Genomic DNA, 70,708 nt, shown 5'->3' on the forward strand with positions numbered 1-70,708 from the left:
GCCGTGTTGATTACTATGACAAACAGTATCTTTGAAAACAAAGAAAAGGTCCCGCACACTGTCAAAATGTTGCTCTTTATTGGGTCGACGTTTCGATCGAATATCAGGACAGACAAAAACAGCCTTCTGATGTGTGCATCGGCCTTTTGCTAAAAAAGATTACTATGACAAAAAATATTCGTCGACTACCGACTACTAAAGGGAGAATACATTTTGTCAAAAAATAAAAACTAGACTAAAATGTCTGGAAGGGACTAGTGGACAAGAGATCCAGTATAAGTCTTTTTACACTTGGTTACATGTGTAAAATCAGCCATTACGACGACATCAAGGCCCGCCAAAATACATTTCAGTCGACTAAATCAGCTGTAGATTTAGTTGACTAAAATCTTATGATATTTAGACTAACACTAAAACATTCTTGGTGACTAAAATGTGACTAAAACTAAATGAAAACTGGCCTGGGTCATGGCTCAGCGGTCCATGCACCTTGGCTGGTAATCCAGTCTGGCAGTGTGCTGTGGGTTCGACTCCCGATCCCGACGGCCTTTACCGCATGTCTTCCCCCCATCTCTCTCCCCATTTCCTGTCAGCCTACTGTCTGCCCCTCCATAAAAAATATAAAATAAAGGTATATTCAGTGATTTCACTCAAAAAACCTTAGGTTTCGTTTTTGGCTGTGGGACCCAGCCTTTCGTCCAATCAGGATAGAGAGTCAAAAACGAAACCTAAGGTTCTTTGACCCCCAGGGGTTAACTGGGGACAGGGAGGAACTCCTTATATGGCCAGCACACTCTATAGTAGGGAGGATTATCACAACAAAACAAAAAAATAAGTGATATTGAATTAAGTGAAATCACTGAATATACCTTTACAGGTTTTATGACATTCATTTTCATTTATTTTTCTTTTTCTTTTTTCTTTTAGGTTTTATGACCTCAATTACACCCAAAAAACCTGAACTTTGAACATTCAGTGGATTTTCTGTGGTCTGAAGTTTTCTTTGGGGTTTTTTGGGCCTTTTGAGCTACAATGAAAACAAGCAACACAGTGAAACAGTGACATCTGCTGGCAAATCCCATTGACATATATGGGATTTGCAGTAAGTGATGTCACTTACTGCCGGCAAATCAGAGCACCTGTTTGAGCCAGAAAACCCCAGATCACAGAAAATCTACTGAATGTTAAAAGTTCATGTTTTTTGGATGCAATTGAGATTAGAGATTAACCTTTTTTTTAATGTCACAATCCCTTTAAGCCACATAATAAATATGTAAAAGCGAAATTTAATCTATTCAAGAGACTATGTATATGACTAAAACTAAAATCAAGATTTGCTGTCAAAATCAACATTGTTTTAGTCATAGTCTTTTGAATACAATTATGTGTAGTTTTAGTCACCTGGAAATGTTTCAGTGTTAGTCTGGTTTTAGTCGACTAAATGTCATACGATTTTAGCTCTAAGAACAATACATTTGAAATCTAGTCACATGGGACATTCTGCATCATGTGTACTCTCTACTACTTTATGCTATACTTTTTGGTACATTTTGATGCCAATACTTTTGTACTTTTGTACATTTTTGAATTCTGGACTTTTACTTGTATAAAAAGTCCAGAAGAGCATAGTTCTATATGGCAGTATTAGTAGCCTACTTTTAAAAAGTGAGTACTTTTTCCACCACTGCTACTCGATGGGCCTGTGGAATGTCGGCGTGAGCCAGCAGCGCGGCTCGGCTCGGCCGGTGCCAAGCCCTCCACTCTGCCCTCTTATCACACTGTGAAACCAGACCCCAGGAGAGTGGCTGCACGTATAGCCTCTCAATGGCCGTACAGTGTAGTCTGAGACCCACTCCGCTCCGCAAGGCACCACACCACACACACACATTAGCCAGGATCGCCTTACATGTAAGCCGGTATTGCAGGCAGGCAGCATGATAGAGTGGTTATAGGCTCGAGTTTGTTGTTTCGAGAGCCACTCAAACTGATATGGAAAACGTGGTTATGTCCTGCTGTTATTATTGTAGCTCTCTAAAATAACAGCGGTGCATTTGTGTTTTTCTTTTACTTTTAAATGGGTAGAAACCTCCAGTCAGCCCTCTTAAAACAGCAAGTGGTAATGTTGAGGTGTAACTTTTACAACAGTGTGTGTGGAACAGCTGAGCTCAGCAAGTCAAAGAAAGTCAAAGATGGCCCCCTAGTGGATGTGCAGTAATTGTGTGTGTGTGTGTGTGTGTGTGTGTGTGTGTGTGTGTGTGTGTGTGTGTGTGTGTGTGTGTGTGTGTGTGTGTGTGTGTGTGTGTGTGCGTGTGCGTGTGCGTGTGCGTGTGCGTGTGCGTGTGCGTGTGTGTGTGTGTGTATGTTCTAGGCTATTTCCTTCCTTATTTTGTCTCACTCATTTGACCTTTTTTTTTTTACATCCTTCACATTAAGAACGAATTGAGCTGAGTTCATATGAATTAACTCTTTGTCTTCTTGTCTTTTCCCTTTTCCTCTAGTCCTGGTTCCTCTGACAAGGCCTCTTCTGAATCGACAGCTAACAGCTAATTGTGTCATGAAAATTAGGAAACGGGAAAAACAAACAAAAAACTTGCACATCATCAACACAGATTTAAGAACTGACTGCTGACACACTAAAGGGTCTTTCTCTCTCTCTCTCTCTCTCTCTCTCTCTCTCTCTCTCGCTGACACCATTCAAACTACAACAGAACAACCGAATTGCCCCTGCCTTTCCCCACATAAGAGGACTCTCAATTCAACTCAATTTGACCAGGAACGTTCATCCCCCCCATCCTCCCCCTTTTCTGCTGGAGGCTTCAATGAGATTGAGTTGGACATGCAGGCTCAGAATGCAAAGGAGAACGACAAGAGGAAGAGGAGCTGTCTCGCCCGCCCATACACCCAAACACCCAAACACCGTCACATATTGGAAAGAAAGAAACGGCAGCCTGAAAACTGACCAACCATACATTTGTTCTGTTCTATTATACTTTAAGATTTTCTTCCATAATGAAAGTCCATGCATTGGCTGGGAGAGCCAGGTACACACACACACACAGACACACAATAAGGGTCAAGGGTAGAAACTGTCATTTTAAAAGCACCATTACGTTATGTATTTCTCCGAGTATACCGCTTCAGGGGTGTGCACGGCCGGTCCTCTTCACTTCCTCTCGCCTGCAGCGTATATAGCGCTATACCCAGCGGCCCCGCCCATATCACATCACCACGCCCCCGTCTGTTCCCCCACACTCTACCGCCCGATTCGCTAAAGCCCTGAACCCCCTCATGTTTCTGATTGGCCAATCATGTAGACACCATGCAATGGTGTGTGACATATGCACTAAAGTGGCTGGTCTTTGTTTACCTGTCAATAAAACAATAATCAGGGCGTCCTGCTGCAGAATAAGTGATAGCCATGAGCCGCGAGCGAGCGCGTGAACACTTGACAGTCATAACACTAACACTATGTGCTCCTTCGTCCCCTCACCTATGCACTATTGAGTTTTTTATTTTTTAATAAGGGATGAACATATTGCACACTGATGGTCAGAAGAGCGAAAGCGAATCGGGGGGTTTGGTAGAGCGAGGGACGTGGCGGAGGTATAACGTTCACAACTATCCAAGCCCTGACACGTTGGGCTAGAATTGTTCACACAGGAACATAAACACGCACGCACGCACGCGCGCACGCACGCACGCACGCACGCACGCACACACACACACACACACACACACACACACACACACACACAGACAAACTAACTAACAAACCCAACTAACACTGAGAGTGTACAAATTGTATACTCTCAGAGTTAAAGTAACACTGTCTTCTTGCCTGTACACACATCCATACACACACACACACACACACTCACATACAGACCATCCTCTCAAGACGTCTGTCTCACAATCACAATCACATAATAATCACCTTGGTTTTTGCTCATAATAGGTCTAACATTTAATCTTCCGTAGAACACATACAGGGTTATAGCATCATATATCGGCTTTCATTTTTTTGTTTGTAGGTGATTTTCTTGCAATTTTATTTAGTTTGCCACTAGCTTTGGTTTTGGTTTTGTCTCACTTGGATTACTTCATGGTCACACCTGCTCTCATGTGGATCGTCACACAGCAGCACACTTTTCTCTTCCGTTTTGCAGTAACACATCCAGCATCCGGTCAACTTCATCCAACATCTTAACCACAGATACAGTCTCTCACATCTCACCACCGACAGACAGCACAGTAACGACACTGTCGTACATGTACAGTACATCCTTTGCATTGCTTGACTCTCAGTGGTGGAAAAGGTAATCAAGTGTTTTACTTAAGTAAAAGTATCAGTACTGCAATATAGAAATACTTGGTAGTTACTCTGTTGATTTGAAATGTATACTTGAGTAAAAAGTACAAACGTATTGGCATCAAAATATACTTGAAATCTACAAAGTAACTAGTAACTAAAGTGTTCAAATAAATGTAGTGGAGTAAAGGTACAATATTTGGACCTGAAATGTAGTGGAGCAGAAAGTAAAAGTATTGGAAATTGGAAATACTCAAGTAAAGTACAAATACGTCAAAATTCTACTTAAGTACAGTACTTAAGTAAATCTTACTTTCCACCACTGTTGACTCTGTACCCATTGTCCAATCACAGGAAAACCCAGAGGATCACACAAAAACACACACACGCGCACACACACACACACATGCACTGCAGCACAGCGCCATATCAAAACGCACACTACCACCACCGACACAATATGAAAAATATATATCTATATATATATATATAATTATTATTATAAAGGGAAGCCTTTATATTTGATATTTGGTTCTCCAAACTGCCTTTGTCAATGGTTTTTCATTCACTTGTGGTTTGTCATTAGAATTTGAGATATTGTTTTCTTTTTCTTTTTTTTTCTATTGTAAATGTTCTTATTGAAATTGTTATTGGTATTGTTTTTATCATGACACAATAGTTCAAAGAAAATGCAAAAACAAAAGAAGAAAGAAAAGAAAAGAAAAAAATCAACGTCACAAAATAACTGGACTGCCTGGCTGTTGTTGGTTCTATTTTGCAGGGATAGTAAAACCAGGCTTAGATCCTTCATGTCTCAGCCTCTCTAGTAAAATTAGCTATTATGTACTAATTAAAACCATTATATCAAGACTATAACAATCTATTAAAGTGCCTCTGTATTCCCTTCATGCAATTAGTCATAATAAACTTCAGGTTCCGTTCCCACAGATGAGCTAAAAGCTACAGGGAATGGTTTAGCGTTTGGTGCACGTGGTAGTAAACTATCGGCCTATAGGACAGATCCTTATAGAGGACTGCAAACCTTCTTTTGTGTAAAGACAGAGAGAGATCTTATACATGTATATTTATGATATATGCTCCTTTTTAACTTTTACTAAACGAGCTGGTTGGCAGTCTAGTTATTTTCTGAAGACTCTCAAACACCCACCACCCCACCCCACCCCCCACCCCGCCAGTGATATCGCCTCACTGTTACCACCAGTAGGATTGAACGACACGCGCCAACAAACGCAATCTACAGAGCAGCATTTTAATTAATCACCTAGTAAAGATGAACATGTCACAAAGATCGACAGTAGATTTGAAGAAGAGAAGAAAAAGTGTTGTTGTTTCGTTTTTTTTTGATGGAAAGTATTATTATTGAAACATATGTGTCGATTGAGCCACGTGCAATGCATTGGGTAGATCATTGTGTTTGTCTGTTAGAGATTTTTAAGAAAGCTAAGAGAAAAGAGAAAAAAAAATCTATTTGTTTCAAAGTCCATAAGCTCCGGGACTCTAAACTAGAGGGCCATGATAAATCCTAGTCTTTGTAAGTTGGGGGTATTTGTTTGTTTTTATTTCCTTTATTTTTCTTTTTTTAATGTTTTAAATGTGTAATCATTTGTTTATAAAAATGTGGGAGGGCTGAAGGAAAAATGTCTACACAACGTAAAAAAAAACTAAAAAAAAACATAAAAAACCCCAAACTGTATCATCAGATTAAAAAAACAAACTGGTGCTTTACAAGTACAAATACATTCAAAACTACTACAAATGGTAATGAACAAAACAACAGAGCATTTTAGGAAACAGCATTATTCCTCTCTCTATTTGTATTCTTCTTCTTGTATTGAGCGGGGGGAGGGGTTCCTATTCCTTAAAAAGGTTGTGACACAAAAGGCATTTTGGTTCAACCCTTAAAAGAAAACCTGTACTGGCAAGCCCCCCTAAAAAAGAACAATTTTTTGGTTTTGTTTTTTTTTACAATTGTTTATCTCCAGTAACCTTGATATGCATATATGCATAGAATTCACCAGCGAAAACCTTCCAGGTCAAGTTTCTTAACTTTGATTTCACGCAAAGACACAAATTACATGACAAGATCTTGCCTATATTGTGGGTAAGATGCTTCATATCCATAGATTTTGTTGTATTTTTATTTTATTATTTTTCCTCAGTAGGTTTCTGTATAGCCATAAATGGACATGGCCACTTCAATTGGCTGCCATGTGTAGCAGATGAGACCTAGCATTGCCGGTGTATTTGTGTCTTTAGAAAAAGACTCTCTTGGAGCAAAGCAACCGATAACGTGAAGACGGAAAGTGTAAAAAGGCAGCTTTTAGAATCATGCAGGATATGAGGAGCCAGTCAGAACCATTATGCCTAATCTATGCTCTGTCGTATGACAAGTATACATCGGGCTTTACGACACAAGACAGCAAAGTGAGCCCCCCCCTCTCTCCCCACACACCCCCCCCCCCCCCCCCCTCCTCTGTAAATGACTCTTGAGTAGTGCTTGTGCTGTAGTGTAGTTTCCCAGCAGTTAAAGGTTGTCCCTTAAAAGTGCCTTTTGTTCACAGACTCCATTTTGTAATCCAGATTGCCCTCTTCGAAATGGCTCGAGGCAACAGGTTGTCCCTGAGCGCCACAAAGGCAGCAAAAAAAATGCTCGCACTCGGCTCGGTGCTCAAGGGCAATGTCTTTCCTCTCCTGTCGAAAAGAAAATCCCCTCCATTGTACTTTCCCTATATCCTCTTTTCCTTTTCAAAGCCGTATATATATAGTACAAAAGGAAACTGGTGTGAATTAGTTCTTTACTTTTTATCGATAAATGATGAAAAAAAACACCCTGAAAAGGCAAAAAAAAATTGTTCTCGTTACGCTCTTGCTTTTATTTTCTTCCCCTTTTGTCTCCTCTGTCTTATTTCTCTCCTTAGACACTGGAGTAGTCTGTAACTGTGTCTGTCACTCTGTCTCTGTCTCGCTCTCTCTGTCTCTCTCTCCCTCTCTCTCCCTCTCTCTCTCTCTATCTCTCTCTCTCTCTCTCTCTCTCTCTCTCTCTCTCTCCCACCCTCTCCACAGTTGGAAGGGTAAAAAAAAAATTGCAGAAAAAAAAAGAAAAACTTTTGTCTTGAGCAGAATGCAGTTAGCTCACTTGTTATTCTTGTCTGTATGCTTCACATTGTATTACCATACCCATCTCTTCAGCTTTTTCCATTCAACCGCTAATGTAAGTGAACAAATTTGACGCTGACGGGCTTTCGGGGGTGTGCATGGGTGGGTGGAAGAGGGGACGACACGGGTTCCCGGGCTTTGGGTTGTTGAGGAGGTCTGTGGGTGTGTGGTAGGAGGACATGAGTGGGGATATATAGGGAGGGCTGGATGAAAATGCTTAACCACTTCAACCCCGACATCCATATTCTATCCAAAAATAGCAGATCTACAATCTTGATAGATCGGCCATTTCTGGCAAAGACATTTGGTTTATGTAGACTATAGGTGGGTCCAAGTGCGGCAAGTAACTCAGGTCCGCTTTGCTAAGAATAGAGGGGTTCAAGTGGCAAGGAAGCTGTGTGGGGGGATTGTTGGAATGACGCTGCTTTGACAGTGAGTTTGTTCTTTTATTTTACCTATTTATTTTTGTTTTGACCCCCTCCCCCTCCCCCCTTTTTCACTTTAATTTGCATTTCCTTTCATATTTGCTATCAGGGTATGCTGTTGTCTATAGGCTCCCTTTGAGGAAGCCCTGGGCTGTACATGAGAAGCTATAAGCACCTTATTACGGGACTCGTCCGGCATGAGGCTGAGGAAAGGGGTTTGTGTTTCAGTTTTTTTTCCAGAACATACACCACACCAGTCCCAGATTCTATTCCAAGTCACAACTCTAGTATTATTGTAACGGTGGGTTTCATATAATGAAACCATCCTAAGCAGTATTAGCCATTAACAACAACACACCAACCAAGCCAGAAAAGAGCCAGCATTAAACCTGTTCCCAAATGCAGCCTCTGAGAGACAAATGGGTTCAGGGATAAGTCCTATATATATACCACTTCACCCCTCTATCCACCTCATGCTGGGCAAGCCGTGTCTCTGTTCTGTAGCTTTTTTTCTTTTTTTTTTATCCCCGCTATACTTTTTTTCTTGAGTTAGTATTATGAATAGTGGTGTAATAGGCAGCGCCCTTATTAGGCCCCCAGCCAGGTCCCCGTTGCCTGTGTCTGCGTCCTCATTACGGCACCCCGGCCGTCTCGTTGTGAGTACACCCCCAGAGCTCTAGGTGAAATGCATGTGTTAATTACGGTTTCTTTTCCATAAGAAGAAAAACACAGTTTGAGAAGAGCAGCGCCTGATTGAATAAAAAGGACGTTCTTGACTGTACCATCTTGCCGTGCCCTGTCGTCTTTCCGCTCGAGAAATGAACCACTTTAGCCACATTCAAAGGTCTCGTTGTGAGTGTATACATCAGCTGTTTCTTAAAATCCTTTTCATCTTTTTGGAAAAACATTTTGATATTCCCAAAATAGGGACACCATGGGCTGAATCCTCTCCTTTACGATGCTCATACAAGAGATTCCTTTATGAATTCTTGATACTTTAAATAATAACTTACAGTTCTTAGATAAGGTATCTAGTATCTACAATTTAAAAAAATATTTCATCGTATAAATACTGTAGAACATACAGTAACTGACATGTTTCGGCATCTAGCCTTCGTGCGTATTACAGTTGTTTCATATTCTTTCATTCGAATGTATTTTACTGACAAGACAGACTCCGGGTAATGCCATCAACATTCTTACCATAAAAATAAAGTTTCAGTGCAAGGTTCAAGGTTCAGTGCCTGTAAAGCCCAAACCACACCAAAGGGTCACAATGCAACTCCTTGGGTCCAAACGGTTGCATGGTGACCCTTTGGTGTGGTTTGGGCCATTGAATTCAGCCAGTTGCATCACTTGGGACGACGTGTGTCAACGTGCAACAGGACATATCACACCGCTGGGACAACGCTAAAACCGCCTCAACCCTTTGGTGTGGTTAGGGCTTAAGAGAACATGCATCAGACAAAAGACCACACTCGCTGACCAGCTTCCCTCATATACACGCTCTGCAAGCTACAAGACAGATACACTACATTAGATTCAAACCCCTTAGACCAGACCTGGGTATTACATGGCCCTTTGGCTGACTGACCGGCCTGTGAAAGGTTACTTGGAAATTCACAGATTACTATGAAAACCTGAGAAAACAGCATATACGGTTGTCAGTCCATCACACCTCGTGACATGCTCCATATATGAAGATCACGACACTGACCTCATCAAACCCTGGATAGCCATACATGGAGAAGAATGGATCCGGCCAGCAAATCTACATCTGACCTCGAACCCTTAGATCTCCATATATGGAGCTGACCTGTTCTGACATTCCATATGTTGATCCCTCCCCACCCGTCCTTCCTCTTCGATGTCTCCCTTTTGACTGACACCTGTCCATTCAAACTCTAGATGGGCCCGCCCCAAAGGCATTAGTGCCATTGAAAACTAGAGTTCTCAACAGGCCCGAAAATTACCGGGGCCCTCATTAAACCCTGTACACTCAAGACACTGCCCCCGCTGCCAACCTTAGATCTCCATATATGGAGCTGACCTGTTCTGACATTCTATATGTTGATCTGAGCTGACAAATCCTAGCTGTACACTCAAGACACGCTTCATATATGGCCAGACCTCATCAAACCCTGTACACTCAAGACACTGCCCCCGCTGCCACCCTTACGCTCCTGAAGGTTGTAAGTCCGTCACACCTCATGACATGCTCCCCAGCTGACTATCATCACCTGGATCTCCATATGAAAATCACAACACTGACCTCATCAAACCCTGGATAGCCATACATGGTTTGACATACTAGATCTGCATACTGTATATGGAGCCGGCCAGCAAGTCTACATCTGACCTCACTGATTAATAGTTTAACTCCTGCTTCTCAACTGCGCCGTATTAAGAAGCTCTGTACCAAAGGGACAGTACATCAACAGTTGTCCTTCAACAGCATATTCAGCAATGAGTGATTGATAGCATGATTTGATTGGTTCATCCACTGCCAATGGCCCATATAGTCCAAATTGTCACTCAAATGTTCTGGCCTCACTCACTGGCCGCAGCCACCCTGAAACACACAGGCAGGCATCCAACAACATTTGAACCATCTGGTGTGACCCAGTAGTTGTGTGTTCTTCTTTTGTTTGTTTTTCTTTTGTACTGTAGTTGTTTGTGTATTTGTCTACACTAGTGTATAATCCTGTGCCACGTGGCCACATAGCCATGTAGGTCCACACCGTATTGTCTTGTTGAATGATGTCTTTAAGACTGAGAGTACTCAGAGCAAAATTTATTTAATTGTATTCATATTTTGTATTTGTACATAATGACAAATAAACCTGAACCTGACATGACATGGGGCCTGTTTCACGAAACTTGGATTAGAGATTAAACCGGGATTTAACACATATCCTGGCTTAATATATCCTGGATCAGCAACCGGTTTCATGAAAACTGGTTAATCTTGCCAGATTAATTTAACCAGTTAACCTGGATATGTTGAGGCTTGATTTGGTTTCATGAAAGTGATGCTACATTAGTTACCATGGAAACTAATGCTTTGGATTTAGCCTGCTCCGGACCAGGCTAACAGCCAGGTTTAACCTAATCCTGATGTATTTACTGTTCATTAAGCAGTCAAACTGATCACAAACCAATTATGTTTTCCACACTTATTCAATTATTATGGGTTTATGTTGCCTTATTTTTATCGGTCTGCATTAAAGGACTAATTTAAGCACTATATAAAATCAAAGAACCAAAATATATAGGCTGCACAACATCATGACAGCTTGTGAGCTTGTAGATCAGCTGCTTTTGGTGAATGTTCCCCAGAATAGGTTTGCTGTTGTGCAAGTGCACGGTTAAGAAGAATTATTATATTATATTATATTATATATTTGTATTTATTTTTGTAAAAGTGAAAACCACTAAATATTACCATTACTCATTGTTTTACAACATATTACCAATGTAACGTTTCACCCACTATTTAACCCATGACCCACAGTTCACCAGTCTGGCCCCTGTCTGGACAACAACCCCCTTCCCCAAAGGTAGCTCCCTCAGAGGAGGGAGTTATGGCCAAATATCACAATGCGACAATATCATTATGCTTACAATATTAAGAATTCTGTTTTAAGTTAATAGTAGTGGTATGTAAACTATATTTTTGGGGTAGTTCAGTCATTCAGTCTATCCACTATTGAGAGTATGTTCTCTCTTTAATTACAGCAGCAGTGCCAGTATTTAATTTTAGAAGTTTAAGTCCTTGTATCAGTCTAAATCTTGATTAGATTAGTAAAGATACTGAGATATACAGAAGGGGGCAGTAATGCAACTATTAAGGATGCAAACTGCCATAATACCCCATGTTTCCCAAGTTTCGTGGAACGGGCCCCTGGGCTGTAGCCTGCATGGAAGAAGATCATGTTGTTTAATTGTTGCGTGAAAGTACAGCCACAGCAACATTGCAGACAGTGAAAGATCCAAATATAAATTAATAGCAATGCAAATAGCATACAAGCACTAGCACTATGACATACAGTTGATACAGGATAGGCCTACAGCATATTACAGCAGGGAGAGAAAACGAATTCTTGTTGTCGACTTTACAGCAAATATTGTTGCATTACTGCCACCTTCTGGAGCACTTTATTACATTCTGTTCCTACATAAAGTTGGATTAACATTTATTGTGTACCATAGGAGAGATAACAGGCAAACATTGATCAAAATAACAATCCTACATGGCATGCTGTAAGTGTGTAGACTTCTTTTAAATTAAGTAATTATGCAGATTCAAATTAAGTAATGCAATAATTAATGAATGTAACTCTGACCCGTATTATTGTATTAACCATTTGATTGAATTGGCTGTTATATGATGAATTCCTGTTCTGTTCTTTACCTACAGAGAAATGTCTATTTGTATGTCTCTAAATGTTTGTATGTCTTTAAATGTTATGATGAATTGAACAATGTGGACCCTGTTGTAAACAAGTGTAATGCTTAATTGGGTCGTCCACTCACAGTTGACAGTCTTTGTATTGAGTTTGTGCTTAAAATGTACTGTAAATTCTACAAACTGTTAATAAAGATTTCAATCAATCAATCAATCAAAAACACTGCCTCTTCAACTCAAGGACCACTGGTAGTCCCCGGACCACCGGTTGAAAACCACTGATCTATAGCCGAAGCATCCTGTAATGATGATGACGACACTTCCGTCCTAAACTTTTGTAAACAAAAGCCAACAGAACTAGAAGAGAGAGAGAGAGAGAGAGAGTGAGTCGAGTCAGTGAGCTGAGCTGCTGCTGCTTCTAAAGTTTATTCCGTCTGAAATGTGTGTCTTTTCACTTTCGGAATGCATTCAGCCAGAGCACAACAACACCACAGCAACAGCTCTCAACAACAGTCTAGTCTATAGTGTTATTCTTTCTCTGACGGTTTGTTAAAGGACCTAACTGGTGTGCTGCTAAGCTAAATTAAACCACAGGGAGTTCAGTAAACGTCGCCTCGATCGTTTCAAGCAGAACAGCGTTTTCGTTTAATTTGGATCATCCATTGTTCGTTCGGTCGTCGGCAGTGAGACAGACAGACAGACCGTTCAATGGGGAACTCAAACTGTCTGTCTTCTCAAAGTGCAGATGACCTGTCTCTCCTCAACGAAGAGGACTCCAGTCTGCCAGGAGAACCGCCACCTCCTTATTACCAGGTCAGTCTGAGGAGGTCACTTCACTGTTATATTACTGATTCATTGAAAATGGTGGACCCTGTTGTAAACAAGTGTAATGCTTTATATCAGTGTGTCGTCCACAGTAACAGTTGAGTTGTGCTTTTCATGTGAAATGTACACAAACTGTTAATAAATACTTAAATCAATCAAATCAATTATACACAAAAGTACTCCTATTTAGTTTGACTTGAAGCAATACTCAAGTAAAAGTCAAGAATTCCAAATTAACTTGAGTTAAAAAGTACAAAAGTATTGGCATCAAAATGTAAAGTTACCAAAAAATACTCAAAATGTCCACATGTTTTCGAAAGTAAAAAAAAATAAAAAAGTACTAAAGTACAGTATTTGAGTACACGTACTTGGATACATTCCACCACTGTTGAGTTCAGTACTTATGTCATGACGTTTGTCCACATGTTTGTGTGATTATTCTGATTAAACAACTTGTAATTATTGAGATTCAGAAGACATTATTTTGTCACTTCACTTCAGTTGGACTCTAAAGTCTAGACAGTAAGACAAGAGGGGGAAAGAACGCCAGCCTTCCTTCATTGTGTGTTTCAAGTTTCAGATTCTGAAGTAACATGTTATGCATGCATTCATAAGAAGGTGTACGTACATGTTCCAAAGATTCTATAAGCACATCATGCACCCTGCGGTAATGAGATGTTGGATTGTGTGGCTTTAAAGATCCACTTTAAATCCATTATTCTTAGTAGAGAACATTGTGAACATAACTCATAGTAGATGACTGATGATGGTAGTTGTTAATATACAGTATACGCAGTGAAAATAGCCTGCATTCTGCATCGTTAGACTCACTAAATTGAGAAAGAATGCAAATTGCAATCACCCTGGGATGCAATCATCCCAGGACCCTCTGAGTACAATACTGTACTCAGTACTGTCGCCTACTCTACTTGTTGAAGTAGGACTCATTTAATTGACTCTATTTCCCAGGAGCACACTGTGCCTGCTCCCATGTACCACCCCACCCCGGGAGAGAGCCGCCTGGCCAGCCAGCTGACCGAGGAGGAGCAGATCCGTATCGCACAACGCATCGGCCTCACACAGCATCTGCCCCGGGGGATCTTTGACCCGGGTTCTGACCCCTCCAACAAGAAAGTCAAAGAGTGAGTTCTAACTGTACTCTTATCACTGTATCAGGCTATCTTTATGGCTTATAAAGATAGCCTCATGAAGGCCGCATAGGCCGAAACATTGCTGTTTCCCTATTAAAGGTTTTTCACTGCATTTGAAGACAGTGTGCGGGTGTTTGTTCTTTTTCACTGCAATGCACAGTAAAATGCTGAGTGAGTTAAAAATGTTACATTTACAAATGGATATATGAACACAGGCTCAAAATGTCCACCTAGTGAGGCCAGTTACTCCATTTCCTGTTTATTCCAGCTGTTCTCAAACATTTGAAGGAACCCCCAAATTGATACAGTATGTATTTTTTTGGTCCGTGGACCAACATTTGGGAAGATTTTGTGCCACAGACAGAACCAGATGTATTTGATTACCGGTAATTCTAGTTTAAGTTAATCTCGTCACTCTGTTCTATTATACAATTGACTGAGTGTGCTTGCAATAAAGTATTTGAAGGTGATTAGGCTGATCTTTGGCCTGCAGAGTACACCTTTGTGATGTCATCATGTCACTGACTAAACACTAAAACAGGCTAAACATTTATTTATTTCCACACAACTACTACTAAGGTATATTGATGACATAGTTCAATGTTGAAAATGAGTGGACAGCCCTACCTAGACCTGGAACCCATCTGTGTCACCTTAGCTTTTAAACACTTTAACCATTTTTTCATTCTTTAGCTATTGAAAAATTGCAGATCTGTTAAATTCATAAATATTGTGGAAAAAGTGTGCAAATCTTTGAATATATATTCTTTCACAGCGAACGTTTTTAACTCAAATCTTGCTTTTGGGAGATGGAAGTCGACAGCCAAATTCATATCATTCTAGGGGTTCTTGACATGAAACAGTTTGAGAACCACTGACAGAAACAGAGGTTTTTTCAGAAAACTGTCACAATTTAGAAGATACGAGTGAACCAAAAGGTTGTAATTTGGGTCTCTTTCTTTCTCTAGGTGTGCGATCTGCATGATGGATTTTGAGTACGGCGACCCCATTCGGTTCCTGCCCTGTCTTCACGTCTACCACGTGGACTGCATTGACCCGTGGCTGCTGCGCTCCTTCACCTGCCCCTCCTGCATGGAACCTGTAGACGCAGCCCTGCTGTCCTCGTACGAAACCAACTGAGCAGCCCCCCCTCCTGCATGGAACCTGTGGAAGCAGCCCTGCTGTCCTCGTACGAAACCAACTGAGCAGCCCCCCCTCCTGCATGGAACCTGTGGAAGCAGCCCTGCTGTCCTCGTACGAAACCAACTGAGCAGCCCCCCCTCCTGCATGGAACCTGTGGAAGCAGCCCTGCTGTCCTCGTACGAAACCAACTGAGCAGCCCCCCCTCCTGCATGGAACCTGTGGAAGCAGCCCTGCTGTCCTCGTACGAAACCAACTGAGCAGCCCCCCCTCCTGCATGGAACCTGTGGAAGCAGCCCTGCTGTCCTCATATGAAACCAACTGAGCAGCCCCCCTCCCCCCACTGCATGGATGCTCTAGGCTGGGAGGAATACCATTTTCCGGTTTCTGAATTCTGATCCGGTCGGGGGCGGAAAGAAGACCCCCCCCCCCCCCATGTCATGTTGTAGTCACTGGTTTGTAGTCATCAAGCCGGAACCAGCAACCCGGAACCAGTATTACCCAAAACGATTCCCTGCATCATAGTTTTAGCGCCTGCCCAATAAAACCCTTGATGCGACGTAGTTTAGCTTATAGGAATCTTCTAGTAGTGACTGGCGAGACTAAACTAGTAGTTACAGTATACTCGATTCGGTATTTAAATGGGGAATGGCGGAACCAAAACAAAGCAACGACGAAGAACCAGAACCCGTCAACTGGATACAACCATGTTTTTTTTTTCATATGCGTGGCCTAGACCGAATAACACAGACCATTTTGGAATGCAGACCAGGCTGAGGTGGAAAGTCTGCCGACGCAAGGTTATGGATGTTCTAGCCTAGAAATGGAATGCACCTTACTAGCCCACACTGTCCTGCTTTTCACTGCTAGTCAAGGTGCGCCTATACAAAATGTGGGGACGGTGTGTTGGGATTAACACAAATGTCCCCAAATTACTCTCCTTCGATGCAATATGGGCATTTTCGGGGCCTTTGGATTTTTGCCTTTTACAGTAGGAGAGTGCCAAATAATAATCTGAATATGATATGGAAAGCAATACAATTACTGAGTTCACTTTTTAACGATTGAGTCACTTTTTGTATGGTCATGAAATCAATGTGACCATATTCATATACCAGCAGTCATACAGTATACTGCTGCTGTGTAAAACATGGTAGAAATGACATAGGAGAGTGGTCAAATGATATGGTGATCCTTGATCTGACCAGACCCCAATGCATCACTGTTGATCATCACAACTGCCCGAGCAGAAGGCAGAGAGCGATGACTATGACTAACTGTAGGACTATACTGGAATGCAACTGCCAAATAGAGCTTCCCTTTTTCTATTGAAGGAAGATTAAAGAAGAAATTACCGGTAGGTTTTCTTCATTTTAATATTTACAGCACCATGGTCATAAACGATCTTGTGGTTCTTAAGAGATTTTAGATTTGTTATTTTGTTTGTGGGTTTATTAGGTGTTTGCCTGTTGTGTGCTCCTACATTGCTTTTATAACTTATGTTGGTTGACTTTACATAGTATAGATCTTATACTTTGCTTTGCATTGTGGTTGTGCATTTCTGCATCTGCATTTCTTATGTTATCTTATCTGTTGTGTTTCTTTCTTGTTCCTGTTTACTGTCGGTGACATTAGAAAATTGTGCAATCCCCGTCAAGCACCTTTTGATACCGCTCATCAAGACACTGTAACTCTTTGGGTACAGTTGACGATGGAGGATGAGTATGAGAGAGATGTGCTGTGATAAACTTTGCTAGAAAGTGGGTTGTATAGCTTGAGTCCATGCACAGAACAAATGACACGTGGTCCAGCCAAAGCTAGACACAATGTTGTGCCTAAGTTATTTACAGTTTTTTCAGAATCCACTTCCGTTTTGAATTTTAGTGTTTAAAGGTAGATTAGACCTGTTTCGACCTGATTAGACCTGTTTCGCCATACACTGATGGTGAATAGAATCGCTAGTTAAGTTCCTTTATCACAGAGTAAGTTGGTTAGTCAGAGCACAGAAGCAACAGATAAAGATTATTGGCAATATTTAGACTTACAGTATATCATGTAAGGTGATATTCTACCAAAGATCACCATCACTTTATTAAGATTACATTGTAATCCTTTCTGAATTAACACTGTTGTAGCAATTTTTGTCTGAAATAGTGTGAAGGGAGATATTACCTCCAGTTTTGTATTGATCCTCTTTTGCCTTTTGAATGAGCATAACGGATGCCGGCTGAGCAATGTGTCGCACAAACTAACATTGCTGGAGTGTTGCTGTAGTACTAAAATGGAGTATTGGTGGGTTGAAATATGACTAGAATAATATAAGTTGTTTCAATGGTGTTTTGAACACCCGGACAGTATTTGCAAATGAAATTGCATAACTTACAGTCCAAAAGGCAATTATGTTTGACTCCGGCTGCTGTGCCTTTTTAGTTGAGCCTACTCCTGTGAAGTACAATCATTTCTATATACGTGACAATATGTTTGTGTTTGTTTTCGTGGTCCTCATGGTTGAGATGGATAATGTGTCTCTAATCATCTGAAGGAATAGGCCTTTAATGAAGTCAGCTTTGTTCCGACTGCTGTTAATACAATCCTTAATTTAAGATCTCTATTGTCTTTTATTTTCTAACGGGTGCGCAACTGTTGGGAACACAAACCACAGTAAAAGTGGTTGCCAAATTCAGTATGTGTGATGATGTGTTGTGTGTTCTCAATAAATTAAAGAATATGGATATGGGACATTATATTGAATCTATGCTGCACTGGACATTTTTTGTTTAGACAACAAGAAAACTACATTATTATTATATATATTTTTACGGGACCATACACATACTGGAACAAGCTGCCATACAGTCTGGTGTACCTTGAATCTAACTGCTGTACATTGCTATATAGGAGTTTGGGGATTATGTGATGAGGAAATTGATTGACAAGGATAAAGCAGACCAGAGGAATCTAAGATCCCTGAGGTAGGTAAGTAGAACCTTTGCATTGTTTCCATTTGCAGACCCAGCAAGACTTGCAAGTTCTTCTCATGTTGTCCACTAGGTGGCTCTAAAGGTGAGAAGAACACTAGTAAGCCCCAGTCAATAAGCGCTTGAGTATGCAGTTGTGGAAAGTAACTACATTTACTAAAGTACTTGAGGTATTTTTTTTAATTTACTTTACTTGAGTATTTCCAGTTTCGATATGTCAGAGGCAAACATACTTTTACTCCACTACAATTAAAACTTTACTTTGCTAATTTAAAACTTAGTACATGCTGTGTATTTACTTTTGGTGCTATAAGTATATTACTTTGATGAGAATGTTTTTGTACTTTTACTCAGTACATTTGGAATACCGGATTATTTTTACTTGAGTATACTTGTGGCCCTGGCAACCAACGTGTCATTCTGTAGTGTCAACCAGCTGGACAAGTGTTTCTGGTCTGGCTTATTAGCCAGGCTAACGCAGTGGTTCCCAAAGTGGGAACTGGCCATATGATGGCAATAAGTACCTTTTGCTGACATTTTAAAATCTGGCAGCAATACAAGTATACCAGCATTCACGGTATTAGTCTTTTAATTAAGGCACTTTATTGTTTCATTCTATTGCTTCCTGCTTGCAGCATACCTTAATTGAATGAAACAATAAATAAAGTGCCTTAAAAGGACTAATCCATGAGTGCTGGTATTCTCCTTCAAGTGACTTCCTGACTGTGCACCCGGTAAAATAAATAAATAAATAAAAAAGAGTTTGAGACAAGTTGGAGTTGTGCGTACTTCCTTCATTTAGAAGCAATACAAGTATGTCATAACAGCCTAGGTACATTGTGTCATAGCAATGGCAAGAGTCCTGTGTTGTACCTGCTTTCCATACATTATCCTGTAGTGTCAACTTTCTTTCAGAAAACGTATTTCAATTTCTCAAATTCTTGATATGAAGCTCTGCAATTGTGGAATATTTTAAACAAACAATATGGGTTTCTTTTTATATAAACCTTTTTTTATTAAAACATGAACATATTTACACAAATGGATATTTGTCATCCGAAATATTGTACATACTAGAATACTGTGCAAAAGGTTTCCATGATATCCTTATTACAGTGATCATTTCTCACATGAATGCAGGCTACAGATGCGCTGCATAGTCAACATCAAAGTACAGGATTGTATACAACAGTACAAAATTGCATCATTGAAAAACAGCAATATAACATATTGCTAATAGTGCATTCATTAGGCTCTCAATTTACTATAATAATAATACTGCTGTGTTACATTTTCAGGACGGACCAATAGAGTTGTTATTGGTAGTTGCATTTGGCTATAATGCATACATGCCCATGCTGACCGTAGCCAGGGCCAGAAAGAGACCCACGGCCAGTCTGAAGAAATGTGAGGCCTTCATCATGATACTGGGGATCTGGAGTGTCATCGTTTGATCTCCTGAGAAAAGATCAAGTAGTAAAATATGAGACAAAAATAAATGTTTTGAATACCGTCTGCAACGTATATTAATGTGTGTGCATGTCCATCCAAATGTCTTACCATTGGCCAGTTTGGACTGCGTTGTTGTGTGACTCTGGCTGTCATTGGGCGTGACACTCAACATCTTCTGTACGTCATCAAAGACCTGCAAAACAAAGACAAGAACAGTCGTAATTAATTGTAAGCCAATGACGGTGTGTTTCTCAATGTACATTCACGTGAACAAAAAATCATTGCCGTCAAATCATCAACAAATGTGTCCACCTCTCTCCCCAGTCTTGGTCCCTCCTTACCTGGATGTTAAACTCAAAGGCTCTGACGGCCTCCTCCAGCACTCCGTTCCTCTCCTCCTCTGTCACTTCTATGCTGTTCATCCTGCTGCGATAGAGCTGTTTGAACAGGTTGGCGCTCGACACGCCAGGGAAGGAGAAGAAGGACAGGCCGTCGCCGTTCTTCAGGCCCAGGGACTTCTGGGTGATTCGGCCCAAGATCTGTCCTCCCGACAGGTCACCGAGGTATCGTGTGTAGGAATGGGCGACCAGGAATTCAGGGTTTTCTTTGCCAATCTGTGTAGGGGAGACCAGGAGAGTTGGTTCAAGGTTGCGTTGTCTATTTTGTCACATAACACTAGAGCTGGTAGCACCATTGCAGGCAGTGAAATTGAAAAAAAAAAGAATCAAAATGTAACAAGAACACAAATAAGATAAAATAAGTCGCATGCCTGTCTTAATCTGTGGGCATATCTTTTAGTTGCTGCAGGAACGACAATCTTCTCTCTCCAGTCTTGGCCGTAGAAGTGTTCCAGGTCTTTCTCAATGGACTCCAGTCTGGCCAGCTCGGCGGGGAAGTAAATGGGTGCAACACTGGGGTGGTTGGAGTTCCTGTCTAGTGCTTCTTCCAAGGCCTGGTAGATCTCATGTAGGGAACACAGGAGGAGCTGAAGAACAAGGTGAGAGGGAGAGGAATCCAGGGGAGAGTCAACGTCAGAAGAATTCATGCATATTCCGATCAGGTAACAAAACCAACATTTTGGACCTGCAAAGCCCTGTAGTCCAGTGGTTCCTAAAAACAATTTCAGTGGACCCATTCTTTTTAACACATTGTATGCCCAGGACATCTCCAGACGTCTTTATAATAACCCCCTGGGGTGCACAAAGACTTATTTTTTTAAAGCGTCCAAAGAACGCTGCGTACACTATGTCTCTATTCTAAGTAAATCTATGGGTATATTTTGCGTTAAAAAATCGTCCAAAAACGGGGGCACTCTACGCCTGTATTCTGAAAAGATCCATGGGCATCAATTGATGACAAATGAGAGACCCAATTCCCAATATTGTCTTTACAGCCCAGAAGATCCTAATTCACACTTGTATGTGGTTGTAAAAAGCATAAGTAGCAAAATGCTTGCTTTACTTAGAAGAGGATATTCAGATGATACTTATCCAGAACCAGGCCTGGATGTAGATAAAGTTGCAAAAAAATATTTTGGCAACCCAATTGGGTGTGTCACGACCCAGTCTTTGGTTTGGGAAACAATGCTCCAGTAAAGTGCATGCGTGCGTGCGTGTGTGTGTGTGTGTGTGTGTGTGTGTGTGTGTGAGTGAGATGTTTTACCTTATACTGTGCCATGGTGACTTTTCCCCTTTGGTAACTCAGCATCAGTTCTGTGTTCTCTGCCCTGACGTGACTGTCTTTGGTCACCGCCTTGATTTGCTCTGACAGATCGCTGAAAGAAAGTAGAAGTGGAAGATGCTCAACAATGATCCACCCAGCATGTCATGTTTACAGTATACTAATGGGAGACTGCGAGCGGTCTGAACACAGTGTTCTTATGGTAATCATCCCCAATCATTGACAGAAACAGAGGACTAAGTGAGGGACGTGTCAGGGATGTACAGTACTACATAACTACAGTACACGGAGCAAGTACAGTAGCCTAAGGTGACCCATTTACTCCAGGGTACAATCTGTGCACAGATATGACTGTTGCACTCCCCAAGTACAATTAGCACTTGAGGACTTTCCCCCGTCTAGACTAGCAGTGTATGGTAATGTGAGCAAAATTGCCTGAACAACTAATACAAAATATTATATGTTCAGAGAGAAAATTACACACACTTTTGAATGCTATAGGTATTCATGCACATACAGTTACTGCACATGTAGCAATGCAGGCAGTAACTTAGTAACTCATAGAAATGTATCACTTGTGTTGAATCGTTAATTCATAACTCTGAGTATACCATACTCTAGTCTATGTGTATGGTATATCTTAAAATGCAATGATAAATGGCAGAAGAGGAGAATATAGAAGCAGAATAAAATTAATTCCTACCAGTCTCTCAGCTGTTCTGGTGTTGCCGGAGTTCTCTTCTCTACATCTATGAGATACAGATACAAATATGCATTTTTACGATCCCTTTTCAACAATTATTGTAAACATCATACGACAGATTGTCGGCAATTGGGCGGGAAAGAAGCACTTCAGTACTCCGAGTTATGAATGTCAAAGTTTCAAATACATAACAATATCATAGTTCCATATGCCTTACTTACCATTGGCCTGTTTGGACTGCAATGTTGTGTGACTCTGGCTGTCATTCTGTGTGACACTCAACATCTTCTGTAGGTCATCAAAGACCTGCAAAACAAAGACAAGAACAGTTGTTTGGAAGGTACTTACGGTGTTCCTCTATCTATATACATTCACGTGCAGAAAAATCATCAAATGTGTCCACCTATCTCCCCAGCCTTGGTCCCTTCTTACCTGGATGTTAAACTCAAAAGCTCTGACGGCCTCCTCCAGCACTCGGTTCCTCTCCTCCTCTGTCACTTCTATGCTGTTCATCCTGCTGCGATAGAGCTGTTTGAACAGGTTGGCGCTCGACACGCCAGGGAAGGAGAAGAAGGACAGGCCGTCGCCATTCTTCAGGCCCAGGGACTTCTGGGTGATTCGGCCCAAGATCTGTCCTCCCGACAGGTCACCGAGGTATCGTGTGTAGGAATGGGCGACCAGGAATTCAGGGTTTTCTTTGCCAATCTGTGTAGGGGAGACCAGGAGAGTTGGTTCAAGGTTCAAGCGTTGTCTATTGTCGCATAACACTACAGCCGGTAGCACCATTGCAGGCAGTGGAATTGAGACGAATAAAAATGTAACAATAACACAAATAAGATAAAATAAATCGCATGCCTGTCTTAATCTGTGGGCATATCTTTTAGTGGCTGCAGGAACAACAATCTTCTCCCTCCAGTCTTGGCCGTAGAAGTGTTCCAGGTCTTTCTCAATGGAATCCAGTCTGGCCAGCTCGGCGGGGAAGTAAATGGGTGCAACACTGGGGTGGTTGGAGTTCCTGTCTAGTGCTTCTTCCAAGGCCTGGTAGATCTCATGTAGGGAACACAGGAGGAGCTGAAGAACAAGGTGAGAGGGAGAGGAATCCAGGGGGGAGTCAACGTCAGAAGAATATGCATATTCCGATCAGGTAACAAAAACAAAGTTTTGGACCCGCAAAGCCCTGTAGTCCAGTCAGTGGTTCCTAAACTTTTTTCCTGGGGACCCAGGGAGAGGGGGACTCATGGTCAGGTGACTCAGGTCTCTCTTTTTACATTCCTTTTTTTATGCATATCGGGTTCGTGTAACAAAACACTTTGGACCTGTGAACTGTGAAGGCCTCTAGTGCGTGTGTGTGTGCGCGCGTGTGTGTGTGTGTGTGTGGGGGGGGGGGGGGGGGGGTTACCTTATACTGTGCCATGGTGACTTTTCCCCTCTGGTAACTCAGCATTAGTTCTGTGTTCTCTGCCCTGACGTGACTGTCTTTGGTCACCGCCTTGATTTGCTCTGACAGATCGCTGAAAGTGGAAAATGTGGAAAATGCTCAACATTGAGACACACCCTGCATTCTGATCACAGCTAGTGTTCTCATGGTAAACATGCCCAACAACAGCGGTGTAAAGTAACTAAGTACAGTACATGTACTAAAGTACTGTACTTAAGTACAATTTTGAGGTACTTGTACTGTACTTGAGTACTTCCAATACCTTTACTTCTACTCCACTACATCTCAGAAGCAAATATTGTACTCCACTGCAATTATTTGAAAAAAAATAGTCGATCGGATATTTTCAAAAGATTTGTATACATTTGAAAACTTTAAATGGGATATTACTGTATGCATATTGAGAACTTTCTACTTTTCGTACTTTAGGTACATTTTGATACCAATACTGCACTTTTACTCAAGTACATTTTTAAATTCCGGACTTATTTATAAGTAAAAGTCCGGAATTCAAAAATGTACTTGTACTAGAAATGCGATGTTACAAGTTGTAACATCGCATTTCTATATTGCACTATTGATACTTTTACTTAAGTAAAAAATGTGAGTACTTTTTCCACCAGTCATTGACAGAAACAGTGTCAGAGAGGGGAGCAATCAGCGATGCATAGAGCAGGTACGGTACAGGTGACTCATTTACTCCAGGGTACAATCTGACTGTACACAGATATAATGTAGCCTACTACTGATGTTCAATTAACCCTGGAGGAGTTTACTGTGATGAAAAAGTACCCAGTATATGAGAGAGAACACACCCACTTTTGCATGCTAGGTATTAATGCATAATACAGTTACTGCACATATGCAATAATAAATAGCACGAGAGACCAATACAGAAGCAGAATAAAAATCACAGCAGTGAATTCATTCCTACCAGTCTGTCAGCTCCACTGGCGCTGCTGGAGCTCTGTTCTCTACCTCCATATCAGTAAGGTATCTATGAGAGAACACAGATGCGAACAGTTATTTTAAACATCATACAACAGATTATTGGTGGAAAAGAAGCAGTGTGAGTTATTTGTTATACATGAATGTGGATGGTTTCACTCACCAGTTACAATGGTCCTAGTGTTTTCTTTCTCTCTGGATGTCAGTACAGTTTGTGCTCTGTGTGTTATTTGCAGTGCACTGTGTTTTTCTCGCCCTCTTTTATACCAGTCCCCTCTTGTCTCCTCCCTCTCTCTGGTGGCAGGCGGAAAACAGGAAGGGGCTTTAGCTGACTCAAAAGCTCTCTTTGGAACTCCACAGGGGGAGGGACATCGGGCTAAACATGACACGGCAAACTTCGGGGGTAACAAACCGTACCAGGAGGAAAGGGCTTGCAGTTAACATGACTCGGCAACTATGGGAAGCGCTTGGAATATGAGAGGGAGGAGCTGTAGGGCTTAACATGATGAAGCTACTTTAGGAATGCAGCCAGAAAAGGAGTACAGGGGGAGGGCTTAGCAGTAACGATGACTCTGGAACTCCAGCGTTTAACAAGGCAAGAGGAGGGACTAGCTCTTAGCATGACTCTGGAATACCATAGTTGAACAGGGCAGGGGGAGGGACTGGCTCTTAGCATGACTCTGGAATTCTATAGTTGAACAGGGCAAGGGGAGGGACTGGCTCTTAACATGACTCCACAATATCCTGAAAGTGGAGACGTGTGTCAACATTGAAACGTTGAGTCATGGTATGGAGGAACATCACATGACTGTGTGAGACTACAAACACGGTTACAGTTTATTCTAACTTTATGTTAAAGCATCACTGAATCCATAGAAAATCAATTGACCTCACGAAACAATGAACGCATGTTTTATGAGCAATGAAAGAACAGAACAGCTGTTCTATTCCAGTGTTCCCCCGAGGGGGGTTCATCAGGGTGATCGTTGTCTTATCTTCTTTTTCATTATTATGTTATAAAGACACTGATACAGTAGCCTATAACTATGACATATTTCTCAATATCCCTGTTCTATACTGCACGAAGTCCAAGTGCAATATAAGTATTTATGTTTTTAGAAATCAGTCATACATTAGTTTAAATCCATGAAGTTGTAGGTCATCTCAACCTTTATTACCTTTCAATAATTTCAACACCAGATGGAGAAAGTAGCTTGGCTACGTAATTGCTTGTAATTAAATGATAAAAAGTCTGTTGAATTATTATGCAACATCGGGCCAAAAAGATGATAGATCATAAAAGAAAAACTAGGACTTCTCTGCCAGCTGCCAGAGCCAGCTATCACTTTAATCCTTACCAAGGTTCAGAGTGTGTGTGTGTGTGTGTGTGTGTGTGTGTGTGTGTGTGTGTGTGTGTGTGTGTGTGTGTGTGTGTGTGTGTGTGTGTGTGGGGGGGGGGTGCATGTGGGTGCGTGTGTGCTCGTGCGTGCGTTTTGGAGGGAGGGAGTTACAATGGTACTATTGAATGAAGTTTTTTCTTTTTCCCCCGTTTTTCTTTTCTTTCTTTCATACAGAATTTGGGTCATACGAACTGATGAAAACATTACAAAACCATTCACACTATAACATTTTGTGTGACTTGGAAATCTGTTGGCTCTTTTGCATGGACAATTTATTGTTTTTTAATGTGCAGAGAATCCACTGTGATTCATTTAGTTAGAATATCTCTTCTTCTGTTGCCCTGGGAAATTATTGATTGTATTGTATTTAATTGTGTATAGATTTTGCTGTTGTATGGTTCAATATTTCACAATTGTATATCTGCTGTATTTCTCAGATACATTTAAGTGTCTCTATGACAAGGCATTTATATTCCAGAGCCTCTTATAGTCAGTTTTGAGTAACTCCTCCTGTACTTGAACTTGAGACACCACATGACCTCTCATATCACAGGTACTGGTTGCGAATGCAATGAGCACTAACTATGAGACCCTGCAGATCGTGTCTGTCTGTGTGTGTGTGTGTGTGTGTGTCTGTGTGTCTGTCCCGCTGTGACACCACCCGCCCGCCACCAGAGGGCGCAGCTGTAGCACACACACACACACACACACAACGAGCTGCGTTCGCTTCCCGCGTTTGCGCGTCCTACTTGTCTTATTTAACCCGTGTTTCCCCAACCCCTTCTGATTGGTTGCATGACTCTCTGGCACCATATTTAAGGGTGAACCATTTTGTGCTCTGTCTGTATTCCCTGATGAAGGCTTAACCGCCGAAACGTTGGATTCATTTTGTCTTAACCTGCTGCTTCCTAATAAAATATTGGCGTGAGCTTTCATTTTTTTTTACAAGATTCCCTCTGCCCCTGGGAAATTAAACACGGTTACTGCACTGTCTCAGTCTACAATGCCCGTGGTGGTCACCCTGCGACTGTGTTGGTTTGCACTGGCAGACAGATGCCATTGTCTATTTAAGAAACTGCAATGACAGATATAGAGTGTTGGACACACTATATCTGTTTTTTAACGGTTTATGAATTTGTACATGTTTTTCTGTAAAAGTAGGATATAGTAATAATTAGTTGAGGATCTGCAGGCCCAAAAGCTCAAGAAAAAACTGCATTCTCTTCCTAATAGACCTTCTTAGATTTGAGTGTCATAAAGTGACCTTTTCTGGCTTTGCTGCAAATGCGGCCAGTTTGTATTGGGGTTAATTTCTCACAGTCTTTTTCTAGCTGCAGTCCTTTTTCACAGGCATTCACCAAGGCTGCAGATGCTGATTTCTGGCCTGTTGAAAGGTTAATCAGCTCCTATTCTTCACATGTGAATGGATTGACCATCTGATTGTTGATGACATCTGTTATTTTCCTACACAATCTGCCTCCTTTGTTCCTTAGCTCTTGGAGTCTTCGTGGTGCATCTACTGTAGGAGCTGCACATTGCTTTTTTACTATATTGAAAAAACATTTGCCGATCTACAAGCTCACGTGTCGATGTACTTTCTTGAAAAGTAGGAAAAGAAAATGTAATTGTTACTCGAGTCTTGACCCATACAAATTGGTCCCTGACCCATAACTGGGTCCCGACGAACTATTTGGGAAACAGCATGATTAATACTTAATTAATTGTGTCCAAGTTTCAAAAAAAAAAAAAATCTCTTTAAATCTTTATCCCACGATTTTGCAACCATTCTAGCTGTGAGGTGACAGCACTACCGACTGTGCCACCCTGCCACAGTTTCAAATTATTTAAGAGTATCTGATTATTTTGTATGACGTAAAAATGAGGAAATTAAAAGTACCTACAGTATCAGCTGTATGTTAGTATGTTCTCTTGGACTAGAAGAGTCCCACCTGCCACATTTCACCTCTGCTAGTAATTTAATGCATTAATGTGTTCATTACTTTAATTTAGCAGCTGATAAAAGGTGGGGCTGATTGTATTACTTTACATGCATAATGATAATGCACAATCATCTATAGGTTAATGTAGACCAGTGGTTCCCAAACTTTTTAATGTCAAGGACCCCCTTGACACTAATTAGCCCACGGACACTCATTTGAAAAGATATGCCAGGGACCCCCATAAGAGAAGATTTTTACGGCTCTAGCAGTGATTCTCAACCTGTTTAATTTCAAGGACCCTCAGTTTGACATACATTAGTCTACGGACGGACCCACATTTAATGGCATTTCTATCTCTGGGGCCCCAAATTATATTGTAAAATGTTAATTTAACTCTGAGAGTGTACAAATTGAACCTAATGGACCCACAAACCCACAAGGGTCCATTTGGTTACAAACTATCATTTAGCTGGGGACCCCCTGGAACTACCTCAAGGACCCCTGTGGTTCCCCGGACCCCACTTTGGGAACCACTGATGTATACTAAATTTTGTAATCTTAAATCTGCAAATGTGTAGCCAAGTGGAGTAAAAAGTAAGCTGCAACATTTGAGTTGTCAACAGTAGAGTAGAAGGCAGGCTGAATATTACCAAACCAACCACAAAAATCGATTCAAAGAGTAAAATTGCAGTAGGCCAGCTGGCTATAGCCTATCTTATTTGGGTAAAGTTATATTAGGTACAAAAGAAACAAACCTATTTATTTTCCATCACATGGTGGAGCGCCTATTTTCACATAAATTACAAATCGCTACAGATGAATTAGAATATGCTTTGATAATCTGCCCTTCCTTTCCACACCGGCCTTAACACTACACAGCTGGAGGTGATGACGTTAATTGTGTGTAGGCTATGGCGCTTTGGAATGCTACTGTTACTGCATGTTCCATTTGGTTTATGATGGTCTGATCCACGGCTATACTGCAGTGCAGAGCGTTCAAGAAGTCACGGCTCTGTCATGCGCTCCGAATAAAACCTTGAACAGAACTTTAAATGGTGACATGTTGTCACATGACGCATTTTAGGATAGCCCACCATAACAACACATTGGTGGAAAAGCCACCAAGCCAGGTAGGCTATGCTACTAAACAAACACTGTAGCCGACTGTACAGCCAACAGTCGGCTGTGCACTGCAGGCAGCAGGTTAGATTTATACAATATTTTGATTCTGAGATTTTGTATTACGCAGCGTCACGCAGTGTTTTCGGTTGTTACATGTTTTCAAACAGCATGTGCTAAAACATGCTTTTGCATTTTCATTAACAATTAACAACAACGTCAACATTATTCATTCCTTCTGTGGTTCTCTCTCTAAAATAGGTCTACTCAACCCTATAGCAGTTGAGTAAAGTAACCATTTGTCTTGATCCAAGGCTAGAGTTAGCCGCACAAGTCAGAACCCAATGGTACTGAAGTTTCTGACATTTTTGAGACCCAGTACCGGTTCGGCACGATAGATTGGGCTAGTGACCCAGGGGGTTCCGAGAGGGGCTAGGCTAGAGTCAAAGTAGGCTATATTGATGGTCAAATGCTCTGTCAAATATATACTTAAATAAAAAATTAAGTAGGCTATGCCTGCAACAATTATGTGGTTTGAACAATACTACTGTAAGTATAGCCCTCCAAGCAGAACCCAAATGCTACTGAAGTTTCTGACATTTTGTTGACACAGATAGCATTGGGTCCTGTAGCACTACTACCATGCCACCTGGGACGCACCCATTTTAAAACATAAACAACATGTTTAGCGGCTCTCCGCGCTCTTTGACGATATTTTTCAGTGTGAGGCTTTCTGAATATGTAAAGTATAAGTACCCATACATGCCGCTGCGAATATCTCCTGTGGCGCGGAAGCCGTTAAGTATTTTTAATATATGTTTGCCCGATTTGGAAGCTTGGATTCTTCTCTTCCTTCCTTGTTTATTGACACCTCATTGTACCGCCTATCTGGCTAGCTAGTGGCGCTATAGCTATGACACAGCAGATAAGAGGCAGGGACGTAGCCTCACAAGCCAACCGCACACCGGGAGGCGGTACAATAAACGGTAAACAAACAAGAAGAAATAAAGGTCAAACAAAGATTAAAAATACTTAACGGCTTCCGCGCCACAGGAGATATTCGCAGCGGGATGTATAGCTACTTAAAGTTACCGAATTCAGAATAACTCAAGGAAAATAATGCCGTCACTTGGCGCAGATCCTATTTTAGAGAGAATTTCTACTTCCGTGTACTGGAATTTCCATACGAAAATATAGATCTGACCAGGGACCCAACATAAAACTCATAAAAAATTCAGAAAAGCTTTATGTAGGGTCCCGAGAGGGGCTACTGTAAGTACAAAGTAGGCCTACATTCTCTTTTTAAAATCAATGCAGTGGTGTATTAAAATGTTTTCAAATGTTTCTTTTCTTTATTGCTCTGTAATTATTAAGTAGTGTATGCTTACCTTGATAATGATGAAGTTGACATTAGTTTTGAAGGACTAAAAATTAGGGATGCACCGAAATTGAAATTCTTGGCCGAAACCGAATACTGAATATAGGAAACAGTTGGCCGAATTCCGAAAATCCGAATATGATTAATATTATACATCTTTTTTCCTACCATTGCTGTCATGGCCGTACCTTAAAGCTACCTGATTTATGGCAAAAAAATGGTTATGGCAAAACTTAACTTAAATAATAATCACTATTATGGGTCCATAAAACATTTATTCAGCCCTTTTGAATGCATTAATTGCATACACTATTCGGTGATATATTTTCTGAAAATGAATCCGAAAATTTCCGAAAATGATTTTTTTGCCATTTTCTGCCGAACATTTTCTGTGGCTGAATATTCGTGGCATCACTAGTTAAAATAGTATGTTTATACAGAGTAAGTACAGAATAAATAATCTCTCAATCACTGGGTAATGACTGTGACACAGTCCTGTAGCTGAAAGGTCAGAAATGCAATCCTTGCAACCACAATGTTTCCAGCCAGACAGGTCTAGTCCAGAATGCCACTTTAAGCACTATATACTTTCTTGTACAACAAATAGCAAAGATTGTTGACCTACAAGCTTGTAGATGTTTGGAAAGTTTGAAAGATTTAGAAAGCTTTTGCCTATAATGCCATGTTGAAAGTGGTTATCACTTAACATACCTACACCCGCACAGTATCATTGGTATGAAGTGTAACTGAATATCGCTGTTTTAGTATCCCCACTTAACCCATTAACCTGAGTTTGATTCTACAAATGTTATGGTTATGGCAAAACTTAATTTAAATAATAATCACTATTATGGATCCATAAAACATTTATTCAGCTCTTTGAATGCATTAATTGCATACACTATTCGGTGATATATTTTCTGCCTATTTGGGCCGAAACCGAATAGGCCGAAAATGCATATTTAGCCATTTTCTGCCGAATATTTTCTGCGGCTGAATATTCGGTGCATCACTACTAAAAATCATTTCTTCTCAGATATGAGAATGGATGGGGAAGCAGGCCTTGCGAGTGGGCGCATCCAGAGGGAGAGAAAACGTTCCTACAAAGACTTCATGCAGGACCTGGATGACACAGAGCTGGGTGTTGAGGAGGAGGAGCAGGAATACAACACCAGGAGACATAAGGTTGGACATACTGTAAAGATGATTATTTTAATACTGGGATTAGAATGGCTGTCTGGAACGGTTGGACATACAGATGATTGAATTATGGCAGGGGTGCCCACACTTTTTTGACTTGAGAGCTACTTTCAAAATGACCAGCTCAACAAGATCTACCCACCTAAATAATTATTAAACTTTTTTCTGAAAACTATGTAGGCTACCTGAGGGGGCTTTGGAATAGCTGAGCTGGTGTTACATAATTATAGACAAATGTAAATAGAGGGAGAGAAATGGAATACCGGTAGGTAGGGTTTTTTATATTCAATTTGTAATGCTACCAACCTTTATGCACAGCAACACTCTTTAAAACAAAAGCTTGTATTGTGGGTTTCAGGCTTTCAGCTGACAGGCCCCTGGGATAGAATGGTCTGCTAGTGATATGGGTTCCACAACAGGTGCCAAGCCTTTCATGAAACTAATTATTAGCATTTTCAGAGAATCACAGTTTCTTCCTTTTTGTCTTCTCTCAAGGCTAATAATGGACCTAAATTGCTGGTGTAAGTGAATGAATGGGATTTTATATTGTGAATATTTGAGGCCTGTAATGTCCGCCTGTCTGTATTGAACTAACCTCGCGTCACCAGGCTTTCCACCTCGGAGGAAAGCCTGGTCTGTGTTACTAAATTGTCGCGTGATCCGGTCGGGAGCGGATGATGTTACGTCATGTTGTAGTCATTGTTTTGTAGTCATCAGGCCTGCCCTGAAGTTCCTGAACCCTCAAACCAGAACTTCCTTTTCCCTCAAAACGGAAGAATAATACCATCCCAATAAAAGCCTTGATGCAGCGTAGTTTGGCTGATTTCTAAAATATGAATACAAGTGTACTTCCAGAGACGTCTGTATACCTTTGTTATCCGACGGGGAAATTATATTCTCATCGCACGCTTCTTCCGGTTTGAGGGAAAGGAAGTTCTGGTTTGAGGGTTCCGACCTGATGACTACAAAACAATGACTACAAGTTACAACATGACGTAAGACATCATCCGCTCCTGACCGGATTATACACCCAAAAAGGAATGCTGCCTAGGCTAGTATTGAAGGATTCTTTGACCTCAAAGTCAACAGTGTACATTGTGAGTTAATGCTTAATAATCCACCTTTTTCAGGAACCGAAGAAGTATCAGAAACATTTGGGTAAGGAATGTTTGACATAAGCTGGTGTGTGCTGTGCTGTTGAGTTTCATTCATTTTTGGTGTGGTTGGGGAGGGGGTAAAATAGTTACATTTGTGAAATGGCTAAATGTTAATGAATATTGTGATGCCAAGGTGTGTTTTGTGTGTATTATTATGCTCAAAATGTACGTTTTGCACAATTTGCAGGCAACGGCATGGCTGATCCTGAAGAGTGTGCTGTCTTTCTCCCTGCCTGTCCAAACTATGTACCACAAGACGGATGGGGACAGAGAGGAGGGACACAAGAAGTAGAAGACACAGAAGAGGTGAAGTACATCCTAAAGCTGTTTAGTATGTTGGTTTTCTACAAAAGGTCATCTCTACGGTATAAAATGTTAATCTTGTGTCAAATATTTTGTTTCATGCAGATTGGTCCCCAAGACAAGTTGTTGCATGCAGATTGTACAGCAGAGGGCAGCACTGGGCAGGTAACTCAACAGGTTCTTTGAACTGAATATGGCTTCTGTACTGTGAGTGAGTTTGTGTCAGTAATTCAGACTTTTTGCCACTAGTCAAGTACGATTAATCAACAAGGCACAGCAGAACAGGCGAAAGTGGTAGGGAAACAGATGATCTCACCAACAAAGTTAAGACGTGTGGAAACTGCAAACCCCAGAGGGCAATAATATGTTGAGGAATCAAACTACAGATCTAGTTGAAACAGGGAAACGGACGATAATCACCAACAAAGTTAAGACGTGTGGAAACTCCAGATGGGAGCTTTATTATGACCACAAATCGTCATTGTTTGTGCCTGTTTATGTGGAGGGGGAAAGTCAATGTCAATTAAATTGCATTTGTTACACTTTTACTTAACACATCCAAATTGTCTTCCATCGCTACAATGAGGTAAGGTCACAAAACCTGATGAGTAACCAAATGCTGTGCAACGCCACCGTGTCTCTGACGTGACACGAGAGCACTGACATGTGTTGATATGATTAAAGCAGATTTGGGGAGTTGTCCAGCTACAGTATTTGTCTATTCACACTTGTGGTTTCATGCCTAGAACACGATTGTTCTAGGCATGCTGTTCAAGAGCATTACACTGTAGTATGCATCAGCTGTGCGTACAATAATAAAATGAGAGAAGTCTGTCTGTTAACCCTGGTCCCTATTAATGAAATGGATTGATGCTAAAATGAAAGTAGGCCTATATAACTGGCGGGGGATGACATGTTTACCCTTTGCCCCCTCTCTCTGCTTCTTAATTCTTAAAAGATAGATGAGCGGCCCCTGCCTCAATACTGGGCATATCCAGATGATCAAGACAGTCCCACAGGCAGCGAGTCCCACATGAAGAGTCCAGTTGGCTCCGTTGCCAGTCCAGTAAACCACCTGGATTATCCACTCTTGTCATTATCAAATTCGGTGATGCCCATTGCTGATCCGTTGAAGTGCCCAGATAGTGCATTGATGTCTAACATGGGTAGTCCAGCTAGCTCTTTGTGTTGTCCCAGCGCCTCCGACAGTCCAACAGCCGGTGCCTGGGCTCCGGGATGCATCGACCTGGGTCCTGCCAATGTTGCCGCTCACCTACACTTGCTGGGAGAGTCCTTGTCCCTTATCGGACAACATCTCCAAGAGACTAACGTGAGTGTAAAGAACTTATAAAAGCCCACATTTTGGCACTGTCCTCCAATAACCTTATTAAAATGTACCTACAGAATGGAAACTTTCAGCTTGGATTCCAACATGTTTTCAACCATTTTTCCCCCACCATGTCTTGGACACCCAAGGTTTAAAGATGGAGTGCCTGCAGTGATTTTTGTACTTTTTCAGTTTTGCATGCGTCTATAGAGTTAACATTACTGTAATAGACCCCCAGGTGTTGTTATAATATTCAAATATGTCTTCCCTGTGTATTTTTGGTTTCTTCCTGAAAGTTTAAAGCCTTTTAGTCATAAGGCCCAATCGAAATAAACACCATTTTAGTGACATCATAACCCTAACCCCTCCCACATTATCATACAACAGCTGTGGGCGAGGCTTAAGTTCAGGTGGGTGGTCTAAGGTGAAAACCAGGTGTACTTAATGAACTGGTGGGTGTGGCCACATAAAAACATAATTTTAACACTTTCTGTACACTCTTTTGAAAACAATCTTCCTCCTAGTATAATCTAACCTGATGAATAATGATAACCTGATGAATTGATGATCATGTTTTAGGGGGGGAAATAATCACGGCACTACATCTTTAAAGATTTCAAATTAAGACGTGGGATTTTTGCAAGACACCAATTAACTAAACATGCCTATGATCGCATTACTTTTGGTTAAAGCTTTACAGGAACATGCAGGCTAATATCTGTCCTCCGTCTACAGAAGCTGTTGTGGGTGTCTGGTGGCCTGTCTCTAATATCTGTCCTCAGTCTACAGAAGCTGCTGTGGGTGTCTGGTGGCCTGTCTCTAATATCTGTCCTCCGTCTACAGAAGCTGTTGTGGGTGTCTGGTGGCCTGTCTCTAATATCTGTCCTCCGTCTACAGAAGCTGTTGTGGGTGTCCTGTTGGCCTGTCTCTAATATCTGTCCTCCGTCTACAGAAGCTGTTGTGGGTGTCTGGTGGCCTGTCTCTAATATCTGTCCTCCGTCTACAGAAGCTGTTGTGGGTGTCTGGTGGCTTGTCTCTAATATCTGTCCTCCGTCTACAGAAGCTGTTGTGGGTGTCCTGTTGGCCTGTCTCTAATATCTGTCCTCCGTCTACAGAAGCTGTTGTGGGTGTCTGGTGGCCTGTCTTTGCTCCTGGACTCTCTTCTGTGTTCCCTAGCTCCTCTGACCTGCCTCACATTACAAATACCAGAGCTCGGGAGTTGCTCACAACACACAATGGTGAGAGAAGTTGCAACTTGCACACAGTAATGTAAATACTATACATACAGTATGCACGCACATTACATAGTATTGTATGTCTCAAAATGATTTAACTGCCAGTGTCTAGTGTGATTAAGGAGAAATGACTTATTTAGTTATTTCCCTTTCTTTCTCTTGCTTACTTTTAAGGCTGATACTCTGGACAACATCGCCTATGTGATGCCTGGCATGTGACTGATGGAGACCTTGTTTGGTGCACACAGCAAGTTGGAACATTATGACATAATTATTTAAGTTGTGTTTGGATTCTTTGGAGAAGAAGCCCTTTTTGTTAATATTTAAGTTTTGTTTGGATTATTTGGAGAAGAAGCCCTTTCGTTAGGAAAACTGAATGAAACGACAGTTGATTTGTACAATGCACTATATACATGTAGCTGTACGAGTTAACAATAATAATGTTGGACAATATTTGTCGTTTTCTCAAAAGTACTTTTCGAAACATGCCACACATTCTTTATTGAACTTTCTTGAACACTTCCTTGATCATGTCTTCCTTGTCAACTATAAATAGCATTTTAGATCTGTTCTAGGATTGTGGTTGGGGACATTTGGATTGTCTTAGAGCCGGTATGTTGAGGTTGGTATGTTGTTCAAGTCAAGTTCATCAGTGTTTTAGACCAGTGGTTTCCAAACTTTTCAGCTTGAGACCCAAAATATGTCTCCCAAACATAAATATACAAATATACAAAATTACATTGTACACACAAATTGTAGATCTGCCATTTTCATTATTTCTTAAGTCTTTTTTTAGTTTTTTTGAAATGATTGAAATTTTATCACTTGAGTACATCACATAGGTATGTTAGCGTGGGACGTCCTCGTGACCGGTGCCCGTGTGTTGGTTCCCACAGCACTAGTTTGCTGGCTGACAGTCTTTGGCAGTGTCCTGCTAGTCTCTTTCTCCTGGCTGCTATTTTCTGGCTCAGCCTTGGCATTCCATCATACAGATTTGTGTTGGTAACACGTGTGCTCTTACTGATGTGATTGGTTGGGTCCCAACAACCCACTGTTTGAGAACCACTGTTTTCGACAACAGTGCCCATTTACTGTAAAAACATCTTTGCCCTTCAAGCCACCAGATGACTGCAGCTGTGGTTAATGAACCGTAGATTACCACTATATATAAACTAACCAAAGCTTGAAATGTAAGTGTGGGTCATAATGTGAAGGACCAGTTCTTGGCTAAATATATTGATCTGTGCATAGAAGGATATTTACATTTTCTCAAGTCATTCAAATGCAATACTGAAGTGAACTGAGTCAAAGTTGGCTAAATATAATTATGCTCTTAGTCATGCCTAGGCATTTGAATTTAGTTTGTAAATCAAAGCAATCTCTTCTCCAGGGACAAATGTGCTATACATTTAATAAAACACAGTAATATGTGTAACTGCGCAATGATATTCTGTTCTCGAATTATCTCAAGTATCTGCAACTTGCTTTTTCCTTGAAAATCAAACAAACCACATTATGCTTTGTTAAATGGTCGGTAGGAACGTCAATTACATTGTGAGTCAGCTAAATGCACCAGACCACTGGCATGCATTTGTAGAGTGAGTCACATGTGACCCAGGTTACTACTTCGCCACCCCATAATGGAATGGTGAACAGCTTGCAGACAATGAGATAGAATGCACAAAAATGTGCTGTGTGTGAGAAAGACGGGGAGGGGAAAAGAGAGTGAGGCGTGGAGATTATGGCAACTTGGCAGTGATTATAGACCGGTGACTCTGAGACACCTGTAACGGCAGTAGCGCCGGAGAAGTTCATCTGAACACAACAGAGAAGACAAGCTAATAACAATTATACACTTTTGAGTGAGTATACCATTTACTATGGGGTGAACACTGAGGTATTTAATTCTCTATTGGTGTCATGAATCCTTAAGTTGGACTCCAGGTTAATGTTGGTTATATCATACAACAAACCCGTCTATGGAATGACAGATTTAGTCGTGTCATTTGTGTCCAGGACCAAGAGGATTATGTTAATAGAGGGTAAATTTCACCCTGAATGGTGTGTGCTTATTTAAACTTTAGGAAACGGTATTGGGATTCTGCATTCATACCTGAATGCTGTGTGTTTGTATAGGTGTTGGTGACTGCCTGGGCATTTTAATCTAAATAGAAAGTGGTCAAGGTAGAATGTTGTTGAACTTGTCTGACAGGATGTAGCCGATAACCGTTCACTCACGCACACCATGAAGGGAGCATTTAAAGAGGAAACGGTGTTCTAGTTAAATGAAATGCTGCTAAACGGGAGTGTAGGCATTATCAATTACACCACACACCACAGTACTGTAGAATGGATGAAAGGGAGAATGTTTAATGTTTGAAATTTGTATTTTAGGGTTAGGGTTAGCTGTACACTTACACTGACAACCGACAGACGGTTCATGTTACAATAACTGTAGTAGTGTGTTCAATTCTATGTAGCCTTTCGTTGCCATGGAAGGCAATATTTCTTCGGGGCATAGCAGTGGAGTTCTGTTTTTCTAGTTTCATTATGACATCATTTCAACGACACAGTTGTTTGCTGTGTGAGAGACACCTCAGGCTACAACCACATGTATTAACATACAGTAAATGTAACGCACCCTCTGTCTCGTTGCCCTTATTCTACTTGGGTACCTAATTATAACTGTGATTCATGTTGTGCACTTTAGGCTTGTACAAGTTTTCATAGCCTTTTCAGTTCCAAAATGCATCCTTCACATCTTGTATAAACAAATAGTCAGGGTGGGTCTAATCATCTATGAAGTCAGTATGACATTAGTCATTTTCATATTTGGGAAAGTTTCAGCCCAAGCTGACTTCCAGTATCCATCTATACTGTGTGTGTGTTGTCTCTCTCTCCGTCACAAATTTGGTCCCAACCGCTGGCCTCAGGGAGCTTCATGCTTGTGCCGCATAACGGTATAAATGGAACAGCTTTCATGGTTCCTGACATGTTCCCCGTTCCTATTAAAATGTACGTGTTAAAAACGTGCAGAGGAAGAAAACCCTCCTCTCTAGACAACTCAAGCACCTACAGGACTTCACTGTAATGATCTCTGATCCTATCTTAATGTCACCTGCCTTCCCCTCTCCCTTCCCTCTCTAAGCTATGAACGAAGACCACAGTGGAAAGGTCTCTGGGTCGCCGGCTCCAGAGCTGCGGCTCGTCCTCTTGGGGAACATTGGCTGTGGAAAGACCGCATCGGGAGACACCATCCTGGGCCAGCTGTCTCCTGTCTCTCCCTCTGACGCCTCCAGGAGCTGCCAGATACGACGGGTAGGGCTGTCGCCATTACACATTCAAGTTGACGATTCATTGTCACACAAATATTTAACGGCGTGATTGTGTTTTTGCCGTTGGAAATTGTAACATTTATGAATAGAAATTACAATTCCGTTTGCCTTTTAGGCTTCGTAATAAAAATAAGTGCACAGGGCAGATAGAATAACTGAAATATACCAAAAAACGACTGGCATTTTTATGAATGTTATACTTAAAGTATAGTAATAGCTGCAAAAGCTGAAGCTTTTAGATGTGCTATTTCTGCTTTTTTTTTTATGCGTGGATACATTTCAACATTAGTAATTTAGTACTAATTGTGCCAACCTGTGAGGACAGGGCTCCTCGGAGAGGAGGCGGCTCACGCTGGTGGAGGCCCCGCGGTGGTACTGGAGCGGGGAGCACGTGGAGGAGAGCGTCCGGAAGGAGACGGAGCGGGCCTTGACACTGACGTCACCAGGTCCACACGCCTTCCTACTGCTGGTGCCAGTCGGCCAGTTCATCAATCAAGTATGACATAGTCGCTACTACTAGTGCACTCACTGTACTACAAAACTACATCGCGGGCTTGCATGAATTGGAGGAACGATTTTGTGCGGGAGTCCTGGGAGATAAATTGCTTGCAGATGCGAGGGGACCTCGTGCTAATGGTAGCACCTGTGACTACGGTTCTTTAAATTTTTATGGGTCCCTTTTATTTTTGTTTTCTACATTTTGTTTTAAATTATTATTTCAAAAGATTTTCAAAAAACATTGCCAAAAAAATGAAAACATGTTCATGAATTAAAACTTTTTTAAATTTCATGAAGAAAAAAATAAATAATAATGCCGATCTGCTATTAGTTTGGGTCCCCGGGAGACATCACATTTCTGTTTTGGGTCACAAGCTAAACAGTTTGGGAACCACTGGGGTACAGTGTTTGCTTTCCCTCTCATAGACGGCTATAGCCTCTTGCAGAGCCACGGCGTAAAAGAGTGTATAAGAGATACATTTATGTTAATGTTTCTTCTCTCCTTCTAATCCATGCCTTGTTGTGGTGATGGTGGCAGGTTGAAGGTCGCATGCCAGCGGCGCTAGAGGAGGTGTTTGGGGAGGGGGTGCTGGACCACACCTTGGTTCTACTCACCTGTGGAGACTACCTGGTGTTCCGGAGCGCCCAGGTATTACACATAATAAGCACACTTGATGTCACTTTAAAAAATGACCTAGACAGTGCTACTGGTTAGCCTGTGGGACAGTGGTTAAATACAATGCAAGGTTGATGAAATTGAGTGGCATCCTGCTTAAAAAAGTAAGTGTGTGTGTGTGTGTGTGTGTGTGTGTGCGCGCGCGCGCGCATTTGTGTATAAATATGACTTGACTTGAGTGGCTTGTGTCGTGAGTACTTTTGAATTGAGTGGCTTGTGTCGTGATGACCTAACTGTGGTTCACAATATCCTCAGGCATATCTGCAACAAGAGGACCCAGGTCTTAGGGAGGTGATCGAGCGCTGTGGGGGGAGGTACCACGTACTTAACAATCGACACAGAAATGACCGGGAGCAAGTCCGCCATCTGCTAGAGAAGGTAGGCGGGTTAGTGTGGGTTTGCAGCGTTTGTGTTTTAGCTGCTGCTCATTCCAACCGCGTGAATTCCGTTTGTGTCCGAGCATAGGCATGGCTGAGGCATGGTAACGCCCCGCCTGCCTGTGTTTGGTCTACTGACACTGCCCGTCTTGACTGTCCTCCGAGACGCGAGGTTACTCTGTGGTGAGATTGAGAAATAAATAATAGGCTACAAGAGAATGACAGTTTGACAGACGCGACAGAATGCAGCCTTGTAACTAACTTGTACGTTTTATTTTTGTAGAAGAGGCAAATTTATTGTTTATGCCGTTTGCTTTGATAGTGTTGATTGTCGTGTATTAATCTAATTATAGTAAACTAATACTATTACTATTACACTAAAAAGGATAAAGAGGAAGGGAAAATAGACCTTTTTATAATACAATAATGTTTCAAGTTTACACATACAAATTACACAACACAAGCACTTTATTTTAGAACACACCCAAATCAATTATTCCATCAAAGCAAACGGAATAAACTATTAGTTTGCCTCTTCTACAAAAATAAAACGTACAAGTTGGCGTTCTCTTGTATCATACCATACTACTTGTATTATTTCCCACCACGGAGTAACCTCGCATCAGACTATCCAGGCATCATGATCCAGCATATCCACGTCGGAGGACAGTGTCGGTAGACCAATCACAGGCAGGCAGGGCGTTACCATGCCTATGCTCGGACACAAACGGAATTCACGCATTCCAACCACACTCCATTATTATAGCATTATAACAATATTATATTATAACACAGTAAACACAGGGGTGTCCAAACCTTTTTCAAAGGGGGCCATATTAGAAAATATTAAGGGCCAACCTTACTATGGGCGCGTTCGGCTATGCGCACCGGGAATGTGGTCAGTTTGTTGAGTGTGGTGGGCGGTGACGTCACAGAGTGCGTTCAGTGTGCCTTATTTACGAACGACCAGTTACAACACACCATTCACACTGAGCAACCCTACCCTGAGGGTAGGGTTGCTCAGTGCGTGCACTCGGCACACCCGGTGCGCAGCGCACTGGATTTTCGAACGACAACGCACTGAGTGCACTGAATAAACGAACGACAAGAGAGCACACCAGTGCGTTCAGGGCGCATTTCCGAACGCGCCCTATATCTCCTGACATAATGTAGTGACATACTAGTCTATAACAAAGTCACATAATGTAGCGTCGGACTTGTCTATAACAAAGTCACATACATGTGCATTGCATTTAAACGATTCTATTGAACTCATCATATCATCATCAATATTTCATATCAATGGTCTTTTGTCGGGTGTGTGCTGTGAACAAAAAGTGTCTCTCAGCCTTTTTTCAGCCATATGTCACATTACCAAATGTAACCAGAGGAGCAACGTAAAAATAATAATACAAGGAAGAAGGAACAAGGAACACTGACAAATTATATTCTGGGAAATGCCCAGGTTAAAAAGCTTGAATGCCTCCCCCTGGCCCCCTGGAGGGGAAAGGAACTGGTTGAAATAACGTGTTCCTTACTTCCTTCCACGCCCCTGTCAGGTGTAAAGGAGCAACTTGGACACTCAGGCATGAAGGAAGCATGAGTTGAAGACTGTTGGTTTCCCCAGGTTGGCGGAGGGTGTTTAGAGCCCAGGATCACATTAGATAATTGACACACGGGTGAAAAATGGGTTACAAAATCACGGGATAAAAATATATATATTAAAAAGAAAAGTAAAAATGTCATACGGCCCGGCTGCGGGCCGTATTACATTTATCCCAGGGCCGCATTTAGCCCGCGGGCCACACTTTGGACACCCGTTATAACACCAACAGAATATTTACTGAAAGTAAAAGAAAAATCACACTTGTGAAGTGAGGGGAGCCCAGATGTTTGGGGGCATGTTGATGTTCTCATGTTTTTTTCCATTAAGAATTGAGGCATGAAATACCAGCATGTATAGTGGAGTAAGCAATAGGTCTATTGAAGTTAATTAATATGCCTATTAGCTATGATTCATTGTTATCTGCAGTGTTGGGCAAGTTAAGCTACATGTAGCTGACCCAACACTGCAATTAAAATCCCATAGACTTGGCTGCCATATGATGTAATCCTCAAAAGCGTACTGTATGTAAAACGTTTAAGGGACAACCTTATGTTAAAATTAATTCATTTGTTTTTGCAGATAGAGGATATGGGGAAGAAGAATGGAGGATACTACCGGTACTTGAAAACAGCCCAGCAGAGAAAGAGAGAAACTGAGGAAATTGAGGAAGTGAAAGGAGGAGAGAATGAACTTGGAGAAGCACACAACAGAGGAATGGTGCAGGAAAAGAATGAGACGGTGGAGTCGAGGTACGACGCGAATGCAGACAGACGGACAGATGAGGGAGTTGGGGAGGAATATGATGGCAGCACTTCCTTAGAGCATAGGAAAAGAGAGGGGGAGGAGGAGAGGAGAAGAGAGGAGGAGGAGGAGGAGGAGAGAAGAGAGGAGGAGGAGAGGAGAAGAGAGGAGGAGGAGGAGGAGAGGAGAAGAGAGGAGGGGGAGGAGAGGAGAAGAGAGGAAGAGGAGGAGGAGGAGAGGAGGAGAGAGCAGAGAAGAAGAGAGGAGGAGAGGAGAAGAGAGCAGATGAGAAGAGAGGAGGGGGAGGAGAGGAGAAGAGGGGAGGAGGAGGGAAGAGAGGAGGAGGAGGAGAGGAGAAGAGGGGAGGAGGAGGAGGAGGAGGAGAGAAGAGAGGAGGAGGAGGAGAGGAGGAGAGAGCAGAGAAGAAGAGAGGAGGAGGAGAGGAGAATAGAGCAGAGAAGAAGAGAGGAGGAGGAGGAGGAGGAGGAGAGGAGAAGAGAGCAGAGAAGAAGAGAGGAGGAGGTGCAGGAGACGGTGTCATCAGTGGGCGCTGGTCTCCTTTCAGCCACAGCACCAGAGTCAAAACCTCAGCAGTCACAACACGACAGTCTCCTTTCAGCCCCAGCACCAGAGTCGAAGCCACAGTCACAACACGACAGTTTCCTTTCAGCCCCAGCACCAGAGTCGAAGCCACAGTCACAACATGACAGTCTCCTTTCAGCCCCAGCACCAGAGTCGAAGCCACAGTCACAACATGACAGTCTCCTTTCAGCCCCAGCACCAGAGTCAAAGCCACAGTCACAACATGACAGTGTCCTTTCAGCCACAGCACCAGAGTCAAAGCCACAGTCACAACATGACAGCATGCAGGTCAAGAGGAGCTCCAGTTTCAGTCTGAATACAGGTATAAATAAATAAATACGAATGGTGGTTATGGTGGCAAAACTGTGGCAAGTTCTGTCCACTTCAATATTCTCAGGCCAACATTAGAGCCCTACCAAAAAAAAGAAATTAAAAGTGTGGAATAAATTAGAACAACTGTTGTTTTTATGTAAGTAACTGTCTTGTATGGAAGTCTGATGTGTTGTCCTTGTGTCTATGTAAAGAAAACCCTCAAAATAAATGATGGAATAAAAAATCCCTAACCCTAACCCATAATGGCATGCCCAAATTAGGGACACACATCCAAGTTGAAAGGCAGAATTGCCACATTTCTCTCATGACATGTTTCCCCCTCTAGATGGCACCCTACTCTCTCAACTGTCAGAGGTCAAACCAACTGAAAAAATTATCACTACTTGTAAGTACAAGGAATTGACTGACTCCTATCAGCACAGTTTTAAATTATTAGATTCCACATTCCAGAATACAATACTTAATTCTTTTTTAACCTGAGCAGCAAAATGTTGGTGAGGCATTTTCTGCAATACTGCAAAAACGGCAGCAATATAACAAGATGATGATGATGATAATGATATTGCTGGATGTGATCAAAATATTACATTAACAAATGGAAGAATAAAGATAAATACAAGAATTAAAACAATATGTTGGTAATAGTAGTAGGTAAAAAATTATAATTGTCCTCTTTCAGTTCACCATAGAATCAATAGCCTGGAAGAGAGATCTTCTCCTGAGTCGTCTAATTCGTCCACCCTGGCCTCCTCCCCACCCTCCTCCTCCACCCCGGAGGTGCGTTTGATTTTGCTGGGGCGGTCTGGATCTGGGAAGAGTACAGCGGGCAACATCATCCTGGGCCAGGAGGCGTTTGTGTCACGGGCAGACAGCCTCACAGCCATCACGCTGCAGTGTGACAAGAGGAGGGCGCTGGTTGCAGGAAGAATGGTCAGTAGCTTTGCTCAATCAAGTGACTGACTGGGAAATGTGTCCGATTTAACCACTTTCTAGTCTCGCGTGTCCAGACTGTTGCCTCTTTCAAATGCCTCCGTCATACAGTCTGGAGCAACGGAAGCTCTATCATGAGTCAAATATATAAGCCTCCACCCCACTATTTTAAAATATATTTTCGTGAACAGAAATGCCAGCTTTCGTACTCTGATTTCGGGAGGTGTAGTTCCAGACTAGGCCTATACTGTATATATCATTCGGAGATCGCGGTATAGTTGTAACTTGTCTGGCTACACGAGACTAACCACTTTCAAACATTTTCGAGCTCACAACCCGTTACATTGCAACGGCTAATTGCCATTCATCATCATGCTTCTGACAAGTCAATCTGCATTGTATGTATTTCTCCTTTGAGGATGAATGTTTTGTATTTTTCAAGGTCAAGGTGCTTTCCCAGTTTCAAAAGGAAATGTTATGCACGTCCATATAAAACCTTTTTCTTTTTTTTTGTCTTGGATGCAGGACAAAGTAAGCAATCAGCATCAACAGAAAAAGTCTGCACAACAGCTTAATGCTCCTAAGACTTTACTGTGCCAAAGGAAACTTTGCTTTTGTACACTAAAACCTGCATTAAAACCGGCAGTGTTAATTTTTTAATTTATTTTATTTTAATAGTCTTGAATAAGTCATTAAGTCATTGTCCTTTTTAGTCTTCTGTCTTAGTCAACAAAAGTAGCACTGTATAAACCGTGGTGCGGATGTTGCCTTTCCTCCCTCCTTGACGATGGTCTCTCCTCCCTCCAGGTATCAGTGGTGGACACCCCGGACTGGTTCCAGTCAGAGCGCACTCCAGACGAGGTACGAGCTCAGATCTCCTCTTGCATTGCACTGTCTGCCCCGGGCCCCCACGCCTTCCTCCTGTGTGTCCCCGTGGACCAGCCTGCCCGAAACGAGCTGCAGGCCTTACGCACCCTGGAGGCCGTTTTTGGCCCCGAGGCGGTCCGCTCGCACACCGTGGTCCTCTTCACGCACACCGACCGGCTCAGGAAGAGCGGGAAGGCGGCGGGAGGCAGCGGTGTGGAGGAATACATCGCCTCTCAGCGGGGCGATCTGTTGAAACTGGTGGAAAAATGCATGGACAGGTTCCACGTGATGGAAAGGGGACGAGGCGAGGGGGAGGGGGAGGGGGAGAGGAGCAGGAACGTGGCAGAGCTGCTGGAGAAAGTGGAGCAGACGGTTAGAGAATCAGGAGGAGGCTTTTATTCGTCCCCCGCATTTCAAGAAGCAGAGGACAAAGTGAGGCAGAGGCAGGTGGAGATGGCCAGGGAGAAGAAGAGGGGACGGACGGAGGAGGGAGGAGAGAGGGTAGAGGATGGCACTAAAAGGCAGGCACTCCTTTCCTCCCCGCAGCCCCTGACCAAGGCAGAGGAGGAGATTGAAGGAACGAGGGACGAAGCGGAGAGGAGCGTGAGCGCCACGAACCTGGAGAGTCTCCCTGAGATCTCGCTCTCCGCGCTGTCTCCCTCGCTCCTTCGCTCCGTGTGGGAGAAGGTGGAGTCCGGGGCGAGGATGGTCCCCAAGCTGCTGGCTGACAGTTCAGTGTGGGAGAAGTGTCAGGGGGGGCAGGAGGTTCCAAGGTCGATGGCAGACAGTTCCATTCGGGTAGGATATTCTGGAGCAAAGACGGTGGGGGCAGGGAGTCCCCTTTGGGAAAAGGTCGGGTCGGGTGCCAGATCTGGGGCCAGAATGGTGGCTGACGGTTCCATGCGGGTTGGAGCTGGGATCGGTGCCGGGGCAAACAGGGTGGCACAGAGTCCAGTGTGGGGGAAAGTGGGATCTGGGGCCAAAAGAGTGACTGAGAGTTCAATATGGGATAAGGTCAGAAGTGGCAGCAAAAAGATCCCTGTGGTGGTCGTAGGTGCATTGTTGGGTCTTGTGTTGGGAGTATTTTTTGGAGGGCTGTTCGGGGGCGCTGTTGGGGCAACTACTGGATCTGTGGTTACTGAAGTGGGCCGACGGAAATATGGTAAAAACACCCATGAAGCATCAAAACATGTACATGAAGGCATGGAATCACTCAGGAAAAGTGGAGAAAAACAATTATTGAAGACAGAGTAAAACAAATAGGAAGTTCTTTCCCCGCTGATTCTGCCAAGCCTGTTCCCTTGGCTGTGGTTTCTCTAGATAGCAGGTAGGGACAGTGGGAATCCCAGGCTTGATTGAGTTTCTTCACTTTGACATTCAGAGCGCTGGATTTTGGAGCTTGACAAATTTCAAAATGTAAAAATGCTTCTTCTCACAGATGCAATGTTGTTTATGTTAATACAGTAAAATAAACACAAAGCACTGCCCAGAGGCCCCAGATAAACTCAGTTGTTGCTGCTTCAGCTATTAATTTGCACTATTTAGTAATAGTTTCTTATAATTAGGGTTAGGGTCAGATAGATATGATGCAGTATATAGTATGTAAATACTAATTTAGCGGCATTTGTATATCTAGTAATGAAATGAAACTGTATTTAGTGATAGTAATTATCATACAGGAACAATATTACATATATCATTTGTATTTCCTCTTAATGGTTTAATTTAAAAAAAGAAAAGCTCCATAGAAATGCAAACTTTGATAAGTCAAATATTTCTTTACATTATTTTGTTAACATTAGTTTTAATGTGTTTGCTTGCTTATCATGCTGTCACTACTTAACACGACAATTCCTTATAATTAAAGAAAACAAAGTAATTTCTTTCATCTGTTATTGTATTATTATGAGTGTTCATATTCCATTCTGGTTTCAATTATCTCTCTAGATTCTTTCACCTTCAGCCCCATTCAATTCAATGCAATTCAATTAATTGAGGGCTTATATTAGGGGAATGGCCAATAATGCACTTTTGCACAAAATAACACCTGGACCTCTTTGGTGGGGACGTAACAACTACAAATAAAGGTAAGAAAGCCTTCTAGCATGGAATTCTCATTTAAGCTCTAATTTATACTTTCATAGACAATCTACAAATTCACAACATGTTCTGGGCTGGCACATTGTGAGCCTTTAGATCTGCCATTTTGAAAATAATTTAAATATTCTTTCACAAATGGAGATGTCAGGGTTAAAGCTAGGTACCGAGGAGTGTACTTTACTACTTTGTATATTTTAAATTGGACTCAGAAAATGCTAAATCAACATTCCGAGGGGCAAATTAATCCGCAATCTCATATATTTCTTCACCGCATTCATTTTATTCTGCGTTGCACAATCTCCTCCCTGCTGCAGTGAAGACCACGTTTCCAATCTCTCCTGCCTCAGAAACTCAGAATTGCTTGTAATGGCCGCAAGAAGGTCAGCGCTACATTAAGTGCAAACTTCAATTGGACTAAGTTATGTGAATGATGTATGATGCAATTCACCATGAAATCCAGAAAGTGGTATTTCTGGGTCAGGATGAAGCAGGTCTTCTTGGTGGCAACGGGGGCACAGCATAGGGTTGCTCTGAGAGGAGGACATTATCTCTAGGTCCCAGGCTGTCTACCATCTCCCTGCTGGGCCTCTATTACATACTAAAAGTACTCACTTTTACTTAAGTAACTATCAATTCTGCAATGCAGAAATACAGTATAAATAATAAAAAAGTCTAGTAATCAACAATTACTTGAGTTAAATGACAAAATTATTGGCGTCAACATATACTTAAAGTAGTAATCATTATGCAAAACGTCTCGTTTCACAAGTTATATGAAAATGGAGGATCTACAAGTTCACAACGCATTGCAATGCGACACATTGCAAGCTTGTAGATCTTTTAGTAAGCAGTAAGCACTCAATGAAATTATGCCTGGTAACTCCAGCAGCAATGAACCATTGCATTACATAATCATGTAATGATAATATGGAGTAATAATATATGTAATAGTATAATTGTGACTTTTTTAATTCTCAAATGTATCAAAAATAGCTTGCAGATTGACTATTTCCCCGACATTTTTTAATAATATTGATTGAAAGTATAGTACTTAAGTGATTGAAACCATATCACAATTTTACATGAGGTAAACCTAGATTATATCAATCAATCAATGTTAATATTGTCAATATTATATTGATATACTATAAACCTGGATTAAAGTTCTCAGTCACCATGACTGATTTCAGCCATTTGGATTCCATACAAGCCAGAATGTTTTCTATGGAATGTTGTGCAGCGAAAGTAGCCCCTCTACAAGCTCTCAATGAGTCTGCTTGTAGATTGGCTATTTTTGGTTATTATTTTAAGATTAGAGAATTAGAAGTGGTCAAACTAGCAATATGTTCAGAAGCATCTTCCATCAAATCAATCTGTGATTTCTTCACCTGGTTGGCTGTATGTAGAACAGCAGGAACAATATGACAATATAAACAATATATATTTTTTTTAATGTTTTTTTGCGACATTTGCCTTTATTTTTTATAGAGGGACAGACAGTAGGCTGACAGGAAATGGGGGAGTGACATGCAGTAAAGGCCGTCTGGATCGGGATTCGAACCCGTGGCACACTGCCAGACTCGGGCACCTTAAAACTTTAATATTAATTCACTTAATTATTGTCTCCACCAGCCGAAGTCATGGGGAGAGTATATGGTTTCGTGAAGCACACATTATAACCCTGTGGTTTTCAGTCATGAGAATTAATTTTTGCTTTTAGGTATGTAGCTTTGTATGAATCACCCCCTGTACTGCTTCCAGAAATTCCAGTATTCTACACTGTCTGCCTCTTGTATGTGTATGCATGTTTATGTATGCATGTGTGCGTGCATGTTTGTTAAGTGTTGTAGGCCAAACATTGCCACCATGGGGGGGGGATAGTATTGGTAGAAGAGTTATGCAACAAGCTCTTCCTGTTGTGCAGTATAGTGCAGGACTCGGAGTGAGCAGCGGCCAGGGTCTTTTAGAGATGTTCTCTCCCCTCTCCTCTTTGTCCCTCCGTTGCTCTCTTTTATTCCAATGTGGCGGTTGCCACCACAGGACCCCCGACCCCCCCACCCTTTCCCCAATAGCACCCATCCCTCCAGGAAACTGGTTGGCCGTCAATGAGACAGCACTAACTGTTGGTGCTTCCTGCTATAGGAACAACACGGCACCGCCACCGCAGAGCATTGTGGGGCCTCGGTGTTGCCTCGGTTCCACATCCACCCTATAACCACACACACCAAACCACGTCGCTTTGGCAATCCATCTCTCGCTTTTACATCGTTACCACATCCACCTGCGCTTAACGCACAATGTGCGCTTTGTCATGATCGTACACATTTACACATGTACAGTTTCAGATGAGCCGGTCCCAATGTTCACGCTCTCCTGATCTTTTCCTGAAAGATTTCTGAAAATGCATGTTTTCCCCCCAGGTTTAAATCTCTGATTAGCCTTGCTAATTCCACTGCTTTGCTAATGAAAAGAAGTGCCACTCCTCGACACTTCCAGCATAAGAACTATTTATTCTGAAAATAATTAACATAACACGTTGGTGACCCACTTTCTCACTGACAATCTACTGAATTGCCAACATGCAGGACATGTGCAGTCCTCAAAACATCTGTACTTTGTACACATACTGTACACACACACACACACGCGCACACACACGCACACACACATCTACTGTAACACCCCTCCCTAAAACAGCTGCACTGAGGGGGAAAGAAAACAAACACCCCATCAAACTGAGGTGAGTCGAGCAGGGTTTTTTTTCCACACCAGGGATTCTCATGGTCAAATAATGGAAAACCTACGCAGGAAAATAATTATCCTGTGAATGTCCAGCTGCTTATTGTCATCACATACCTCACATATTTATTTTATTTGTCTCTGTACCCTTTCAGTGTCGATGTTAACACCCCCACCCCCCCTTCTTACTTGTTTAAAGCAGTACCGTAATCAATCTGTCTGCTACAGAACCTAGCCTGGGTAGGGCTGTGGCTATTCACTCCATATCGTAAATGTAATGCCTGATGACGGATTAAGTGTTTTTTGGCTGGATTTTTTGTTAATGGATACTATTTTTTTTATTGCATTCTTTTTTGCATTCTCAAGTTTGTTGTTATTTTTAGTTTTGGCATCTATTTTACTTTTTTTAATGTAATCTAATTGACTGTTTATGAACACTTTGCATAGAGCCAAGTCTACCTATTTAACACAGTGATATAACATGGTCTACTTTCCTAAACTGCTGATAGTAAAATGCTTTGAAAGTGTTGAGAAATCATGCTGACAAGAGGCAGTCTTTGGAGAGCGCAATAAGAGGATGTCGAATACGGAACAGCAAACTAAAGCACGCTTTATTTCTGTCTGGTACAAGTGTGTCACAACGTCCGTGGAGGCCGGGAGGGACCCTCACCCCGCCTTGTCAAACAAAAGAAAAAGGAACAATAGGGAACATCAAAAAACTAGCAACACTGTTTAATCAATGCGTGTCGGCCATTGGCGTTTCTGGAATTTCATCTCACTCTATAGGCACAAAACGAGCACTGTTGGCGCTCCATTGTACTTTGAAGTTCATGTCAGAGAAGGTAGCACATATAAACTTCGAAAAACTGGATTTACTTGGAAATCTACTATAGCATTCTGTTTTTGTAATGTTTTCTTTACCACACTGGGGGAACAATCTGTAAAAAATAACTGATCTACAAGCTCACAACACATCACATTGCGACACGTTGAGAGCTTGTAGTCCGGCTTTTTCTGAAAGAGCAGACGTATGAAATGGGATTAAATTGTCTCTAAAATCTTTATCTGCACTAGACAAGGCAGCCTATGGTATACTACTTCTATGATGATGAACTGATTATGATGATGTTGACATCGTTGGACTACAGCAATCATTCCTAGATAATGAGAATGGATGAATTTGGCCTCGCTCACTCACACTCGGTCACTCCATCATGGCGGAAATCGTGTGGACGTCTAGTGGTATTTATGGCATGTATTTAAACATCTCCATGTATGCAAGTCACATATTTTGGCAGGTCACCAATTTCACCGTAGCACTGCCATGCTGGACTGGAGTGACCGAGTGTGAGTGAGCGAGTGGATGAGATTTGGGTTTGGCTTTAAAGGGACCTTTATAGAGCAGTGGTTCCCAAAGTGAGGTCCGGGGACCCCTAGGGGTCCTTGAGGGAGTTCCAGGGGGTCCCCAGCTAAATGAGAGTTAAGGGTATGGTAGCTCTGTTCCATAGCCTTCCGCTTCGCAGAAGGCTATGCGACTTAAATCAGACCAGCCTCTCTTTAGTGGAAATCTCACGAACGTTTCACCTACTCACCAATACAAACACGGGTTGTGTCAATAGAAAGCCTACTTTCCTTAGTGGAAGCACTCTGAGCCCCCCACCACACGTATAAATGGTACTTTTTGGCCAGAAAGGGATTTTTTTCCACCGGAGGAAAGATATTCTCTATGAGGCAGTTCTCTGGGCAATATCAGTAGAGGGCGCAGCGGAGAAACTAATTTTTTTTTTCGGTGGAAACAAAATCCCCTTTTGGCCAAAAAGTACAGTTTATACGTGGTGGGGGGCTCAGAGTGCGTCCACTAAGGAAAGTAGGCTTTCTATTGACACAACCCGTGTTTGTATTGGTGAGTAGGTCAAACGTTCGTGAGATTTCCACTAAAGAGGAGAGGCTGGTCTGATTTCGATTTGAGATTCAAACCGGTAAGTCGCATAGCCTTCTGCGAAGCGGAAGGCTATGGAACAGAGCTAGGGGTATGGGTCTGTAACTCAGAGAATGGAACCAAATGTTCAGACCATGAGGCTTTTGAGTTAGAAATCTGATAGGTTGGTCCTAAACTAAATCCAGCTAGAGATATTGCCCAATTATATGAACCTGTGATTGGTCCTTTTTTTTTAAATTGTAATTAGTGGTTTAGTATATTGAAGATACACGCCCTAAAACATAACCATGCTGGCCTCATTTTTATTTAAAGCACTAATATGTCTCTTTGAATATTCTATAATGTTTTACACCACGTCATAACCAGTGGTTTCCAGAAACACAGAGCCCCACAGTTTGCACATCACATAACATCTACACACTCACAACTACATGTACAATATTGCATCACAAAAACGCTCGCGAGCTGAAATTGCAGCTTTTCAGTAAAGAGACCGACATCAATTCCAGTATCTCAGCTGTCCCATCTGCTGTATCTATCCAGTCTGGCGTTTATCGTAACTCTCAGCTGATTGCACTCTTCCGTCAGCGATGTCCCATGATGTCATCGTTCATCATGTCTGGCCGCCACTGTCCTTATCTGACCCTTGACCTTTCCCAGAATTCCATGGGTCACCAGCGAGTTCTTGGCCCCGAAGCTCTCCTCGCTGTCCGTGTCACCGTAGCAGCTAGAGGTCACCGGGGAGCTTCCGAGGGCAATGACCGAATCAGTGGAGTCTCTGTTTCTGAGCGTGGTCACTAGCGCAGGCTGGGCAGCACCGAGTGGAGGGCCCTGCGAGGGGGGGGACACGTCACGCTGAAAAAGAGGATTCAGTTCGTCGATGTCCGACCCGTCCTTCGGGCTCTCCGCGTCCCCGGCCTCGTCCTCCGATAAACCCGGCGTCTTTTCTTGCGCCTGGTCGTTGAGGAGGGTGACCAGGAAGTTGATGTACTTCATTGCCAGTCGGAGGATTTCGTTCTTGCTGAGCTTCTTGTCGGGAGGGTGCGTGGGGATGAGTTTCCTCAGCTCCGAGAAGGCCCCGTTGACGTTCTGCTGCCGCCAGCGCTCACGGCTGTTGGTGAAGACACGCCGAGCCAGCTTCTGAGGAGGGCCTGCCGGGGGAGACGAATAAACTGCACAAACACACATGGTTTGTAGCAGATTATTTAATGTTTATAACTTCATACTGTATGCCTACTGCAGCATTTTCATAAACACACACACACACACACGGTAGAATCCTCAGTATTAAATTTAACTCGGAGTGAGAGAGAGACCCGTAACTTCCGTAAGGACCATTTTACTTCATTTTACAGAGTTAAATGCACTGATGATTTTGCTGTGCACCTCCGTCCAAATGCCACACATTGCACACGCGGCACGCGCACACACACTTGAGTGGATACTCACACATACACACACCTCATTCAGATGAATTGTTTGATTTGATTACAACATAGCAAATCTTACAATCGTTGATCTCCAACTCAAAATGTGAAGAAGGCCTTCTCTTGATCCGGTTGTTGCCGAAAATGCCATAGTTGTTTGAGGGACCTAGGAAAGAACTACAAAACAGAGTAGAGATGTTTGAGGGACCTAGGAAAGAACTACAAAACAGAGTAGGCTAGAGATGTTTGAGGGACCTAGGAAAGAACTACAAAACAGAGTAGAAATGTTTGAGGGACCTAGGAAAGAACTACAAAACAGAGTAGAAATGTTTGAGGGACCTAGGAAAGAACTACAAAACAGCGTAGAGATCATTGTATAGGGGAAAACACAGTACGGACAACATTTTTATAAATGACTAAACAAATCACCCCACTATGGACCTATACTGTACAATAGAAATGTTATTGTTTGTTTACAATTTTTCTGCTATATTTTGAGCAGCCAAGTCTATGGACTTTAATGTTTGTTTAAGGCTCTAAATGACGATTTAAGGCGTCATGTGGCCGATGTACCTACAGTGGACGCTCCTCACTTCATTCCTCATTTTTTGAGGGGCGCTATCCCCTCCTATGTCTAGCTTTGAGGGTTTGTGTTTGAATGCCATTGACAATGAATGGCCAGCTTTGAGTGTTTGTGTGAACACAAACACTGTGTAAACACAAAGACACGAAGGTGAGAACGCAAATTAAATTAAATTGTCTTTGGCCGGAATGAGATGTATGATGATGTATTGTTTTTCTTTTTTTAATTAGACTATAATTAAATGTCCGAAATAGGAATGGCATGGTTAAAAGTGGTTGAATGATCCCAAATTGGGATGAATGCCAAAGGATGGATGGCGCTGGGGAGAGAATGGCTAAATCCATTAGCTGTGTTGTGATTATGCTGTGTTGATTGAGCGTGCACGCCGAGAGGGAGGCCAGGGTCATTAAGCCTGGTTACTGGCCTATTCTACTGCTAGGGTGTGGAATAGATCAATGTTTCCTGCTAACAAACGGGCCTGAGAGAGAGAAAGAGAAGAGATTTATTGCCAGATCTCCATGACAGATGTATACTCACTGCACTGGAGCTCCTTCCTTAAAAGGGATATTTCGCTTTCAAAAAAACTTTTGGTAATTGTATCATCTACTCAGGTTTATGTGAACACCCCGGACAGTTTTAAAGTTGCTCCATTCAGTATTTAGATATTCGATATTCATTTTAGCTGCCCCACCCCCTTCCTATACAAGCCCATTGTAACTTCAAACTCTATTTTAACCATGACCCATCATTCTTTCTGGTAACTGATACTGTCCTGATAAGTGAGGGGCCCTTGTTCTTTCAATTAGTGTTTTCATTTATTTTTAATACCGGTAATTGTTTTGGAGGAGGAGGAGGCCGGAGGACCTTTTTAAGCTATATTTTAAAACGGTAAATGAAAAAAAAACACGGCCCCAGTATCAGTCATCAGAAAAAAGGACGGGTGTTTTCTATGAATCTATCATGGTTAAAATGGAGTTTGAAGTTACAATGGGTTTGTATAGGAAGGGGGCAGGGCAGCTAAAATGAATGTTTTTTAAAGTGAAATATCCCTTTTAAGAGAATCTGTTTAAAAAAAAAGTCCTGCTCGGCTTACTAATGCGAAATAGATGAACAGTGTGATAACAGGTGGTATTGTAGGAGCTGCCATGTCATTTATTGCCTTTTTCAGTGCCTGATTAAGTTCTGTTAATTTTCCTTTTTCAGTGTAGGCTACTTATTTAACTTTATTGTTGTTCACCTCATTTGCAACACAGAGGTGAAATGATAAAAAAGGCTTAATGATGCCGAAGGTTTTCAAGTTATTTCGACACTTTTCAAAATCGTTCGAAACTCTCCTGAAGAATAGCCCATCTACAAGCTCACAACGCACTGCAATATGATTTATTGTGATGTTGTACGTTGACTATTTTGCTACTTTGCATACGACAAAATCTAATATAGGGCATTCATTTATGAAAAAACTAAAAAGGATAAAGTGGAATATAAAGATGCAATGGTTTTTGCCTAACCGTGACCATATGAAAACATCTCTGCTGTAGATTACTGTATGTGTGCGTGCATACTACATAATAACTTGTTTAACTGTATATTTAGCCATATACTCTAGTCTTCACACTGTACATTACATCAGCATTGGCAGATGTGCCCATTCCAGAAACACATATCCTGCTGTATGTTTCACAATGTATTCCCATAATAACTGTCTATAAATCACAATGGGATACCCAGCCGCACTCTGAAGTTTCACATGAAACAGAAACCCGGACAATCATTATAACCAAAAACGGATCATTTCCAGAAATATTTATCCATATCAGGAAGCCATAAAAGATGGCATGGTTATACAGTTGTGTTCCACCTCATCTCATACTAGTGAAACAGAAACGGTATGAAACTGTAACGAAAACAAATAGGTGCGAGAGAAACAGTGTGAAACCATGCACAGTATGTATACATGCCAGTGGTTCTCAACCTCTTCAGGCTGTGACCCCCAAAAATAATTATATTTGAACTGGGAACCCCCCAACCCTGACAAGCACTTAGAATTGTAGGAGTTGAGGAATTACATTATCGGTTCTGCAGATAAATATTTGCCTTGCTTTGTGAGCTTGTAGATACATTTTCATCACAATTTATTTTGATGCAATGATATTTTTTCTTTTCTTTCTGTTTGAGGAATTAATGTCTTATTTCACTGCTGGAAGAAACTGCAGTCACTCAGAGTTAATTGTAGTAGATAACAGTAGCACAATTTGAAATGTGCACCCTATGGCCAGAAACATTGACTATAGGGTTTGACTGGATTGCTGAATTCCTACAATGACCATAATGCTTTGTCATCTGGGAACTTTTTATCCAACGATTTTTGCAACCCATTTTTTTCACCCAGTGTCAATTGTCTAATGTAATCCTGGGCACTGCACACCCTCTGCCAACCCGGGGAGAGCAACGGACTGACCTCATGCTTTCTTCAATGCATGAGGAGTCCAAGGCTCCAAGCCACTTCTTTTCACCTGAGAGGGGGGAGTTTCCCCGGTTGGACGTAGCAACGTGGAAGGAACAACCAGTTCCTTTCCCCTCCATCAGGCTGGCCAGGGGGAGCAGTATGACCAGGATTACTGCATGTTTTTTGTGAGGGTACCTACCCTAGGCCAGTCCCAAAGGGGTCCTTGAGGGAGTTCCAGGGGGTCCCCAGCTAAATGATAGTTTGGAACCAAATGGACCCTTATGGGTCTGTAACTCTGAGAGTGTACAAATGGAACCAAATGGACACCCTCTAACGGGTCCATTTGGTTCCATTTGTACGTGCTGATGACGCAGAGGAGAGAACACAGCATCCCCAGTGGGAATGGAACCTACCAGGAAGTTCTCCCCCCCCCCCCCCCCCCCCCCCCCGCGGCTGCAAGCACTTTGAGTACTTTTTCCACCACTGGTGAATCCTATACCGTGACATGCATTAGCTCACCTGGTGAAGAAGGGGTGCGGGGGCAGGTACTGGTGGGGCATCACCCCCGGAGGAGGAGGGGGGGCAGGCTGGCCTCCAGGGCTGCCCCCCGACTGCAGAGACGTGAAGTGGGTGAGACGCAGGTCTCCGTTGGGCCCGTGGAGCAGCGCGGGGATCGGGTGCAGGGTGGTCAGAGGGGTGTTGGGGAGCGGCAGCGGTGGCTTGCTGTGACCCAGGCTGATGACCGGGATGTGTGGAGGAAGAGGAGCAGTGGTGGTGTTGTTGGAGGAGGTGAGAGGAGGACGAGGGAGGGGGGGCGGCGTGCACGGGGAGGTCTTCATGGACTCCGTGGCGGCCGGGAGGAGAAGAGGAGGAGGCGGCCCTGAGGAGACGGACGGGCAGCCTCGCTCCTCCTCCTTCGCCGTCTCCATGGCGATGTCTTCGTCGTGGGGGTCGGGCAACGCTGCCATCGCGGCCACGACGGAGCTCTGAGGCGAGCTCGGAGCCGGGCGATCGTCCATGTCTCCCAGGTGTCCCCCCGTCTCGTTGGCAGGGTGCTGGGGGGGAGTGTCTGGGGACACTGGGAGCTGTTTCTGGAGGAGGGGGCTGTGGTGGTCCATGGAGCAGGAGGAAGAGGAGGAAGAGGAGGAGGAGGAGGAGGGGCGAGGAAGGTCGGGGGACAAGGCAGGCAGACTGGTGTGGTTCATCTTCTCCATCATGGTGGCGGGAGGGGGGATTGGGGGAGAGTTCTCCTCGGCTGCTGAGCCACTCGTCTTTCTCTCCCTCGATGCGTGTGGATATACTTGGCAATGTTGTTTGTGTGAATTCACTGTATGCGTGTTCACGTGTGTGTGTGTGTGTGTGTGTGTGTGTGTGTGTGTGTGTGTGTGTGTGTGCACGGGCGTAGGGACTGATTGGCTCCAGTCTTTTCACCTCCAGCTCGTCCGGTCGATCTCCCTGGTTGGGTTTTTACTAGTCCTGTAGTTTCTCTGATCTAGTCCCGCATGTCGTGTAGTATTTTGTCGTACGTGTTTCCATTCCTCAACCCAGTTTCCATCAGACTCTGATGGTGGGTCGTCCTCAGCCCTTGCCTGATGCAGGCTGGTCCTCCCTGACTACGCTGTCATTCTGAAGGCCGCCAGGTGTGGGGTGTCGTGTGAGTGAGCTTACATTCGCTTACATCCCTCGTCTAGAGCAAAAAAAACCTGCAGAAGGTGTATGTGTATGTCTGTGGGGATTACGGTCCCTTCAGAAATAGAAGACTGCTTCTGTGACACTGTCTCTGTTTCCGGAGCAGAGATTGAAGGTGTTGCTGTGGTCTGGCTTGGCATGGATTTGTCTGTCAGTACATCCTGAGGCACTAGAGGTTTTTTGTTTTCATAGGTCTCCAGTGGCATCTCTTGATGAGTCTGTATATCTGTCTGTCCCTCTGTTTGTATTCTGAGGATATGAGTCAAAATCCTTTCATGTATTCAGAATGTCCCAGGGCAGTCAGATTGGATTGTAATCAAAGAGCCTGTTAAACAAAATAATTAAGATTTTATAAAACAGGATATAGAATAGTACTAGAAATAGTAAATTATTTTGAATTACAGTATAATGCATAAATCCTGACATCGATATTCACCAGTTTGGAATTTTAGCTTCTTTTCTTTTTTTGCAGATTTTATGAATGGAGCATGTTCATCTGTTTAAATGTAAAGTTGAACTAAAAATGACTTAACAATGTGTGAATATGTAGTGTAAATGCTGTGGTTGTCTGTCTCGTGACATTCTGTAATGTAAAGGAGAGTCGTGCTGTGGTCAGTATACTGAAAGCCTTGTGTAAGAATGAAAAGGCTAAGGTTTTGCAAGAGTTGTCCTTCCCTTTATCCCTCTCTAATTCTGGAAATGTCCTTCCTTTGTGGTGATATATAATCTGTATTGTCATGCTATTATCCTATTCCTAGCGAGTAACAGTGCTTTGTTCATACATGGTTTAAAGCCCCAAAGACAAAGATGCATGCAGTGTATAAATATACATATGATATTTATTTATTTGCCTATTATGCTACATTTATTGTAAAAGCAAAAAGGAAAAAAAAATACAGTACATTAACATGTGATCACAACTACAGTTTGCATATATTGATATATTTGCTAAATGCACTATAATTAACAATCTGTACGAATGTATGCTGTGAGTAGCAGCCCATGTAGCCAAATCATGCTAGTTGATTAAATTAATTTACTGACATTATCATGTCATGATTTTAATCTTCTAATATTGCCTTAAATTTACAATTCTAGTAATTTTATCTATTGTAGAATTTTAGTTTTTAATAGTCTTATACTAATGTGAATGTGATTAATATTGTTTATTGTAATGCAAAACAAACTACAGGTATTTGATCATAAAAACATTACTCCTTTCTGCTGTTAATTTGTCTTTTATTAATTCATTTAAGATTATTGCGTAATTTGGCTATTAACTTGACTATTTAACTGGTGACATTGAACTCAACATGTGACACGTTGTAAGCTTGTAGATCTGCTATATTTTAGCTTTGGCTAACTCTGGCCCATTTACATTGAGGTGAAAACTGACATGTTGACTAATGAGCTTTGTCCCTGTCAAATAAATAAATACATTTCAGCTTTATTATGTATGAACATATTTCAACATGGAAACGATTATGACAAAAATAATAGAGATTAGGCGATTCTGTAATAATTGTGACAACCCTACATGCCATAAACGACAAAAAGTGACAAATATACTCACACATTCAATGTGACCCTCAGCGTGCACGCTGCATCTGGTTGAGTATAAAGGTCATCTCCACTATGGACGCACATGTGCTGCTCCACCTTGTCCACTCACTGTGTTACCCTCCACAGCCACGCTGGGACCTAACGAGTCCCACGTCGGACTCCACAGACACGGGTCAAAAGTATACAGTGAAGTAGAGGTGGCAACCTGTGTGACACTCATTCGCTCAATCTCCCTCAAAAGGACACAAAACACCTCAATTCCCAACAAGCCGCTCTGAGCAACACGAGGGAGCGTTATCGTACTACAACAACAACACACACTTCTTGTTCTTTGGCGTGAAGGAAGGCGCTCCTCGGGATGAAGACACGCTCGCTATACCAGCGTGGAGGTGAGAGACGGCATCAAGTCAGTCATGTCATGCATCGCCTCCCCCCCCCCCCCCTCGCCCGCCACCCCCCGAAAGCTTATGTCATTCTTTCCCTCCCTCTGTCACTCCTCTCTCCTTTTCTGTCTGTCCTCCTTTCCCCCGTCTATCCCTCCTTTGCTCACTTTGCTCGCCAAGAAGACACAATGCAGTGGTCGCTTGCCAGTCTGAGAGTCCTGGTGTCGGCCAATGGTAGGTGTGGGAGAGAGAGGACGGCGGTGAGAGGCAGAGAGAGAGAGAGAACTGTGTCGCAAGGAGAGTTTTCCGCTCCCTACTGGACAAGAGGATGTGCAGTACAATATGGTGACTGCTGATAAGAGACTCAAAAGCTGCCTGTGGCCCGTAGATAAGAACCCCCCCCAGCAGCACCACCACTACCACCCAATACCAACACATGCACGCACGCATGCACACACACACACGCACGTGCGAGCATACTGTATACATACACACTCGTTTACACACATGCATGCGCACTCACACACACACACACACACACACACACACACACACAATTCTCACACAAGTGCGGTTGCTCAGGGTTGTGTATGTGCACAAACATATATGCACACATGAACAATATACCATGATTCCGCCAGAGTGGTCAATCCCAGACGATGAAGGCTGTTGGATCGTTACCAAGAAGAAAACACAACAGGACTATAACAGACACACACACACACAATGATATATATATATTTATATATTTGCAGGTCTTGTTAAGAGCTAAAGCTGATTGTTTGGCATAATTCATCTCAGAGCGGTACTTTCCCCCGGAACCATTATTGCTACAGCACAATGCTCCGGCGGCGGTACTGCAGCGTGTTTCTTTCTGTAGTAGCAGTGCATGATGGGTTGACATGGCCCAAAGGTCACGGAAAGAGTGCACGGAATATGGATGTGAAAACAAAGGGGGAGCAATAAGCGAGAGTAAATCCCCGACTATAAGAGAGGGTGGTGACATCAGAGCGCACCTGTGCGTCGTTGATGACCAATGTGCCGTCATCTCTCCAAGAGCTTCCTGATTTCTTCCCCCTCCGTTCGCCCATTCCCTCGCCCAATGCTCTCCCCGTCTCATTTCCATTATATTCCTCTCTCACACACACACACGCTCTCTCTCTCTCTCTCTCTCTTTAGGTCAAGGGTGAATTCCTCTTTTTCATTCTCTCCATCATTTCCTTCTTAGACAGTCTGTAACACAAACATTATAAAGGCTTTATGGTCGTGTGACCTTCCAGGTCCTGGGAAAATAAGGAGCAAATGTGCTGAGCAATGTTCTTCAACAAATCTGTCGTCGTCTTCATCTTCCTCCTCGTCATTACAATCATCTGCATTGTTGTCGCCCACATCATCCACACCAGAATTCATGTCAAATTAACAAATCTGGTTTTTTTCATCATGGGCCGGATGAACCATGGCATGGATTGGAGACATTGTCATCATTTTAGTGTTTTGCATATGGCACCTGTGGTTCCACATGATGACTCTATGAGCTCCACTGATGTAGCTCCTGTAACAGCAACGATGTGTCAGCGGTTAGTGTCTGAATTTGCCTGTAACGTATTTAAAGATATGCGAGGACAGAGACAGCTCTTCTGGGAATAGTTGCAATGCTCGTCAGCATGAAATTAAATCTGCAGTAAGTGTTTCAATTCATCCCCATTTACATGATGTACTGTAGGCCTAGATGTAGAGCAGTGTTCACAACCTTTTATCTTTTTATCTAATTGATTTCCAGATATAAGATTTTACATCAAACTGGACAGTTAGTATGTGGTTATTATGTAATTATCAGCCTAGCTATTTCCCAGGGAGAGAAAACATATATAATATAGAGTGGATGTCAGGCCATGTACATCACATCAGGCCCTTCTCACAGCTTTGAATGGCAGGGCTATCATAGCCCTGTCACAGGGCTGTTTCTCTGAAACAGTTGGTCCGTTCAAACTGCTGTTCGTCACTGACTGCATCTCGGGGTCATACTTGCCATGTTTGAGACCAAACGGTCGGACGCTATCCGAGTTAGAGTGCACAGGAAATGTGCCACTGATCAGTCTAGCGGTTTGCAAGATTACACACACGCACACACCAGGGGTGGCTGGCCACAGTACCAGCCTACCAGGCATATATGCCTGGTCTGGGCCAAATGTTAAATTAGTTGTCTGTTGGTTGTGTATCATTCATGTTGTACTGTAAATGTGGTAATGTTAAGGGCTTGTATTTCAAGTAATTGTATGGGCCTCGACCCGAAAGGTCAGTAGAGTCTGTGCGCTGGTTGTGGTGGGCCAGTCTGGGCCAAATTGCCGGGCCGGATTTTAGTCTCAGTCCAGCCCACACATACACAATACTCGTGCACACGCACACAGAGACATTTTACACCTGGAATCCCAATTTTGTGAATGGTCATTATACAGTACACTAAACACAGTAAGTGGTAAACAGATAATCTATCCAGATGGCTGACTTTGACATTCGCAAGCAGTCGATCCCTGACCCTGACCCTGACCTGGCTACTGTGGTCATGGTCCATGAAAAGAGAAATCAAATCTTACACAGATCTTTTCATTTGCAGGCCCCATGATGTGAACACCCAAACTCCACATCAGAAATAATAATAGACACACAACGATAACAGACGGCTTCCGTTTCTCCCTCGACTGAGGAAGAAATCAAGAGAGGATTGTTTTAATCTCTCACACACCCCTCCTCCTCCTCCTGGCCAACATTACCTCTACACACACCCAGCTCAATAAATGACACGTCAATAAGGGGGATTTGTGGATGATTGCGTGCAGATCATTGTGTGTGCGTATGTGGGTGCGTGCGTGCGTGCATGTGTGGGTGCGTGCGTGCGTTGGCATTGGGTGGTGGCTGCAGGGGCACCCTTCTTATCTCATTCCGTAAGAACACTCAATGAGGACATCATCACATTCACTGTTAAAGCCAGACTGCCAGTCCTTCCCACCAGACTCAGTAGTTCCATCTGGTCTCAGGTCCTGAGTCATTGTTCCACCTGGTTCCCCAGCTCTCAGGTCCTGAGTCATTGTTCCACCTGGTTCCCCAGCTCTCAGGTCCCGAGTCATTGCTTGCACCACACACACCACAGTGGTGGAAAAAAGTACTCACATTTTTTACTTAAGTAAACGTATCAACTATCAATACTGTAATATAGAAATACTCTGGCATCGACCAGTCCTTGGTCCGAAGACTGCAGTTAGTACAAAATGCTGCCGCGCGCCTCCTCACAGGCACAAAAAAGCACAACCATATCTCCCCTATCTTGGCCTCACTCCACTGGCTCCCTGTCAAATATAGGATTGATTTAAACATTTTGATCATTGCTTTTAAATCCCTCAATGGACTGGCCCCCTAGCTCTTACTTGGCAGAACTCCATAAGCCGGTCAGAGCCCTGAGGTCAGCGCACCTCTCACTATTATTGACCCATACTTAAAAACAGGGAACCAGGGCAGACCGTGCTTTTGCTGTGGCTGCCCCTACCCCTAGGCTCTGGAATAGCCTTCCTTTCCACATCAGATCCGCCCAGTCCATTGAGACTTTTAAGTCTCTGCTTAAGACCCATTTTTTCGACCAGCCTATAGTTTAAATTCCAACCTTTTATTTTGAGCACCTCTTATCTTAGTGTCTTATTATATCCATATGTTACCCACTTGATATTGATGTATTGATTCTTATTTGATTGTATTGCTGATGCTATATGGTTTTTTTTACTTGTACAGCACGTCGATGACGTGTCGTTTTTAAATGTGCTTTATAAATAAAGTTTGATTTGATTTGGGTGTAATTAAATGGACCCCTGGAAGAATAGCCATGCTTAGGCAAGTGCTAATGGAGATACATAATAAAGTAAAGTAAAATTCCGGAATAAAAAAATTACTTGAGTAAAAAGTACAAAAGTATTGGCATCAGAATGTACTTAAAGCACCAAAAGTAGAAAGTATTCAATATGCAGAATGTCTGTGTATACAAATCTTTTTGTAGCACTGCCCCTTTAAGGGTAGTACATAAAAGGGGTGGCCAGGTTTGAGGCCTCTGTTTGCCCAGAAGCCTGATTTGAGTGTTTGTTGGGGACCTGTCCTGGAGGCATCACATCACAGCCTAGTACTGGGTAAGAAAAGATTATATGGGGTAACCAGTGGCCCTAGGGCTTAAGGCGCATACTGTACCACATATAGGCTAAAATGCAGATTTGATTCCCGAGCAACCTTGGCTGCTTCTCTCTCTCTCTCTCTCTCTCTCTCTCTCTCTCTCTGTCTCTGTCTCTCTCTCGTGTTAGTGTGTTGAAGTGTCCTTGAACAAGACTCTCGTCCGGCTCTGGGGCGTGTGTCAAAAATGTAAGGCACAATTTTCCCGAGATTCATTGCGAAGCATAGCGGAAGCATCCAGAAGCATCGCGTGCATAATGGAAGTCCCGGAAAAGACGTGCTGTGATTGGCCAGTAGTATTTTTTTTGTATTTATCTATAGACAAATCCACAGAGGGGTGCCCTGGGCGCGGCCATTACTGAGGTGTAATCCATGGAGCAGGTGCTCCGTAGGCCAGGTGTGGCTAATCAGTGCTGCTGTGCTTAATGGTACACCTCAGTAATGGCCGCACCAAGGCAACCCTCTGTGGATTTGTCTATAGTCTGAACCCCTAATTGCTCCCAATGTGCAGGTTGGGGCCTTGCATGGTTTCTTCCGCCGTCAGTGTGGGGAGGCATACTTTGGTCCGACATACCATTGGTTCGAAGGAGCATTGGTCCGACTCGGGGTTAGGTTTAGGTGTGCTGCCCCTGCTCGCGGTTATGGTTAGGGTGAGGGTTTGGGGTAGGTAGTCGATGGGACCAATGGTCCAATGGATCAGACCAATGGTATGTCGGACTAAAGTATAGTACCCGTCAGTGTATAAAGCGCTTTCGATGAAAGTACTAAATACATGCACCATTTACCAATATAACGCTATACTGCATGCATGAGGTTGTAGATCTGCTATTTGTGCTTGGCGACTCCGTTGTGCATCGCATCGGGGTTAAGGCCCAAATAAGGCCTATGAGTCTGCCATGATCATTCACGTTCACTTATCACCCAATATGGTTGATAAATGAATAAATACAGTAAGGATACACACACACCCACACACACACACACACACACACACACACACACACACACACACAAGTTCAGTGCTAAAGTGGACTCTGTAGCGAGGCTTCCTCCACTTCATGTAAACACTATTGTGTGGCGGGCGATAGGGATCATGGGGTCTAATTGAGGCAATATTCACAGAGCGTTTGGTGGAGAAAGTGACAAACAATGTGGCGAGCTGCAGCCGGGACGGCCGTACGTACAGTACGTTCTCTCCTCCTCCTCTCTTACAACAGATGCTGTGCTCTGTTTATTTTTGCCTGATTGTACTACTGGACAGACACACTGGCCACGCAGCTTCAAACGCCACACAACACGACGCAGAGTCATCATTTACCATGATGATGATGAAGCACAAGAGGAAAGGGTTTCCTGCACAATGTTGTTGGCATGGCACTGCGCCATGCTTGAAATAAATCATGCCATGCCAAGCTGCAAAAAGAAAAATCATGGTGTTTGTGTGTGATATGAAATGTCCAGTACCTCCCCAGTGCCTCCCCAGTGGCTGCAGTTTCTCCCCAGTGTCCGCCAAGTGCCTCCCCAGTGTCTGCCCAATGTCTCCCCAGTGGCTGCAGTTTCTCCCCAGTGTCTGCCCAGTGCCTCCCCAGCATCCCCTGAGTACCTCCCCAGTGCCTCCCCAATGTCTCCCCAGTGGCTGCAGTTTCTCCCCAGTGCCTCCCCAGTGTCCCCCTGAGTGCCTCCCCAGTGTCTCCCCAGTGCCTCCCCAGAGCCTCCCCAGTGGCTGCATTTTCTCCCCAGTGCCTCCCCAGTGTCTGCCCAGTGCCTCCCCAGTGTCTCCCCAGTGTCCCCCCTTAGTGCCTCCCCAGTGTTCCCCTGAGTGCCTCCCCAGTGTCTTCCCAGTGCCTCCCCAGTGTTCCCCTGAGTGCCTCCCCAGTGCCTCCCCAGTGCCTCCACAGTGTCTCCCCAGTGTCTCCCCAGTGTCTTCCCAGTGCCTGCCCAGTGTCCCCCCAGTGTCTCCAATAGCAATACAAGAGCAATAATACAAATTAATCTTAATTAATTAATCTAATTAATTAATTAATTAATCTAATTAATTAATCTAATTAATTAATCTAATTAGCTTTGGCACCATGCCAAAGCTTTTTCCTGCTGGAAACAGTCACTGTCAGAGCCTACTTTTGATGTAAACCATTTAACCCAATAACTGCAGGCCGAGGCTTCAAATTCCTTCTAATTAAGCTGTTCTCACACCTTTTCAAAGATTTTTTTAAACACTAGAATTGTACGTGCCCGTCGGCCACCGGCGTACTTGGGAACGATGCAACTTGGGAACCTAATAATACCCATTGTCAACTTGTCAAAGCACATAGGGCTGAGGGAACTTGGGTACAGTCCCTTCACAAACAGGCAGACAGACAGATACAGAGATCTCCATGTGTGATACAGACAGTAAAAATGGATGTAAGGCATCAATTATACTATAATGCTACCCATACAGTAGTTCACCCTGCAGCAACAGAACACATTACAGATACCAAGTTACAGCAATGACACTACTGCACTGCATGGGGTCTAGTCTATCTACTTTGTTATAGCAAATGCTCCACAACAACACAGTGAAACAGTGAACAGTGAAACATTCCTTTAAATCCTGACATTTCTTCATGAATCACTCATCATGTACTTAATTATCTGTTTTGAATCTCAGGTATGTTTCCATTGCATAGTTGTCTCATCAACCTAGAGTACACACTTTAATGAACTGACAGCAACTATTTAAGCTACGTTGACAAACAAAACTAGTTTAGCCTGTAGAACTTCCTGTCTCCTCATGTCCCCAAGTAACACTGTCCTCTGAAAGGCCATCTGCAATAACCTAATATTAAGTATACTGCGCACCCATTCACCTTTGCAGCTAAGTGTCCCTTTCTCGGACTGCAACTGTAGCCTACTTACTGTATAAGACCCATTCATTGAAATCCCAAACATGGAATATACTTGGACCATGTATTATGCCACATATAATGCCTGTCTCAGGACGGCCACCAGTATACAGTGGATAACTTCCCAGTCTTTCTGGGTAAGTTGGGTAACTATATAGCTACTTTAACCCTGAAATCCCAATTTTGGGCATGTCATTATAGGCTAAGAAGAAAGGACAATTGCTGATCTACAAGGTCACAACATGCCGTAATGTGTTGTGAGCTTGTAGATCGGCTTTTCCCCAAAAATAAGTTTTGATAAATGACTTATTTTAAAATGTGTAGCGCAGTGGAATAGAGTAGACACTATGACACGTCAAGACAAGAGTCAATTAGTACTATAGGCTATACATTTGTGTTCTGGTAATATCATTGATCACTTGTTTTGCATGTCCGTGGCAAAAATAAAATATTAATGGAAATGTCCATCACATTCACAAGCTGGCAAAGTGATTTCCCCGGGTGCAGATAGCTGCTGTATTATCATGGTTATTGGTGGTGGCGGCAATATTAATAATTTTAGTCTGGATATATCAAATCCTGTGTTGAGGATCACACAAGAATAGCATCACTTTAATCTTTATGGACAAAATAACACCCAAAAGGGTTCATACTTTCAGTCTGCTTGAGGTGTAATGCAGCTTTAAACAAAATAGCAGACAGTGGCACTGGTACATATCTGAACTCATCTTCTCACAGTGCGTGTCAACCACATAGCCGACACTTCTCAGCTTCAATGATGTTTTTCATACCAACCATTGCATAGAAGCATCATGGTTTTGTTATGCGTACACACCCATGGTACTGTGCCAAGAGAACTCACAAATCAAACGCACGTACAGTACACGCAGTCAAGTTGTCTACAGTCTACCGATGTTAACCATCTCAAACCCTCACCCTAACCTCCCACGGGGAAGCACACCTTAACCTAACCTAAGAGTCTGTTTAATTATTTAATAATTTAGTTTTATGAAGGTTTACATTTTATACTGTGAATTAATTGCACTAGCAAAGTGTAACATGCAGTGAGGACGGAACGTTTGTTCTACCCCATTGGTTCTCTGGGGTCCTAATATAAAGAGTGTTCTTCCCCATTGGTTCTCTGGGGTCCTAATATAAGGAGTCTTCTACCCCATTGGTTCTCTGGGGTCCTAATATAAGGAGTGCCGTAACAGAGGCTTGTCATGTCAGCTGTCACTCAACTCAATGAAGGCGTGTTTTGGGCTGTAAAACAATCTGCCCATTTTGACCTATTTAGTTTTTCTTGCAAATATTTGATGCTGCTGCTTTAGATTCTACCAGCATATAAACACAGCAGAGGCCCTTCCAGGGACCCCTGGGTGCCACAGGCACACAGTTTCATTCGACTATGAATGGGCCTTTTGCGCCATGACACAGTATGTGCCCTCTTGCCCTTATATGCTCCAAAGGCTAACTGAGCTGACAGTCCTGGTCCACCTAAATGCTCCGGGGTATGCCCTATGGCCTATACGTATACCAGGGTCAACTCACATAAGTTACCCGAACCTAAAAGTCTATGTACGTGACCTGCCTCGTCTAGAGGCGACACCCAGGACTACGTGAGTCATAGCATGCTCTGCCACGTCCAGGTTATAGAATCTTGCAAAAAGTTGACGGAGATGACCAACTTGCAACTGTACACACGATATGGTTCAAGAGTTATAAGCCAAAACGTAAAGTGGGCTGTTATAGCGCCACCATGAGGCCGACCGATATAATTATAAGTTAATTAATTTGAGTAATTATTATGAACCTATTATTATGACGAGACGAGACAAGCTGTAAGCCAATTTCATTGGGAAAAAAATGCTGTCTGTATTACACTATACACTATTATACTTATTACACTATTACACTATTATACTTATTACACTATTACATTTATTACACTTGCACTTATCGGATTGAGGGAACATAGGGCTGAGGGAACATAGGGTCTGTTTTGGAATGGGGGAACATAGGGCTGAGGGAACATAGGGTCTGTTTTGGAATGGGAGAACATAGGGCTGAGGGAACATAGGGCTGAGGGAACATAGGGCTGAGGGAACATAGGCATGACCCCTTTGTGGGACGTGCAAACTGACTGTAAAAAGTGCACTGGTTAAGTAATCAATTGGCAGGTGTGTGGTTGCCATGGCAATCAATTGGCTGAGGCAGAGGCTGGAAATTGCACAGGTGAGGGGATTTAGGATGATTAGGCTTAAAGCTGTAGGAAATACTTAATTAATATAGTGGTTTCAATGGTATTAATTGGTTCACTGAGTCCCGTGGTGGGAATTCTGGTCTGGTTGTGGTGAATATTAAGTAGTTCTAGTCATTTGGTAGGGGGCACTGGGGGCCACTCATTGAAAATATAAATGTATCCACAAAACTAACTTTCATGCTGGAATGAATGGAATTTTATGTGTATACTGAAGGAGTCAAAGAATGTATTAATTATGGCCTTAACGGGGATCACACAGAGTGATACAAGGTTTTTTAATTGATATGTACTGGAGTGAAAATAGCCTGATAGGCTATCTCTATGTTTGTTGTTTGTGTGTGTCTTGTTTTGTATTATTATTATTATTATTTGATGTTTGCTGGGTTGTTTAGTTTTATCTTTAACAAGGAAACCCATGCAGGCTTAATTTTTGTTGATATTTGTACATCAGCGTTCATGGTGATTACAGTGCCCTGCTCCCCCGTAGTGCATTAGCATGTTGACGGTCACACATCACTCATTTCCCAGGATGCACCTGGCCAGGGGTAAGCAGGCGGACGCAGGGGACAGCTGTTTCCTGTGCACACTTCCTGGTTTGGCAGAGGAGTGGGTTGGTGGGGGGGAGAGCAGCAGCGGGAAATATTTGGGTAGGGGGGAGCTAGGATTAGAGAGCTGGCGAGGCCTTCAGTCCCTATCCAAACAGGATATATCTGCCACGGCCGCAGGTGTGAGAGAACCAACGCTTGTAACACCCTCACATGCGTGCATGACACATGGCAACATACACACCAGTGAGGAGTGAGGACCACTCTCAACCTGAGGCCTATATTTTAGGCATAATTATTAA

At 42.7% G+C, this 70,708-nt stretch overlaps 6 protein-coding genes and 1 long non-coding RNA gene across 8 annotated transcripts; 5 read left to right on the forward strand and 2 right to left on the reverse strand.

The window, feature by feature from the left end:
- The first annotated feature begins 12,703 nt into the window (after window positions 1–12,703).
- rnf11a (ring finger protein 11a) lies at window positions 12,704–15,570 on the forward strand. The gene is made up of 3 exons (XM_083765115.1): window positions 12,704–13,132; window positions 14,114–14,286; window positions 15,264–15,570. Exons 1-3 carry the CDS (start codon window positions 13,028–13,030, stop codon window positions 15,433–15,435), a joined length of 450 nt encoding a protein of 149 aa, XP_083621241.1. The 5' UTR covers window positions 12,704–13,027; the 3' UTR covers window positions 15,436–15,570.
- Window positions 15,571–15,760: 190 nt separating this feature from the next.
- On the forward strand, window positions 15,761–18,167 carry LOC310858885. Its single transcript, XR_014569242.1, has 2 exons — window positions 15,761–17,697; window positions 17,748–18,167. It is a non-coding gene; the product is annotated as an uncharacterized lncRNA (long non-coding RNA).
- A 1,226-nt stretch (window positions 18,168–19,393) lies between these two features.
- Window positions 19,394–24,909, reverse strand: hmox1b (heme oxygenase 1b). Its single transcript, XM_083764718.1, has 12 exons — window positions 24,798–24,909; window positions 24,621–24,683; window positions 23,648–23,759; window positions 23,104–23,319; window positions 22,681–22,953; window positions 22,470–22,554; window positions 22,249–22,294; window positions 21,528–21,639; window positions 20,635–20,850; window positions 20,207–20,479; window positions 19,974–20,058; window positions 19,394–19,871 (listed from the first exon to the last, which is right to left on the reverse strand). The coding sequence occupies exons 2-12, from the start codon at window positions 24,668–24,670 to the stop codon at window positions 19,750–19,752; spliced, it is 1,590 nt and encodes a 529-aa protein (XP_083620844.1). The 5' UTR covers window positions 24,671–24,683; window positions 24,798–24,909; the 3' UTR covers window positions 19,394–19,749.
- A 6,613-nt stretch (window positions 24,910–31,522) lies between these two features.
- hmgxb4b (HMG box domain containing 4b) lies at window positions 31,523–36,086 on the forward strand. The gene is made up of 7 exons (XM_083764651.1): window positions 31,523–31,656; window positions 32,802–32,829; window positions 33,016–33,134; window positions 33,237–33,296; window positions 34,090–34,461; window positions 35,574–35,696; window positions 35,868–36,086. Exons 1-7 carry the CDS (start codon window positions 31,585–31,587, stop codon window positions 35,910–35,912), a joined length of 819 nt encoding a protein of 272 aa, XP_083620777.1. The 5' UTR covers window positions 31,523–31,584; the 3' UTR covers window positions 35,913–36,086.
- Window positions 36,087–37,423: 1,337 nt separating this feature from the next.
- On the forward strand, window positions 37,424–43,064 carry LOC310858374 (GTPase IMAP family member 2-like; the record flags this gene model as incomplete). The annotated part of the gene is made up of 6 exons (XM_083764483.1): window positions 37,424–37,555; window positions 38,842–39,011; window positions 39,354–39,524; window positions 40,065–40,175; window positions 40,458–40,580; window positions 42,765–43,064. Coding segments are annotated over exons 2-6 (873 nt in total), but the record flags the coding sequence as incomplete, so codon positions are not given.
- A 366-nt stretch (window positions 43,065–43,430) lies between these two features.
- LOC310859422 (uncharacterized protein) lies at window positions 43,431–47,436 on the forward strand. The gene is made up of 4 exons (XM_083765958.1): window positions 43,431–43,830; window positions 44,167–44,226; window positions 44,521–44,771; window positions 45,579–47,436. The coding sequence occupies exons 1-4, from the start codon at window positions 43,791–43,793 to the stop codon at window positions 46,890–46,892; spliced, it is 1,665 nt and encodes a 554-aa protein (XP_083622084.1). The 5' UTR covers window positions 43,431–43,790; the 3' UTR covers window positions 46,893–47,436.
- Window positions 47,437–51,070: 3,634 nt separating this feature from the next.
- On the reverse strand, window positions 51,071–58,230 carry lyl1 (LYL1 basic helix-loop-helix family member). Of its 2 annotated transcripts, XR_014569310.1 has the most exons (4): window positions 57,392–58,230; window positions 53,926–54,020; window positions 52,686–53,588; window positions 51,071–51,910 (listed from the first exon to the last, which is right to left on the reverse strand). XR_014569310.1 is itself a non-coding variant. In XM_083766073.1 (3 exons), exons 1-3 carry the CDS (start codon window positions 58,087–58,089, stop codon window positions 53,020–53,022), a joined length of 1,362 nt encoding a protein of 453 aa, XP_083622199.1. In that variant the 5' UTR covers window positions 58,090–58,230; the 3' UTR covers window positions 51,071–53,019. The 2 variants fall into 2 exon arrangements, 1 of the variants encoding a protein (XP_083622199.1); XM_083766073.1 differs by having other exon boundaries at window positions 51,071–53,588.
- Window positions 58,231–70,708: the final 12,478 nt, after the last annotated feature.

This window comes from Protomyctophum parallelum (assembly GCF_964188405.1).
Source record: "Protomyctophum parallelum genome assembly, chromosome: 5".
NCBI lineage: Eukaryota > Metazoa > Chordata > Actinopteri > Myctophiformes > Myctophidae > Protomyctophum > Protomyctophum parallelum.

Coding starts and splice junctions, on each gene's coding strand:
- rnf11a (XM_083765115.1), top strand. CDS start 13,028: ATGGGGAACTCAAACTGTCTGTCTTCTCAAAGTGCAGATGACCTGTCT. Junction 13,133..14,113: donor CGCCACCTCCTTATTACCAG/GTCAGTCTGAGG, acceptor TCTATTTCCCAG/GAGCACACTGTGCCTGCTCC. Junction 14,287..15,263: donor TCCAACAAGAAAGTCAAAGA/GTGAGTTCTAAC, acceptor TTCTTTCTCTAG/GTGTGCGATCTGCATGATGG.
- hmox1b (XM_083764718.1), bottom strand. CDS start 24,670: ATGGAGGTAGAGAACAGAGCTCCAGCAGCGCCAGTGGAGCTGACAGAC. Junction 22,954..23,103: donor ATGCCCACAGATTAAGACAG/GCATGCGATTTA, acceptor TCCCCTACACAG/ATTGGCAAAGAAAACCCTGA. Junction 20,059..20,206: donor CCTTTGAGTTTAACATCCAG/GTAAGGAGGGAC, acceptor TTTGTTTTGCAG/GTCTTTGATGACGTACAGAA.
- hmgxb4b (XM_083764651.1), top strand. CDS start 31,585: ATGCAGGACCTGGATGACACAGAGCTGGGTGTTGAGGAGGAGGAGCAG. Junction 34,462..35,573: donor AACATCTCCAAGAGACTAAC/GTGAGTGTAAAG, acceptor CTCCGTCTACAG/AAGCTGTTGTGGGTGTCTGG. Junction 35,697..35,867: donor GTTGCTCACAACACACAATG/GTGAGAGAAGTT, acceptor CTTACTTTTAAG/GCTGATACTCTGGACAACAT.
- LOC310859422 (XM_083765958.1), top strand. CDS start 43,791: ATGCAGGTCAAGAGGAGCTCCAGTTTCAGTCTGAATACAG. Junction 44,227..44,520: donor TGAAAAAATTATCACTACTT/GTAAGTACAAGG, acceptor GTCCTCTTTCAG/TTCACCATAGAATCAATAGC. Junction 44,772..45,578: donor CGCTGGTTGCAGGAAGAATG/GTCAGTAGCTTT, acceptor TCCTCCCTCCAG/GTATCAGTGGTGGACACCCC.
- lyl1 (XM_083766073.1), bottom strand. CDS start 58,089: ATGATGGAGAAGATGAACCACACCAGTCTGCCTGCCTTGTCCCCCGAC. Junction 54,021..57,391: donor CCGCACCCCTTCTTCACCAG/GTGAGCTAATGC, acceptor TCTGTTTTGTAG/TTCTTTCCTAGGTCCCTCAA. Junction 53,589..53,925: donor TGAGTTGGAGATCAACGATT/GTAAGATTTGCT, acceptor GTGTTTGTGCAG/TTTATTCGTCTCCCCCGGCA.